Source organism: Pangasianodon hypophthalmus, chromosome 29 (genome assembly GCF_027358585.1).
Source record: "Pangasianodon hypophthalmus isolate fPanHyp1 chromosome 29, fPanHyp1.pri, whole genome shotgun sequence".
Taxonomy (NCBI): domain Eukaryota; kingdom Metazoa; phylum Chordata; class Actinopteri; order Siluriformes; family Pangasiidae; genus Pangasianodon; species Pangasianodon hypophthalmus.
The window spans coordinates 15,092,950-15,163,680 of record NC_069738.1 but is presented as its reverse complement, the minus strand read 5'-3'; the positions used below and the strand labels follow the sequence as shown (position 1 = coordinate 15,163,680).

At 40.3% G+C, this 70,731-nt stretch overlaps 6 protein-coding genes and 1 long non-coding RNA gene across 11 annotated transcripts in view; 5 read left to right on the top strand and 2 right to left on the bottom strand.

The window, feature by feature from the left end:
- tmem222b (transmembrane protein 222b) overlaps positions 1-7,795 on the top strand; it is a 10,080-nt gene extending 2,285 nt beyond the window's left edge. Inside the window, exons 3-6 of the mRNA XM_026927893.3 lie at positions 503-534; positions 676-772; positions 917-1,047; positions 5,936-7,795. Of these exons, the coding sequence (XP_026783694.1) occupies positions 503-534; positions 676-772; positions 917-1,047; positions 5,936-6,023 (348 nt within the window). The 3' untranslated portion in view covers positions 6,024-7,795. The remainder of the gene's footprint in view (positions 1-502; positions 535-675; positions 773-916; positions 1,048-5,935) is intronic.
- Positions 7,796-9,807: 2,012 nt separating this feature from the next.
- Positions 9,808-13,424, top strand: tpbga (trophoblast glycoprotein a). The gene is made up of 2 exons (XM_026927974.3): positions 9,808-10,892; positions 11,094-13,424. Exons 1-2 carry the CDS (start codon positions 10,633-10,635, stop codon positions 11,941-11,943), a joined length of 1,110 nt encoding a protein of 369 aa, XP_026783775.3. The 5' UTR covers positions 9,808-10,632; the 3' UTR covers positions 11,944-13,424.
- A 4,554-nt stretch (positions 13,425-17,978) lies between these two features.
- kdf1b (keratinocyte differentiation factor 1b) lies at positions 17,979-28,474 on the top strand. Of its 5 annotated transcripts, none has more exons than XM_026928455.3 (4): positions 17,979-18,088; positions 22,882-23,834; positions 24,275-24,343; positions 27,538-28,474. In XM_026928455.3, the coding sequence occupies exons 2-4, from the start codon at positions 22,901-22,903 to the stop codon at positions 27,639-27,641; spliced, it is 1,107 nt and encodes a 368-aa protein (XP_026784256.1). In that variant the 5' UTR covers positions 17,979-18,088; positions 22,882-22,900; the 3' UTR covers positions 27,642-28,474. The 5 variants fall into 5 exon arrangements, with proteins under 5 accessions (XP_026784256.1, XP_026784255.1, XP_026784257.1 ...); XM_026928454.3 differs by having other exon boundaries at positions 18,083-18,223; XM_026928456.3 differs by lacking the exon at positions 17,979-18,088 and adding an exon at positions 18,097-18,318 and having other exon boundaries at positions 24,275-24,334.
- A 4,194-nt stretch (positions 28,475-32,668) lies between these two features.
- nr0b2b (nuclear receptor subfamily 0, group B, member 2b) lies at positions 32,669-34,629 on the bottom strand. The gene is made up of 2 exons (XM_026928571.3): positions 33,836-34,629; positions 32,669-33,374 (listed from the first exon to the last, which is right to left on the bottom strand). The coding sequence occupies exons 1-2, from the start codon at positions 34,389-34,391 to the stop codon at positions 33,124-33,126; spliced, it is 807 nt and encodes a 268-aa protein (XP_026784372.2). The 5' UTR covers positions 34,392-34,629; the 3' UTR covers positions 32,669-33,123.
- Positions 34,630-36,258: 1,629 nt separating this feature from the next.
- On the top strand, positions 36,259-49,893 carry nudc (nudC nuclear distribution protein). The gene is made up of 9 exons (XM_026928374.3): positions 36,259-36,464; positions 39,907-39,984; positions 40,100-40,315; positions 41,760-41,834; positions 42,803-42,916; positions 45,258-45,452; positions 45,568-45,651; positions 45,747-45,865; positions 49,644-49,893. The coding sequence occupies exons 1-9, from the start codon at positions 36,390-36,392 to the stop codon at positions 49,693-49,695; spliced, it is 1,008 nt and encodes a 335-aa protein (XP_026784175.1). The 5' UTR covers positions 36,259-36,389; the 3' UTR covers positions 49,696-49,893.
- LOC128317721 (uncharacterized) lies at positions 45,872-48,738 on the top strand. The gene is made up of 2 exons (XR_008301273.1): positions 45,872-47,135; positions 47,219-48,738. It is a non-coding gene; the product is annotated as an uncharacterized LOC128317721 (long non-coding RNA).
- Positions 49,894-58,001: 8,108 nt separating the features above from the next.
- tbxta (T-box transcription factor Ta) lies at positions 58,002-61,260 on the bottom strand. Its single transcript, XM_026928307.3, has 8 exons — positions 60,964-61,260; positions 60,326-60,590; positions 60,034-60,168; positions 59,880-59,941; positions 59,667-59,728; positions 59,402-59,575; positions 59,072-59,195; positions 58,002-58,868 (listed from the first exon to the last, which is right to left on the bottom strand). Exons 1-8 carry the CDS (start codon positions 61,146-61,148, stop codon positions 58,604-58,606), a joined length of 1,272 nt encoding a protein of 423 aa, XP_026784108.1. The 5' UTR covers positions 61,149-61,260; the 3' UTR covers positions 58,002-58,603.
- Between the last annotated feature and the right edge of the window lie 9,471 nt (positions 61,261-70,731).

Here is a 70,731-nt window from a genome sequence, read left to right as displayed (position 1 = left end):
ATTATTTTCAACAGAAAAGCGTTCGACCTATTGTCCGGTGATCGCGAGTTTGAATCCCATCTGTGGCCAAGAGTCCAAGGGAGCAAAATTGGCCGTGCTCTCTGGGTGGGAGGGGCATACTCACTCTCTGTCTCCTGTCAATCACAGTGATACTAACCAATCATGGGTGTCTGTGAGCTCATGCATGCAGAAGAGGGTAAATAGCGCTTTCCTCCGAGTGTGTTACGCTGCCCCTGATGCAGCATGAGCAGCAGCTCGAAAAGATGCAGTCGGCTGGCTTCACGTGTCTCAGAGGAAGCACGTGTCAGCCTTCAGCCTTCCGGGCTGGTAGCTGTCGTGGGAGAGGAGAGAGCTGACTGGTGGCCAAGACAAAATTCAGAAGAAAATTGAGGAAAAATCCAAAAAGAGAAGCAATGAACTGATGAAGTAATGAAAAATATAAGCAATAACATAGAGCTGGCTGAATAATGATAATGCTACTGTACTAACTGTTGTGTTGCAGGAAGACAACATGGCGTTTGGAAGACCAACAAAGTGAGTTAATTAAATTTAAATAAACCTGAGGGCACCTTTTTAGTTTTCAGAGTAAATCCTTTAAGGACAGTCATCACTTAAATACATTCTGTAAAAAAGGATATTCAGTAGACTATTCAGTAATAGAGAGTTTCCATTCAGGTACTGGATGCTGGATGTCAGCAAAGTATACGCCAGTGGCTCTAATGCTTGGGACACAGCAGTTCATGATGCTTCAGAGGAGTACAAACACAGAATGGTAAAGTGCAGTTGTGTGTGTTTTACTGGGTGTCTAGCTACATTTTCTTCAGCTGTTTTGAAAACTGCTTTGACTGCACACACAAAAACTTCTCTTGGCAATAGTAAGTGACCTGAATGTACATTTTATTTCTTCTTTCTTCAGCACAACCTTTGCTGTGACAATTGTCACTCGCATGTTGCCATGGCATTGAACCTAATGCGCTATGACAATAGCACCTCGTGGAACATGGTGAACCTCTGCTTACTTGCCCTCATTAACGGCAAACATGTCAGGTGAGTGTTATTAAAATGTTGAAGGATTTAATATTTTAATGTTTCTTAAGGTAAATCCATATAATTCTGAAGTGGAGTCATGATTTTCTGTTAGTATCCTTTAAAGGAATTAAACCCAAGGTTTTTGCTGGTGGTCAACTCTTTATGCATATCACGGTTCTTATCTCTGTAGCCTATATTCTGAATTTATGGCCACTTGTATTTTATAGCCAGGTGTTATATTTACCTATTATAAAAAATTACTTCTATTAGGGCTCTTAGAAACAACAAAGGGTTAGGGAATTTAGTGCCTGCTTGCACAGGAAGCACCAGTGTTGAGCGGATGGTTAGTTTGTGAGAGAAGAACGAATCACATGCAAGACACTTATACAGACGAAAGAGCTAAATTAGCTGAATGACTTGCATGAAGACTACATTCCCTTTAGGTTAAAAAAAAAAAATTTATACATCACAAATGTTAAATTCATTATAAACACTGGGAAGGCTGTGGACCAAGCCTCAAAAACATTCATGTCTTCAACCCATGGCACAGAATAGCTACATTCTTTTTCTTATTGCATCAAAAATATTTCCATTAAAGGTGCATTAGTCTATTGTTTCTCAATATTAGCTCTCTAATCATTAAGTAGGTGAGTTAGAATTTTTTTATTTATTTTTTTTAACTTCTTGAGCCCTCCCCTTCTCCCGCTCATGTTCACAAAGCTCCAGGATCTACGCTGGTCTGTAGAGTAGAGTGTCTGTAGAGTAGAGTGTCTGTAGAGTAGAGTGTCTGTAGAGTAGAGTGTCTGTAGAGTAGAGTGTCTGTGGAGTAGAGTGTCTGTGGAGTGTCTGTGGAGTAGAGTGTCTGTGGAGTGTCTGTAGAGTAGAGTGTCTGTAGAGTGTCTGTAGAGTAGAGTGTCTGTAGAGTAGAGTGTCTGTAGAGTGTCTGTAGAGTAGAGTGTCTGTAGAGTGTCTGTAGAGTAGAGTGTCTGTAGAGTGTCTGTAGAGTGTCTGTAGAGTGTCTGTAGAGTAGAGTGTCTGTAGAGTAGAGTGTCTGTAGAGTGTCTGTAGAGTAGAGTGTCTGTAGAGTGTCTGTAGAGTAGAGTGTCTGTAGAGTAGAGTGTCTGTGGAGTGTCTGTAGAGTAGAGTGTCTGTAGAGTAGAGTGTCTGTGGAGTGTCTGTAGAGTAGAGTGTCTGTGGAGTGTCTGTAGAGTAGAGTGTCTGTAGAGTGTCTGTGGAGTAGAGTGTCTGTAGAGTAGAGTGTCTGTAGAGTAGAGTGTCTGTAGAGTAGAGTGTCTGTAGAGTAGAGTGTCTGTAGAGTAGAGTGTCTGTGGAGTGTCTGTAGAGTAGAGTGTCTGTAGAGTAGAGTGTCTGTAGAGTAGAGTGTCTGTAGAGTGTCTGTAGAGTGTCTGTAGAGTAGAGTGTCTGTAGAGTGTCTGTAGAGTGTCTGTAGAGTGTCTGTAGAGTGTCTGTAGAGTAGAGTGTCTGTAGAGTGTCTGTAGAGTGTCTGTAGAGTAGAGTGTCTGTAGAGTAGAGTGTCTGTAGAGTAGAGTGTCTGTAAAACGAACGGGAGGCCCATCCAAACACAAACAAGCATTCTCGGCCGGAAGTGAGTTTTTTTTCAAGTGGCTTTTCTCAACCACACGATGCGTTTGTCCTGAGGTCATGGCGTAAACCATTATTTTTTTTATCATGTGCTACATATATTGCAGGTTACTTAGGTTTACAAATAAACAAAATCAACTACTGCAGCTTTAATACTGCAGAAAATGTTGATTTGTGTGCTTTTTTCTAAAAACATCTGTACAGGGACAGCTATATAGAGAGGACCAGTCAGAGTGAACATCAGGTGAAATTAGACCAATCAGAAACCACAGCGTAAACATATGACATGTTTCCCCATTCTGATGTTGGATGTGAACTGAAGCTCTTGATTTTATGTATTGCGCTGCTGCCACATGACTGGCTGATTGAATTAATGCATGAATGAGTAGGGGTACAGTACAGGCGTTCCTATTAAAGTGGTCGGTGGGTGTATGTTTCTGTCTTTGTGTGTGTATTCATTTTTACTTGAAGCATATACTAATGAAATTGCATGCACACATTCATAAGAATTTTCAGTTGTTACTCCCACTAGGTGTCCAGCTGTACCCTTTTCCTCAGTTCCAGTGTTCGAGCTGGTTGATCACTAAGCTTTTCACTGCACAGATTCCGTCTCGTTCCGAGTTGCATGCACGTTAGCTGGTGTGTGGAAAAAGGGCTTGAACCATTCAAAAGTTTATGGTTTAATATTTGTTTCTGAGCCATTTGGAAATAGTGAAGTTAATTTCCCCAGACAGTTTAATTTGTAACTTGGCTTCTCTCACCATCCTGTTCACGATGCAGTGTGGATCCAGGTCCTGGGAAATGTTCAGCTGTTCAGTATACTTTTGGAACATTTTATGGTCTTTTCATTACCTGACAATTGCAAGTAAACAATCATCTGTTCAGGTTATGAATTATTGACGGAAGCCATATTCACACAACACCTTTAGTTCCTCAGAAGATTACGGAACGTTTGTGGAAACAAGTCTAATGACTGCAAATAGGAAAACATTCATGAAATAGCAAGACTAGCGTCATAAACAACAATGGGCTTGTACAAGGTATTCGGAAAATATTACGCTTGGTAATGCAACACATTTCAGTTTATTCCATGATGGTACAGTAGCTAAGTTGCACAGACTATGGACCTGGCCTTGTTAATTGTTAGCAGACATTAATATTTCTTTAGGATTTAGAGGATAGGACAATTGCAGTTCTGTAACTTGTAGTATTTTATTTCTAATTGGGTTTGTTTTGGCTTCCTTTTTAATCATTCATTTTATGATGTGTAGTAGGAAGATTTGGGTGTTTAATGGTGCTTGTATTTGCCGGATATGCTGACTGCCTTATGGTAAATGTGTTGTATGAGGTTGATGGACATTAAGGGGATTCTTGTGTCAACAGTATGCAGGCTTTAAATGCAATGTCAACAAGCTTACAGCAGGTGCATGAGCCAGCTGCTGGCTAAATGAACAAACTGGCATAATAGAAGGTGGAATTACCTTAATGGAAGAAAAGAAAAGAAAAGAAAATGTCAATTGTCCATTAAGCTGTTTTGATTCTTGCCAGAACCATTACTTTAGAGCAGTGTACAAATACTGTACCTTAGCTTGTTAACAGTACTCTACAGTGAAATGCATTGGTGCTCCTTGCAAAGGCCCAAAATATAATGAGATGCAAATTTAAGTAGTTTATTATATTATGGACAAGTGTTTACATAATGGGTTTAATGGAGAGCCACAGAAAGCACCATTATGGCAATTAATCTGATAAAACTATATTTAAAATGAATAATGCAAATACACACCACAGGCGTAAATAATCCTGTAAATAATCCTAATCGACACTTTGTTTTATACAACTTGTACAAGGCTGTTAATTTAATGATTTTCTTTCTTGGCATTTTCATTTTACTACAAAGTCACCGTGCTCTGTATTTGTTTCTAGTGTGGAGTTAAAGACAGATTCCCATGCTGTTAGTCTCTTTAATCTTTGCACATACAATATCAGGTGCTTGATGTTCTCCACATCAACTTAGACTGAGATAAAAAAAAAAAAAAAAAAAGAAAAGAAAAAGAGTTTGATAATTTCAGAAACTTCTGATCTCCTGGGATTTTCACACACAGTCTCTAGAGTTTATACAGAATGGTGTGAAAAACAAAAAACACACCCTGTGAGTGGAGAGTCTGCAGGCTGAAACACTTGCTGATGAGAGATCAGAGGAGAATGAGCAGACTGGTCTACAGCACCTCCAATAGGCTTGCAACCGTGGTGAGCAGAAAAGCATCTCAGCATGCACAACACGTCAGTCCGTGAGGTGGATGAGCTACAACAGCAGAAGATCACATCAGGTTCCACTCCGGTCAGCCAAGAACAAGAATCTGAGGCTATCATATATTTATATTCTTTTAGCTTGTATTGTAGCTATCAAGAGCTGGATGTCGGAAAATGTCTTGCAGCTGAGCTCAGATAAAACAGATATTGGACCAGATCATATCAGCTCATATTGCAGATATGTTAAAGCCACACGTTGGTTCACTGGAGGCTAATATGAGAACAGCACCCATGAATTTAGGTGTTGTTTTTTATTCAATATGTCCATAACGTAATAAATAAATAATAAAGTCCAAATGTTTTTATCAGTTAAGAAATATTTCAAAACTTAGATTGGTTGTGAACAATTGGGATCTGGAAAGGATTATACACGTTTTCCTCTGACTCTCTTATCAGCAAGGCGTTTCCACCCACAGAACTGTCGCTCACTCAGTGTTTTTGTTTTCTGCACCATTCTGTAAAACTCTAGAGACTGTTGTGTGTGAAAATCCCAGGAGATCAGCAGTTTCAGCCCATCTGACACCAACATCCATGCCACGGTTAAAGTCCCAGAGATCAGACTTTTTCTTCATTCTGATGTTTGATGTGAACATTAACTGAAGCTCTTGACCTGCATCTGCAGGATTTTATGAATCATGCTGCTGCCACGTGATTGGTTGATTAGAGAACTGCTAAATGAGCATGTGTACAGGTGTTCCTAATAAAGTGGATGGTGTGTGTATAGTGAATGTGTGAATGGCATCCCATCTGGAGTGGATTGTGCCGTGTCTAGTGTTCCCCGGGATAGGCTCAGACCAGGATAAGGTGGTTACTGAGGATGAATAAATGAATCAATCAATGAATATACATACAGAAATCTGAACAAATCATGACTTTTGTACTCTCACTGTCTTCTTTCTTTCCTTAATATATTTTCATTCCTTTTCCCTTGTTCACTATGTATAATTTATATAAATTGGCCTAAACTGTCTTCATCTCTCTCACCCTGCAGCTGTGTTGGCTTTCTGAAGACCTGGCTGCCGTTCCTTATATTATGCAGCATCATTGTGTCCCTGGCTCTGTACATGAACTTGCGGTGACCACACAGGGGTAGTAAGAGAAAGGAGGGCATTGAGACCTCTGCATCCTGATGGAGATCCTGGTCTGGACCATAAAGTGGGACTCCAATGAATGTCAGCCGGACTACAGGGGACAACAAACTCGTCCACGTGCAGATGAGGAGCTCCACATCTGAAACCTAAATCTAAGCTTGTTTTTCATAGGATGGAGAGAGAAAACCCATTCTGGGTCCCTCGTCTCATTGTAATGTTAGGAATTCTATACTCAAATGCTTGTTTCCGAGGTTTGAAATTAGTGGTGCTGATTTATAGTTTGGTTGCAAATTGGATTATTATTCTGTGCCACAATCATAACCTCAGTTTAGACAATTTAATGCAACTAATTTTATATCTGCACAGAAACACCATACCCTCTGAAGCTATATTTTGTTCTACCTACATTTCTTTTTCTTGATATCATTGTATCCTGTTTATGGAACTTATTGTCTGTGTGGTTTCTTTCTACCGATTCTCTTTATGTGCTGCAGAACAGCATGTTTTCAAGGGCATTAGCATTTAAGTCATTTTATATGCAGATTTACCCTTTGCACTCAACTATTGTACTGCCATGCAAACATGGGATTTATGAGAACATTAGATTCATGAGAACATGAGATTATGGATTGTTGAGGTACATGTAATGTTAAATATTGGACAGCGCACTGCTGTAGTGGGTAGAGTTGCTGCATCACAGCTCCATAGTGCCAGGATAGATCCTGGGCTTGAGTTACTCTCTGTACCTCTGTGCACATTCTCACCGTATCCATGTGGGTTTCCTCCGGCTTCTCCGGTTCCCCCACCTCCCAAACACATGCCAGTAGGTGGATTGGCTATGCTAAATTTACCCCTCAGTGTGAGTGTGTGTGTGTGTGTGTGTGTGTGTGTGTGTGTGTGTGTGTGTGTGTGTGTGTGTGTGTGTGGTGCTGTGCTATGGACTGGCATTCCAACCAGGGTGTAGTCCCACCTCATGCCCAAACCTAATCTATATCCGGATTTCTGTAAAGCTGCTTTGTGACAATGTTCATTGTTAAAAGTGCTATGTAAATAACATTGAATTTTGGATTTATACAACAGATACCATCATATTCACAGAACCTCACAATTCTATTTTAATAGTGGATAAGCATTACTGCTACTATGCCAACCTCCTATAATGACTTTCCTAACTGTGTGGCACAGGTGCAGGCGGTATGTATGTGGGATGCTGTTAGAGCATAGTTTATCTGATCTCTCTGCTACTGTCACTTTCATGGTCATTTTTCTGACCAATAAACAAATGATTGGATGATGAGGCAACAGAACTGAATTTACATGAATATACTTTAATACACACTAATGACTACATAACTGCAGTCTGTAGAATACATTATGAGGCTTGATTTGACTGCTGTAAGTTGTTGTGAGATCTTCAGCAGTGCTGATGGCTGTGTGTGTCAGGTAGGGCTTGAGCAATAGTAGCATATTCTACCTCATCACACCACAGATGAGCAAACTGAAATGGGCTGATGTGTTTTTAAAAACAGGTTTCCTTTCCCTTAAATGATGAGTCTGATTCTAGTTCAGTGGTTCTTCATGTCCAAGATCTATTTTTTTTTTTTTTTTCTTTTTTTTTTTTCAAGGTGGAACTGGAACCTGTCGGATTGCACGCCACTCAGTTGACAGCATTTATAGTAAAAGCACAACTCTGCTCTTCATGCAAAGGAGAAACAAAATGTTTTAATCATAAACTTGTTTTAATAAAAATGTGCACAATTGCTATTTGTAGTGCTTATTCCTAATGTTGCATGCGTTCCACTTTGCTGACATCCACCATGTCATCATGTAATGGATTAAATTTTTCAATTTTGTGTCTCACTGAAAACTTAACATCTGAATGAACCCACATGTTAAAAGTGTGCTTTGTATTACATAGAGTTTATTCTGACTCTTATGGCAAGCCTTGTTTGCTTTTCTCCATTGTAAATATTAACTTTGCATTTGGTTTCAAACACCAGACAAACCCTAATGTAATCCTAAACCATGATCAGGACAGCCGATCCATTACTATGGTTCCTGTGTCTGAATAAAATCCCGCCATTGTTTGGAATCAAACAGAAAATTCCACAGTCCCTTTCCTCCTCTCACCCCCTTTCCTTCACTGATTATCCTCTCTTTCACACTCACTTGTTCTTTGAAACAGCAGGTAGCCAGGGGTAGTCAGCTCCTCAGACATTCCTGCTGCAGATCTTGAATCTCCTGGAGTGTGTGAGGAGAGTGGCCCCTGCTGGTTCCAGCCAAAGCTGACAAGAGACACATTGTGTAATATCATATAAGCTCTGACGTCTTTTAAGGTAAAAGTAATGCCCTTTTTAACTGGGCTTTGGTTTAGATTAGACTGTATGTGGATTTATCAGTTACTCTGGACACAAAAGTCAATATCTTGTTATCAAGACCCATTAATCATGAGGTAAATCAAATTACCTTCACTCTGACACAAAGATGGTGAGAATTCATGATAAACATAGTCTGATCTTTCAAAAAACTCATAAATATACAATTAACAAATATTTACCTCCTACAGATCTTTTTCCAATTTTAAACTGTCCGGTTCGGGTGAGTCTGTGCCCATGGCATCCTCAGACTCCTGTCCTTGGCTGACAGGAGTGGAACCAGATGTGGTCTTCTGCTGTTGTAGCTCATTCACCTCAAGGTTCTTTCTGTTGTGTGTTCTGAGATGCATTTCTGCTCACCACACTTGTAAAGAGTAGTTATTTAAGTTACCATGGCCTTCCTGTCAGCTTGAACCAGTATGATCATTCTCCCCTGTCTCTCTCAACAATACAGCATTTTTCTGCCAACTGACTGGATAATTGCATATTTGCAGATGTTCCAATTAAAGTGACATGTGTGTGTGTGTGTGTGTGTGTACAGCCATAAATCTACACACAATCTATGAAAAAAGTTTTTCTTAATAATTTTTTGCAAGTTATTAAAAATCAAAAACTGAAATATGTCATTTAGTTCAGTATTCAGACCCTTGGCTGAGGCTCTCCAGACTGAGCTCAGGTTCTTTTTGCTTTTATTATCTCGAGATGTCCCTAGAATTTGCCGGGAGTCTGCCTGTAGCAAATTGAATTAATTGGACATGATTCAGAAAGGCACACACTGGTGTGTATGATGTCGCACAATTCACAGTGCATGCCAGACCAAAAACCAAGCCATGAAGTCTAAGGAACTCTCTGTAGACCTCCATGATCAAATTGTGTTGAGAGATGGATCTGGATGAGGAAATAAAACCATTTCTAAAGTTTTCAATGTTCCCAGGAGCACAGTGAGCATGCAGGAGCATCCATGCAAGCACCACCCATGCTGTGGGGACGGTTTTCATCTGCAGGCACTGGGAAACCGGTTAGGGTTGAAGGCAAGATGGATGGATCCAAATACAGGACAGTGGGAAGAAACCAAGGGAACCCGGAGGAAAGTCCACACAGACAGTAATCCAAGCTCAGGATTAAACCCAGGACTGTGGTGCTTCTGGCTGATATAAATACTATCATTTAAAATATATATATATATTTCAAATGAGAATAATTTTTGTAGCACAAAGATGAGTTAAAGTGGAAATTAAATTTGCTCATTTTTATGAAGGGTGCTGATGTCCCCTGAGGCATGCAGAGTCTTAAATAAAATAAATCACTAGTCAGAGCTTATTCCAAGACAAAAGAGAGGCTCAGCAAACATTATGCAGAGAATTTGTTCTGAGAAGAAGCTCTAGAGAAGAGAGGAGAACGTGAGAGAAGGGAAGAGTAGAAGAGAGTAGTTCTTTGTGATTACTTGTAGTTTATTAGGACTACAGAGCCATCAGGTGCCAATAATAATATTGTGCGAAATATTTGAATCCATTTGAATCATTGTACCCCAGAGATTTGCTTTTAAAATGTGTAGCTAGTCCAGTCCAGGCTTCAGCAACAGACTGAGGAGGAGGAAGAGCAGCTGTCTGCTGTGCTCAGAAATCATGGTACTGATCTGAGTCCTGAACAGCACGCGGATTAAAGCCTGCACTTTGAGTTAACTTGCATTTAGTTGCTGTGATTTGTGGATTTTGGACTTGTGTTTCTCTCAGACATGAGTAGGTCCCCCTCCTCCTCCTCCTCCTCCTCTCCCCTCCTCCAAGCGTGGGTCCAGCGCTGCTGCTTTCATTGCATTGTTCCAGAGGAGTTCAGATGGTTCTCTTTCTCATGTTAATCAGCTCCTGCCTCTCACTGCTCTACACGTGGCTTGTGTGAGATGCAGAGGGAGCTGAGCGCGCGGAGAGGTCATTCCTGAGTTCCCCGGTTCTCCCTGAGAGCAGCAGGGTGCTAGCTCCCAGCTCCAGCAGACCAGCTCCAGCAGACCCCCGCGTTTGGAGAGGCTGTGCGTGTTTGGAGGAACGCGTGCACTCCGGGACCCGCAACTTTTCCTGGATTTGTTTTACTTTTTAAAAGGAAGTCATAGGCAGCCGGTCCCGAGCGAGTTTTTTTAAACAAGCATGTTTGTTCATTCTGTTTAAGCCACTCGATCGAGGTGAACTGAGAGAAGGGCATTTACCTGCTTAATTTTCAGACTTTCCGACATGTTGGTCTTCGTGCTGCGCGTCGCGTTCGCGCTGCTGTGCGTCCACGCTACGCGCTCTGCGTTGTGTCCCGCTGGCTGCGAATGTTCCGAAGCTGCACACACTGTGAAATGTGTTTCTAAAGACCTTCAGGACATACCGACCGGCATTCCTGCTTACACGAGGAATCTGTTCATCACGGGCAACCACATTAGACGAATTGGTCCAGAGTGTTTCAAGGGGCTGGACAATGTGACCACCTTATCACTCAGCAACAACAGGTAAAAAAAAAAAAAAAAAAAAAAAAAGCCTACTGCAGCATGTGTTTAGGAGCACAATACCTAACTGATCAAGTCTGTAAAGTCTGGTACTGTAGTGTGTCTTAAAACAGCTTAATGTTTTCCCTCCGGTTATTTCCATTCGTTGAATTTAAAAAGACTGAGTTGCGAAGTGAGTGATTGTGATCCTCTTTTTCTGTGTAGAATATCTGAGGTGGAGTCTCACACCTTCTCCAGCCTGCGTAACCTCAGATCACTGGACCTGAGCAGCAACCAGCTGGTGCTGATTCACCCAGAGGCCTTCACAATGCACAACCACACGCTGAGAGAGCTGAATTTCAGCCGAGCGCTCTATAACCACTCCTCAATCACTAACCTGGCCACAGCTCTGCGCTGGAGCAGCCTGGACACGCTGCTTGGGCTGGACCTGTCCAGCAATGGCCTGATCTTCCTACCCCCTCACATGTTCTTTCACATGAGCAGTCTGCGCCGACTTCATCTGGCCAACAACTCCATAGTAGCTATTACCAATGAGACGTTGCTGGGTTTGGAGCACTTAGAAGAGCTAGATCTCAGCCATAACGCCCTTAAAACCTTCAACAAGGAAGGCTTGATGGAGTTGGAGCGCATTCCAAAAGCAAAGTTACACCTTGGGCAGAACCCATACACGTGTACCTGTGGAATTGAGTCGTTCATCACCTTGCTAAACACCTCGTGGGACCGTGTCGTAGATGTGGAGCATCTGGTCTGTGTGTTCCCTGTTGAACTGCGCAACATTTCTTTACTGCTTGTAAGGAAGATGGTGCTGGGATGCCATCACGTAGAGGAGAGCAACAACCTGGCTCTCCAAACATCCTATGTCTTCCTAGGCATAGTGCTGGGTTTTGTGGGCCTAATGTTCCTCTTTGTGCTGTATCTGAATCGGAAGGGTATCAAGAAGCGCATCTATGAAATGCGTGACACCTGCAGAGAGATGTGGGAGGGGTATCATTACCGATATGAGATTGACTCTGATCCCAGGTTGTCACAATTGTCCACCAGTGCAGATGTGTAATTTGGACTACTGGTAGTTTGACCCAAGTTCTTCCAACCCAGTGTCTTTATCTGAAATTGATTTCTAGCAAATTTATACATAAAGGAATTTATGACAAACTCTACATGTGTTTTGTAAATCTATTGTTTTATGTTTTCAGGCACCATTAATACTAGCAACCTGCACACCCATTCTTTTTCATACATCCACCATCTGCTCCAGCTCCATCCCACCACATTTTCCCAATTATACCCTGTATCCCCGGAGTACAGGGTCAAAGTAACTTGGTTTAGGATGGGTCTAAGACCATTCTGCTGTTTCATTCAGACCTAGTAGGCATTTACTGCTTTGAGGGGAAGTAATTGTCATACTAAATCTGTTATATTGCATGCTGTGGCTGTATTTCTCCCTGAAGTTCATTGAATCAAAGAGCTGGGCCACAATCAGCAAGGATACGGAGCCCACTCTGCCTCTCTACCCACAGGGAGCTTGTGAAGAATGTGGTTGCCTTTCTCTACAAAGCATTCCAGTGCGAGGATAACCTCCTCTAAGCTTACCACGGAGCCACCGAGAAATGCACTTCCTTTGTGCCAGATAAACAGAATGAAAGAATGAAAAGGGGGATCTTTCGAGAAAGGAGACCAGCTGTGGAAATCTCTGGTCCTCTTCTCCTTCCTTTTTTCGGAAGAAACTTTACTGTGTTTTTATTCCTCTCATTTTTATTGTCAGAATGATGAAAACCAGCCCTGCGAGAGGGTTGCTGAAGACAGCAGTGCGCCTGTTGGCTGTGTGAAGGCACAGCCTGGCTCAGCTCCTAGTAACTTCAGCAGCTTTTTGTGTTTAGGAGATTTTTACAGTGATAAGATGCAGATGAACCTGGGATGGTTTTGGTTCAGATGTTTTATGTGTATGGGACAGAATTCGCCAAACGTTCTTTGTGTACTAGAACCCAAAGGCATGGGCTTGGATGTCATGGTTTTGTACTTATTTTATAAAAACAAATCCAGTGGATATGCATAGTCAAGACATTTTAAACCTGAAACTATTACTTGGTCTGCTCTAAACCACTTTGGTCATGTAACTTCATTTAAAAGTAGGATTAGGCTTAGTCTGTATCTCGGAAACTGACCTGGCTCCATAAACCATTACAGTACATTCACTAGTACAACATTTGCTGATTTTGACTTTAAATATTCATTTGTGCCTGAAGCTCCTCATTGTCATAAAAGCTTTTGTCATCCAAAGTGGTTTAACGTTTCTCTGTTCTTGACGACTTATTTAACAAGTACATGCCATGCTGTCAAACTGCAGTTCATTAACCAAATATGAAAGTCTCCAAAAGAGAAATTATGACTTGAAATATGGAAATATGGAAATTTTGAAATCCAAAATATTTTTGGAGTCTCTATGTATGTGATGCATTGAATGAACAAATTGGATGGCTTCCACAAAGGCAGTTTCATCTGCATTCTTAATAAAATGTTGTAATAAGTGTCCCTTTACTTGTTGGGAAAGTGTTTTTTGGTTATCTTTATTCCCTCTCTTTTTCTCCGTTTGCTCCAGGGTCACTGTATCATGGCAAACCCTGGGCTCTGACCCCAGCTTCCTAACATGCTAGGATATCTGGAGAAAATAGTTTCACTGTACCGTACTTGAATCTTGCTTGCTTTCCTTCATGACCCCTACTGTGAGAAAAGCCTTGCGTCTCAGTGGGCTAGAGTGTGTGTGCCCCTACCGCTGAGACAAGGCTGCATCTCTGTCTGTGGTATCTGGGTCTAGCCACAGGCTGATAAGCCACTGAAATTCTCTTCGTTTCAGAAGACCCAAGGGAGCGACCACTGCAGCTGCAGTCAGCAGTCCTAGCGTCCTGAGCAGGAGGCAGCACCGCAAATAGCAACCTGCCTGAATTCAGTGAGTGCACGCTCACTATTAAGAGAGAAAAACACAAACACCCCAGAAGGCTCTTTTATCTGAATAACATCCCTATACTGCAAAAAGAAACAAATTGACGCCAATAATTATTTAACTGCCTTTATAGACAATATGACAGTGAACAGTGAACTCCACAACTGCAAATGATTACATATGTTAAAGAACAGTCAGATGGGCAGACAGCTGGTAGCCGTCTCTCTCTCTCTTTCTCTCTCTCTTTCTCTCTCTCTCTCTCTCTGTCTCTCGCCATATGTAAATATTTCAAATTAAGTTATTAAATAATTTCCATATGCACATCATAAACATTTGTATGAATATCAAATAAAAGGATGAAAAGGATGTAAAAAAGATTCAAAATTCACGGGTTATGTTCAAAGTAATGTAATAATGTGTTCTTGGTTTTATGGTTTCAGTTACATATATGCTTTATATCATCACAGCTTGAAAATAATACAGTGTAATTAAATGCAGTTTGAGTAAAAATCCTAGTTCTACCAACTGACTAAAGCCAGGTGCCCTACTTCACACTGCTATTAATGATCGTGTTAGGCTAATGGAAATGTTCATTTGTTAAGAATATCTTAACTTGTTCAGTGATTCATCAGGTCAGTGTAAATTAATTCACACTTGAAACAATATAGCAGTATTATAATGCTACCACAAACACATTTATCAATTTCTTTTTCCTTCTCTAGCACAATAATAATAACTATTTTTGTGTATTGGTCAATCCAAATGTGTAGCCTGCTTGTTTTACATTTATTTAAATTTTGATATAAATTGCAATATATTTTATAACAAAGATAACCCTAGGTATAATGCAATTTTTTTCATTAAAGTTAGAATAAGAAATAGTTTGGAGGCAGGTGGCGGTGGTGTCTAACTTAATGACCCCAAAATGCTCCTATCTTCTGCAAATCTTCACAATCTTCAGTTCTGCTTGCTGTAAACTTGTTAGTTATAGCCCTACGAGTGAATCTGGGCATTTACAGGTGTGCGTTTTTTTTTGTTTTTTTTTTAGGTCAACACATTTTGTCTTATTTCATATAAATTATATCTGCAAAAAAGCAATCTTTTCCCTGTTGATTAAGAAACCTAGCACTGTCCCTTTACATCTCTTACTTTTAAGGTTACTCATGAATTTGTGTTCTTGGTCTTCAGTGAACTTCTCAAGTATTATGTTTCAGAGTACTCCAATATTTAATTCCTAATTCATTTTTTATATATATAAAAAGTAGTAGTTTTTCCTCTCTCAGCTGTAGTTTACTTGCCTCTTGCAAACATTAATTGCTTATATTAAAAATCAGATTGTAAAATCATCTCTTCAGATTTGAACACAGTTCAGAAGACACTGGCTCACTTTCCTTTTCCTTGAATTTTCCCAGTGTTGTGTCGGGGTTGTGCCGATGTGTCAGGGTTGTGTTGGGGTTGTGTCGGGGTTGTGCCGATGTGTCAGGGTTGTGTCGATGTGTCAGGGTTGTGTTGGGGTTGTGCCGATGTGTCAGGGTTGTGTCGATGTGTCAGGGTTGTGTCGATGTGTCGGGGTTGTGTCGGGGTTGTGTCGCGGTTGTGCCGATGTGTCAGGGTTGTGTCGGGGTTGTGTCGATGTGTCAGGGTTGTGTTGGGGTTGTGTCGGGGTTGTGCCGATGTGTCAGGGTTGTGTTGGGGTTGTGTCGGGGTTGTGCCGATGTGTCAGGGTTGTGTCGGGGTTGTGTTGGGGTTGTGCCGATGTGTCAGGGTTGTGTCGGGGTTGTGCCGAGGTTCTGTTGGGGTTGTGTCGGGGTTGTGTCGATGTGTCGGGGTTGTGCCGGGGTTGTGTTGGGGTTGTGTCGGGGTTGTGCCGATGTGTCGGGGTTGTGTTGGGGTTGTGTCGGGGTTGTGCCGATGTGTCAGGGTTGTGTCGGGGTTGTGTTGGGGTTGTGCCGATGTGTCAGGGTTGTGTCGGGGTTGTGCCGAGGTTGTGTTGGGGTTGTGTCGGGGTTGTGTCGATGTGTCGATGTGTCGGGGTTGTGCCGATGTGTCGGGGTTGTGCCGATGTGTCGGGGTTGTGTCGATGTGTCGGGGTTGTGCCGAATGTGCCGGGGTTGTGTGCGGGTTGTGCCCCAAAGCCTGCGGTGCCTTCTGCCGCTTCCCTTTTAGTTATGCTCTCATATCTAAACCTGGCAGTGGTTAATGCACATAGACTCCATCAATGCTTCATTTAACCAGAGCTGTGGAGTATTTCATGTGTCCAGTCACTTTATTTTTCTGATCTCCCCTTCTTGTATTTTAAGACTGTCCCAATGACCCTGAACCATAATGTTGGAAATTACTAAACCATGTTTGGTCATTTTGGATGTCTTAAATGATTATATAATAGATACTATATTATACCTTATAAAACTTTAAACACATGTACATAGTTTGAACCACCTTTATGCTTATTGTGTCATAGTGGTGCATCTTATGTGTATATGCATCATAAATATGTAGAATATATTAGTCACAATGATTTTATAAGCTTATTTAGAAAAAAGAAGACTAGCCAAAGCATATGTCATTTTTCCTGCATCAAGCTCTTTGGGGTCATTTTCCTGTTTGGTTCTGACCTGCTGATCCTTATATGATGTCAGTGCAGGGTCTGAAGTCTCCTGTCCTTCTTCTCCACAAAGAAGCCCACAATGCATGGACTTCCCCCAAAGCCAGTGACTCCTTTATATATCAGTGGCACAGTCCCACAGATGATGATGTGGGGACAGATTTTGCTTTGGTAAAGTCCTCAACGAGATAAAAATAAAATAAAAAGCAGGAATCGGAACATTCTTGTCAGAGTGTTTTAACACTTTGTCCGTTTCAGTGTTCCAAATGGTCTCAGATTAATGACTCAGATTTATGCATACATGAAGACAGCAGATGAACTCAGACTCCTCAGTCTCAGAGCTGTGTTTCGTTCTGAATCAGTCATGTTATGTCTGTCAAGCACTTCCCTTCCACTGCAAGGCCTCAGTAACATAAATTTTGACTTTTATTATCAAGCCATAAAATGAATGCTGCTAAGTTAAACTGCCCTGATCTCCCAATATAACTGAATTTAGCTTTAAATTAGACTATATGTAGTGTGTATGAGGTTTAATGTGGGATTTACACACATTACCCTCCTCTCTCTCTCTCTCTCTCTCTCTCTCTCTCTCTCTGACGATCTACATGCTACTCCTGAGATACCAGTGATCCTGACCCCTTCTGCTCTCTGGACCTGCCTGATCCATCCTGATGCCCTGCTTCTGCTTAGAGCTTTTGTCTCCTGAACATCACTGGCTGCTGAGGATGGCCTCTAACACAGACAGCCTGCAGATCAGTGAGATTACTGTGGATGGTACCACACAGAAACATAAAGATGGCTGTGGCTGTGGATGTTCTTTCTTGGATCTCCTAAAAACTGCAACTAATAAAAACAGTTTATACTCAAGCGTCCATCATTGAATAGTTCATAACTTCAGCTTGATACAAGAGACTTAAACTTAACACTCTAATGATGCTCATACTCAGGTTCCTTTTAACACAATTACACAATTACACAATAGTACACAGTTACAGAAGGGAATGATTTATAATGGCACTATCGGGTGTCACCCAGATGAGGATGGGTTCTTTCTGAGTCTGGTTCCTCTCAAGGTTTCTTCCTCATGTCGTCTCAGGGAGTTTTTCCTCACCACTGTCACCTCTGGCTCGCTCATTAGGGATAAATTTAAATTTAATGTTATATCTAGATTTCTCTCAAGCTGCTTTGTAATAAAGTCCATTGTTAAAAACGCCATATAAATAAAACTGAATTGATTATTGTAATGAATTATAGAGAAGAATTATGAAGATATTTTTAGTTGTGAAGTTTTAGGGTAGCTTTTAGGATGTTTTATGCATTTTAAATAGATATAAGTGATATGACGTTTCTTTTTTTTTTAATGTGTGTTACATAAGAAGAACATTTGTTTGAACAGGAGCAGCAACTGAGGCCCAGAACTGCCACCTACTGGGAAAAAAAAAACAAAAACAAATCATATGTTTTTTTGTTTGTTTTTTTTTGTTTTTTTTTTTTTTAGAATTTTGTATAAAATAGTCAAAAACCCATTTTCCACTGTCTAGGCTTGTTTTGTTGGTAATAATGAACAGATTTAGCCGAGGTGAACTACAGAGGAGTGTGTCGGAGTAGACTGGCGGTGTGACGTCAGCAGGAGTCGTGGACTACCTGTCGCCTCAGGTAACTGAAACAGCAGTGTGAGGGAAGACATGGAGCTTCAGGAGACGGCTGGAGTCTAGACTGGTGGTGTGTCTGTGCTCAGCTCCAACGTGTGGCTTTGTTCACTCAGGACATTTCTGGATTAAGCATTAAATTGTAGGTCAAACGTTTGACGGGTGGGAAAAGCACACTGCACTTCCGGTCTGCGCCAGCTCTCCCTCTCTCTCTCCCTCTCTCTCTCTCTCTCCGCCGTAAGTAAAGTGTGTTACTGTGTTTATTGCTCGGGTTTATTGTGTGCTGTGTGACGCAGTTAATGTCTGAAATACAACACGGGCTGTTTTCTGTAACAGAGACGTGAGGAAATGTTTTCCAGCGAGTACACAGCCATGTTCCCGGTTCCTCGCTGAAGGACAGTGTGTGTGTGTGTGTGTGTGTGTGTGTGTGTATCTCGCTGTCCTGCACTTCTCCCGTCACTTAACACCTTCTCACTTCTGAGCTGCTTACAGGCTCTCAGTCTTCAGCAGGTATCTGTGGATAGAGTTTTAGCGTGTGTGTGTGTGTGTGTGTGTGTGTGTGTACGTACACGTACTGCTCGACTAGGCCTAGTCTATCATAACACACCTGAAAACCCTGGCCTGGAGGTGAGTGGTGGACAGGCAGCAGGTCCAGGTGTGCGCTGCTGTGTCTCGGTGCTCTTCTGCAGGATGAAAGGAGATGAGTTCCAGCTCTCAGTCTGTTTTCACAGGAAGAGCTACAAGTGAAAGCGTGCCTTCATGTTCCCAGCTCTCTCTCATGCTCACAGCACCTTCATTCTCGTTGTTTATGTCTGGCTGTGTGTGTGTGTGTGTGTGTGTGTGTGTGTGTGTGTGTGTGCCACAGAACTGGTTGGATTAGATCGGTGTGTATCCTCAAAGTTCCAGTGCAGAGGGTTTTTTTAATCAAGCAGTACACTTCGGCTCTACTTTGATCAGGACGTTCTCAGGAATCGGTGTCCTTTGTGTTTAACCAGTGCAAGAAAAATACTCCACATAGCTGCGTTTAATATCATCAGCATTTGACTTTCAAAAAGATAGATTTCCCCAGCTCAAGTCCGATGACCTGATATTATTCTGCAGTAGTGTCTGAAAAAGCGTGACTTTTTTCAACCCCATCACAGTCAGTTCGAAACTCGTATAAGTATAACTGGAATAGATAACTGAGAAAGTGTTGGTAATATGACTCAACTTAAATGTCCCTTGTGATAAATCACTCAATCTAATTGGAAATCCTTTAACTTTACTCTTCTAAAGCACTTGTTGTGTACCATATGACCTCAGACTGCACATTTTCTGTAGAAATATTCAGGAATGTCATTTATTTATAATATTATTACATCCCTGTGATGAATCCAGATGTAATATACACAGCTACACAAATGGCAGTTAATGTGTAAATATTGCAGAAACTCTGTCTGGGTTGAATGCAGCTCAGCAGGGTTGAAGGGACACCGTGACAGAACCTTCTTTTTCTTGAAGTCTTTCATGATAGAGTGCTTTTTTTCAGTTTTGCCTTCCTCATGTTGTCTGACACCCCTGTTTTTTCCTGGGTTTGACAATCTCTCTCTCTCTCTCTCTCACACACACACACACACACACACACACACACACACACACACACACAAACATGTCCACCTTGCACTTCTTCATCTGTTCTGCAGTTTAACTCCTGTAATTTGTTATTCTATTCTGTCACACTTGGATCTTATTAACCCATTAGATCGACTCACTGGACTTTCTCGAGGGGTGACGATCCTCGAGGTCTCCTCCTTTTGTTTTTGTTTTTAAGTTTTTCTCTTCTCTCCACTTCTTATGCCTACTTACTTAATAATTACTATTTAAGTTTTATATGCAGCCTAAGGAGAAGAACAATTTCCAGTAGGAATGTAACTGAATATGAATACACCATTTGGATTGAACAGATAATGTGTTCTAAACAGACACAAATACTGATAAAAAAAATAGGAGCACTAGTCCTTTTTTGTGGATGTGTGTTTCAGACAAGCAGGAGGTTTTATCTTTCATGTGGGTGCCAGAAAGTAGGACAAACAAAGACAGACTCAGTGTTGTATGATGCATTTCCAGCATTCATACATTCATCCTTAGTAACGGCCTGGTCAGGGTCATGGTGGTTTAAATTAAGCTAATAGTATGTTTATATTTCGGGAAGTAGAAATAACTAAATCTGTTATAAAATATCACGGGCAGGTGCAAACAGAAGTACTAACTGTGTGAGCAGGATTTTAAAAAAACAGTCCAGCGTACCTCTCTAGATGAGACCGATTATGAACAGGAGTGATGTAGCTGAGGTTGAGGAAGCGTCAGAGCCAGAATTCACACACCGTGCTCACAGTGCTGATAATTCCACATCCGGGGTATTTATTCGTGTGTCTGGGGGCAGAGTGGCAGGGTTCATTTGGGGGAAAAAAAAGAAAAAAAAACAGTTCTGGTTTAGGCCCCATCTACTTTGGGTATAAATCCGGATACAGATACAGATATTTGGAGCACTAAACGTAGAGATAGTGACATTGCGTTACACCTCTGAATGACAGGCTATTAAACGGCAGCACCATATTTCTTCAGTTGACTCTTTCATCTCTGCTTGTATTGAGTCCACAGTTTTCTAGTAATATAAAATCCCATTTTACCTCCAAGTGTTTAAAGAAGTGACAATCATTCAACTATGTAACAGCCTGTCATGTTCAAAGTGTTTAAGGGTTGAATGTTATCGGCTTGAAGTTTTGTCCACAAAGCAATAATAACTTTCTAAGCTAGCAATCATGATTGTCCAGCGCTGTTTTAATCCCATCACATATTTGTGTACTTTGTGATTACTTTGTGATTTTTAGCAGTAGCAGAGTTGAAACTCTGAGCTCAACAAGCTAGATCTGAATGTAAAATAAGTCAATATTTAGAGAGGAGGGAAAAGAAGCCTTTCTCTGTTTGAGCCGTGCAGTCAAACAGACTTTGTCATTTCCTGGAAATGACGTTTAAAAAAAAAAAAAAAAAAAAAAAAAAAACGCCCAAATGTTACGGGGTCAGAGGCAACTGAGCTGTGACAGAGACTTTATTAGATAAAATAATTTATCCTGTAGAGAAAAACAACTACATATTGTAGGAAGTAGATTCAGTTTCATTTCTATGAAATAAGAAGTGTGATATTTTTGTACTATTTAAATAATCTGTGCAAATGTAACAGTAATCTGTTGCTGATATTTCTAGCTTTTATATTTTATTTTATAATTTTCTTTTGCATTACATAGTAAATATATGTAAATCTATTCATTAATTTGGGTCAGTTATATTATAGTGATTTTCCATGTTATTAATATTAACAGAGGTTTTGGAGAGCACTGAATCCTGAGAATGGCCCAGTCACTGTTTTCAGAATAGCTGATGATTTATTGTTGGTTAGGCTGCAAAAATCCTGGCCCTTTGCAGGTAAAATTGGACATCCCTGATTTAGATCTGTCCCCTGAGGTGACTGGGTTTCCACGGTGGTAGTCCAGCTCTCCACCTGAACCAGGTTCTTTGTGGCTGGGTTCAGGTGTGCTGGGAGCTGGGAAAGAGCAAACACTGGGAAACTGCAGAACGGTAGGGCTGAGACAGTCATGCATAGGTTTGAGTTTCATTTTAAGACATTCCTGTAAGACTGTTCACGCTAAACTGCACATGCAGTGTCACACACTTCTGATGATTCTCCAGTGCAGGAAAAAATTAAACCTGCACAGAATGCACACGCAAAACTGTGTGTAAAAAGTTACTCAGCTGGAGTAACAGCTGGAGTGCGTTGTGTTCTTGTTATTTTTTTTCAAACCCCAAACAGAAATGTGAGTCAAAACAGAGATAGTCCTGCCGCCAACCAAATTCTATCCCACCCACAAGTAACGCTACATTAGCAACATTAGCTGCGAGCTTAGCAAGCCATGTTAATTGTTCAACACCTCTGATATCACTGCGACCTCGCCATCAGACACGCAGAGTTTCTCGGTCTTGCTGGTTAGACGCTGAAGTGTACACGAGCTGCGACTGTAGAAATCCAAAAGGTCACATAGAAACAAAACACAGTTGTGTATGAAATTAAGAATTCTATGCATCCTAATTGATTAGTTTATTAATATAATTCAGTGCATTATTTATACACCACATAGCCAAAAGTATGTGGACATACTAATATGATTGAGTTCAGTTGCTAGCAGGTGAATAAAATCAAGCACACAGCCGTGCAGTCTCCACAGATAAGCACTGGCAGTGGAATGGCTCGTTCTGAAGAGCTCAGTGAACGTGGTACTGCCATAGGACGCCTCCTTTACCACAAGTCAGGTAGAGAAATTTCTGCCCTGCTACATTTCTGCCCCAGTCAACTGTAAGTGCTATTATTGTGAAATGGAAGCAGCTCAGCCACGAAGCAGTAGACCACACATGGTCAGGTGTCCACATACTTTTGGCCATATAGTGTTACAGGCTTTATTGTAGAGTCTTCTGCAGTTTATAGTTGTAATTTGCACAGTATAGTAGAGCAGATGTAGTCCTGTTCCTAAACTTAATTCAGTCCATTCTGTCATCAAGAGTTCATCGATTTTGGTTGGCTCTAGTTATGAAATATTCCATATTCCAGGTAGGGGCGGAGCAGTCACAACTCATGGTGTGGCTCATGGGATATTTCTGCTCAAATAGCTGTAAGGTCTGCCCATAGAAATAGGTTTTGTTCAGCAAGCAAAAAAATGAGAGGGAACATTTCCTGTGTGATATCCTACAGTGTGCTTCTCTCTTTAACAGACCCTGACGCTACAAAATCATGTCAGGCGATGGCAAAAGCTTCTCTCAGAGGTGGGAGAGGGCAGGAAGTCCTGAAGCATTGTCCATGCAGAGTAGTAGCACCAGGAGCCGGCCATATGAAGAGCGCTGTGTTGACCCAATCAGACCTGAGACCCAGTACCCTGGAGCGGTCCACAAAGTCCTTCAAAAAGATGCTAATGGCAATGCTACTGAGCCAGAGACCGTTAGCTTTCTGCCTGGCAAGACGGAGTCTCCATCTGCTTCCTGCTCGTGTGGTCCCTGTGTCTCAGTGAAAAGCTGTAGAACGTTTGCGTGTAGCGTGTTGACATGTGGACTGTATCGGGTGTGTAGGCGAATGCCATGTCTGCTGTCTGGGGAAACCCGAGGTGATGAGCCAGAAGTTCTAAAAGCTGTGACGTCAGTGCCAGATGAGAAGAATGATTTTTATCCCGATCTTTGTATTGGTGGTGTGAAAGTGGATCGATCAGCGCTAATGGAAGAGCACGAGCCAGTATCATTTAGCCTTCCTAAAATGGAGCTGGACAGCCTGACATATGAGAGTGGCAGCAAGCATTTCAGTAATTTACAAGATGAGGACTTTATTTATGAAGGCATAGATGAGGATGTGGACTCGCTAATCACACGTAAGCTACTTGAGGTTTTCTCTGAGTTTGAGATCAATGAGCTAGCAAAATGCACGTCGGACTCCATGTTCCTAAAGCGCTCCCAGGAGATCAGTCAGCTCATCTCGGATATTGTTCACGAGCATAACATTAAGGAGCAGGAAGCAGAATGCCGGCTAGTACGCGAGATCATCCGCATCAGCACACGAAAGAGCAAGAAGAAAGTGCCAGCGAGACAGCAGGAGCTGCAGAGAGACAGCGGCAATGACACCTGGAGGAGCAGTAAGAGGAGCAGCAAGAAGAACAGCTTCAATTCCATGAGTGATGGCAGTAAGTGACCTGCTTTATTACTTTCTGCTGATTTACAGAAATGAAGCATACTACATTTAAACATGAACACCTGTCTTGTTTTTCTCATGGGCATTTTCCAGCATCGTTGAGAACTATAGTGAGAACTTTATGCTTTTTGGTACATAGCTAGACGAATACTCTGAATAAATGAATAAATAGGTTGTGAAGGAGCAGGACCGTAACCATCTGTAGGAGTCGGGTTTCCAGATGGTCACAACTCGTAAATTTGTAGCTGCTAATGCATGCTTCTACTAGTTCAGCTATTTGTGCCCTTAAAGATTAGCAGTCTTCTGTTAGTTTCTGAGACCAGGACTGCAGTTTGTGTAGGCAGGTTAACGTAGACACTGTCCCATGTAATTTGATGTGTTGTCACTGCGAGCATGGGAAAAAGGTTTGATTTGTTTTATTTGGTTTTTCAGGTCTAAAGATTTCAGAGGAGAGATCTGATGACATAGAAGCGCGAAATCTGCGGAACAACAGTAAGCAGTGTAAGTTATTTTAAGCTGCTCACCCAGAGCTGCTGTTCCTGTGAATCAGCCAAATCAAACAGAAGCTGGATTCTGCAATATTACTGATTAATAACAACATATTGCGAGAACTGGGCCTATTCCTTTCTACTATTTCCTTTCCTTTTTCTCACTGCATTCTGAATAAAATGTCACAGAATAAGCTGAACACTGACAGCTTCACACCATAGTTTTATGATATGTAGATCTAAAGCTTGGTCTCACCTTTATAGTCATATTTATCAGAAAACATTGTCTCGTGATACTTTGGCCGAAATGCTGATAGTTTGTATGACACCTTAATGGATTGAAAAAGACTGAACATGCTCTCGAATGAATGATTAGTCTAAAAGACAAATGTTTTCTCACTTAAAGGCGCTGTGAACTCGTGCTGTGAAGCGTGTGCGTTATGCAGTGAGGACTGAAGCTCTTTGAATCAGTTAGCTTGTAGACAGTTACTTTATGATAAATACTACAAGCTAACTGATTCAAATAGTTAGCTTGTAGACAGTTACTTTTTTATGATAAACACTACAACATTTAATTTGATTAGCATACAAAATATATATTTTGTGTGTCAAGTCATCAAGTCTCCATCCTGCTTTCAGTTCATATCAAAGTCGATCCCAAAAAGACTCGATTAACCGATTCCAGGCATTGAAATCAAAGAGTTAACTCCAAAGCTTGCTAAAATGTCTAATAAACGTAACTACCAGACTCATGATGATGTGGTAATTTACACAGTTACTTGCGCACCTTCTGTGCATCCTGCTTCCCATAGCGGCACTGCCGTTTGTGTCGGGTTGCTTTAGGGTCAATTCACACTTGCATTCATTTCTAAAGCATCACATGGAACATGCACTCTTCCTTTTAAACAGCACGTAGATCAACTGCAACGCACATGAAAAGGACAGCTAATTTATTCTGCTGTTTTTATGTGTCTTGTGTTTGTACAGTAATGACACTCAAGTCTGCCGTTCTGTCTGTACTCATCACACTGCACATTTTCTCACTTGTACCTTTGATCTCTTTAGTAGCCAGTATCTTTGACCCCTTCCCTGTTTTTTTTTTTTTTTTTTTTTAATACGATTGTGGATTTTGGACTGTTGGCTTCCAAAATAAAACCCCACGCATCCAAGCCAGTGTGTTAGTGAGATGGGTATGTTTAGATATTACTGAGATTCTTTATCTGTTTATGTGGAACATAAGCGTGCACCTACGCTAGCACTTTCTAGGTTCTAGCTCATGGTTCTACGGCACAGTGCCAATGCACAGTGACTTTTCAGTCTGCATGTGTTTGCTTTAATTCTTTTTGCAGTGAATGTTTTTTGGATGCAGTGTAAGCCACCGTAGACGGTGCCACCCGGGACCCTGTAGACAAGGACTGAGCCAAACCTCTTTAATGAACAGGTGTTAATGCTAACGATTCTCTCCAGGTTCCTGCATGTGTTTTCTCCATCAGAGGAACTGAAGGGAGGTGTGGACTCCTCCTCTGGCTTCTCTGACAGATTACCCATGCACTCGTGTTAGTACAATGACTTCACACACAGTTAAATTATTACTTTTGGAATATACCTTAAATACGTTACTGCGTGTACTTTTACAGTTTTTGCCCGCTGTGTAATGTTGCCCTGTAATTGTATTTGAGCACATTTAACATTGGTATAGATGGCCCTGTTTACACTTGGCGTTAACATGTGTCTCAGGTAATCAGATCACAACTGGACAGATGAGACAGATAGCCCTTCACACCTGGATCTTTCATGTGTCTCTGATGTGTCTTCACTGACCATTTGATCGCGTTTCATCAATAGCATCAGCTGCCACATCTGACAAAAGCAACCCCATGTCACTGTAAATCCAAACCCAAAAATTCCAATACCAAAAAACCCAAAGTCAAATGAAAACGCACACGAATTGTTTATATTAATCTGTCAGATGGCATTTCCTAAATAAACCATCAGGTGCTCAGATGGTGTGCTGAAAGTTTTTCTGTCATCTTACATTTTGTGTAGTATTTTGCCCATCTTATCATGATTCATGTGCTTTCAACAATCACACAAACGAAAAGAATTTTATGTGCATGCTTTCTGAATATTTGTGCCCAGAACGGCTTTAATATAGCAATTCTGTCCGGCAATATGACGTTTCCTTTTACAGTGATGTACATCAAACTCAGAATCCTCCCCTTCCCCTCTTCACTTTCTTAATGAAACACTATTAATACGCCATTTCATTAAAGAGTTTTTCCCCAAAGTGATAAACTTGTCCTGTATCATTACATATAATGTTATAAATGAAGAATAGTTGAGTAAAATTCACTGAATTCATGTTGTAGTGATCAAGCATTGTTGAGAATGATAAGAGTGTGCATCTGAAAGGAGACTGCACATGGGAATATAGATTAATGAATGTAATGTGACTTATTCAAAATGCTCGAGCTACAGAAGTAAAAAATATTTCTGTGGGAAATCTATGCAACCTGGCAGCGCTGGTGACTCGGCCGTGGTCAGACCTGGTATTAACATCCGTCTCAAGTCTGTGCTGTTCACAGACTTCAGTTCAGCATTCAGCACAATCACCTCACAGAAACTGGTAACAAAGCTGAGCCTGCTGGGCTTGACCACAGATCCCAGTCTGTCAGGATCGGCACCTCCACCTCCAGCACCACCACACTGAACACCAGCGCTCCCCAAGGCTGTGTGCTCGGTCCACTGCTGTTCACACTGAAACAACATTTCATTCCAATGTATACAAACTATATAGAGGAATGACAATAAAAACCCACTTAACTTGACATGAAGTGATCTGATCACAAGTGGACAGCCAAAACGCACAGCTGTTGACACCTCAGTCTTCCACTGCATTTGTTTTCAGGCAGAAAGGTTTACACCTGTAAAGGCTGTTTCACACATTTTGTATGCTCTGCTAAAAGAGATGAAATGTGTAGTCAGGGACGCTTCAGGATACATTGCTGCTCACGCTACAGGTGTAATGTGGCCACATGCGTCCCGCGCCACACCTGAATGCCATCTGAGTGATTGGATCTCGAGGCACATTTAACCTTGACCACTTGTGATGTTAAAACTACCATGCTCATGCTTTTTCCCCATTCTCTCTCTCTCTCTCTCTCTCTCTCTCTCTCTCTCTCTCTCTCTCTCTCTCTCTCTCTGCAGCGTACTCGCCCAGCTTTCCTGCGTCTCAGTCACCGAGCTGCACAGACAATGTCACGCCCATCACATCAGACACTCCTTTGCTCTCTCATGGAATGAGAGCCTAAACCTGCATTTTTTTCCTAAAAGTGCTCTGTGTCGACCTCTGGGATTGTAATGAAGAACATGTGCTTACTCTCTTTATAGCCTAAAAGGTTTTGACTCATTTAACTGCCATCAGATTTGATGACATGACACAATTAACTTTTCTATTTATGATAAAAAAAAATTGCTTGAATTGTTGTCTAGGTATTGTTGACTTTGTTGTAGCCAGTAGATAGAAATGATGGTTAAACACTAGAGGATATGAAATAAAAAGAATAATCATTGTAAAATGAGGTAAAAATCAGCATTAGATTAGCATTTTGTTGTAATTTTATTCATCAGAAGAACCACTGTTGCACTTTCCTAAATAGTGACTGAAGGACAGCTATCTTCTTCTCTTTCTCTTAGTTCTCTGTCAGCTGTTGATGCACAGGTGAAGCCTAAATAATAGTTTAGGGCCTGTGTGTCGTGTCCTTGTAGGCGGAAGGTTTTGTGCCAGAGAGGGGTTTTAAAGGAAAATAACTGGGACATAAATATGTCGGTTTTGGAGTCTGGATGGTTTTGTGAACTTCCCTTGTGTACTCAAGAATAAAATGTATTTCCTCAAATGTACAATTTAGTCTTTAGTCCTTCACTTAGTGTAGTCTCAGAGAATTATTAGGGTTTTTTTTTTTTTTGAGTTTAATCAGTAACAGTTCAAGCTAAATGTGAGTAATATTGAAGAGATTCTGAGATTCTCATGCTACTTTCATTTTCTGTGTTGCATAGCTGTTTTGTAAATGAAATGTAAATTAAATTCAACAGGAAGACTAAGAGTAAAGCTGACCTTCAGATAAATTTGAGTGTTGTACATCAATTTGTGTGCTGATGGCTGGTCATTATTCTCTGCACAAACGTACTCTTACAGCTCTAATCACGAAGCCCCCAGGCCAAATATTACACAGTTTAACAGTGAAGGAATGCACGGACATTGTTGAGAAACAAAGCTTTGACCCTGTGAAAGGCACCAGCAGTAGGTGGAATAACAGTCAGTGTTCTGGTTTTGTTCTGGGAGATGATAGGAATTTTAACCTGCCATAATATTGTTATATCTCTACTGAATGTACTGAATTTTAGCTGGAAAGTGCTTGGAGTGCATATAAATGACATAAAACACATAAATTATGTCTATAAAAATTATATAAATACATTAGGGATGTAACTGAATATGTTATTTGAATTGAATAGATGTGTTCTAAACCAATACAAACACAGATGTGAAGAGGATATGCAATTTTTTTTTTTTTTTTTTAAGAAAACTTGCCAGAATGCTGCAGACTAGGCATGTGCGTTAGGACAAAAAAAGTCAAGCGACTGCAAGGTCTTATCATGTGGAGCTTTTCTGAAGTTTGGAAGTTCTGACTGGGAAACTTTTAATGGAGTGGAGGGTTTCCAGGATTCAGGAAAATTCCCCAACTACAACTCAAAAACCACACAAAAATAGACTTGAAACATGCCTCCAGTTAAAAGCACACAGGAAAATATAGACACAGTTTTCTTCTTTTTCTTCACATGGGAGTTAAGTGGTGCATTTCTTATTTGCAGTTTCTGCAATGTGCAGATATTATATACGGAACCTAGCAACACTGCTTGCAGGACCGAGACCCTAGGAGATGAACTGTTCGTTTTTTTTTTGGTTTTTTTTGGTCAGTGGTTTGCTTCAGTAGCCCGACCTAAACACTGCCTTACTGAGCTCCAAAATAAAACCTGATATTTATCGTATTTCTGCATATATCTGTTGCACTCTCCAAAAAAACTAACCATTTAAATAATTAAAAATATGTGTGTGTCAGTCAGTGTGTCATTCTTAAATGATTCGTCTCCATTTTTATTAAAAAGAAAATCATGCAGACATCACAGAAACTCCATTTCACAGAAACACAGCAAGTGTGTCCAGCTTTACAGTAGCTTCTGTAGGGTTTGATAGTGTGTACAGGTTTACAGTAGCTTCTGTAGGGTCTGATAGTGTGTACAGGTTTACAGTAGCTTCTGTAGGGTCTGATAGTGTGTACAGGTTTACAGTAAATGTGTAGGGTCTGATAGTGTGTACAGGTTTACAGTAAATGTGTAGGGTTTGATAGTGTGTACAGGTTTATAGTAAATGTGTAGAGTCTGATAGTGTGTACAGGTTTACAGTAAATGTGTAGAGTCTGATAGTGTGTACAGGTTTACAGTAAATGTGTAGAGTCTGATAGTGTGTACAGGTTTACAGTAAATGTGTAGAGTCTGATAGTGTGTACAGGTTTACAGTAGCTTCTGTAGGGTTTGACAGTGTGTACAGGTTTACAGTAAATGTGTAGAGTCTGATAGTGTGTACAGGTTTACAGTAAATGTGTAGAGTCTGATAGTGTGTACAGGTTTACAGTAAATGTGTAGAGTCTGATAGTGTGTACAGGTTTACAGTAAATGTGTAGAGTCTGTGTGGGGTCCGATAGTGTGTACATAGATAGTGTGGGGTCTGTAAATGTGTAGCGTCTGATAGTGTGTCCAGGTTTACAGTAAATGTGTAGAGTCTGATAGTGTGTACAGGTTTACAGTAAATGTGTAGAGTCTGATAATGTGTACAGGTTTATAGTAAATGTGTAGAGTCTGATAGTGTGTACAGGTTTACAGTAAATGTGTAGAGTCTGATAGTGTGTACAGGTTTATAGTAAATGTGTAGCGTCTGATAGTGTGTACAGGTTTATAGTAAATGTGTAGAGTCTGATAGTGTGTACAGGTTTACAGTAAATGTGTAGAGTCTGATAATGTGTACAGGTTTATAGTAAATGTGTAGAGTCTGATAGTGTGTACAGGTTTACAGTAAATGTGTAGAGTCTGATAGTGTGTACAGGTTTATAGTAAATGTGTAGAGTCTGATAATGTGTACAGGTTTATAGTAAATGTGTAGAGTCTGATAGTGTGTACAGGTTTACAGTAAATGTGTAGAGTCTGATAGTGTGTACAGGTTTATAGTAAATGTGTAGCGTCTGATAGTGTGTACAGGTTTACAGTAAATGTGTAGAGTCTGATAGTGTGTACAGGTTTACAGTAAATGTGTAGAGTCTGATAGTGTGTACAGGTTTATAGTAAATGTGTAGAGTCTGATAGTGTGTACAGGTTTATAGTAAATGTGTAGAGTCTGATAGTGTGTCCAGTGAACTTTTCTGATCTTTCTAAAATGTAACAAACCCAAAAACTGAAGTAAATCTGATCAAATTTTATTAGATGGCTGCTGTTGTCAACTGTAGCACTAATAAGAGTTTGTTGATTTGGGAAAGACATTGGTGTTTTTGAAACATAGTTAAGCTTCCTTTCTTAGTCACATTAGATAGAAGATACGAATCTTTCCAGGGCGCCTGGTTCAGGAGATTGCTGTTGACTTACTATTGACAGTGACTTCCAACAACCCTGTTTTTGTTTTTTTTTTCCAGTGCTTCCAAAAAAAAAAAAAAAAAAAAATCCAGTCTAGATTACACCTACTTCTGGTTTAAGTCCAAATATGAAAATACATGCAGATATTTTGAGCATTATACAGATACAGACACAGATACAGATAGTGGCATTGTGATAATGAAACCTGCGCCTGTGAATGAATCACAAAGTCAAACCAGTTAAATGAGTTTGGTCTTATCTCCAGCTGTTTAAGTGCATTGGCTGTTCAGAGAAAGGTTGATAGAAGAATGTGTGTGTGTGTGTGTGTGTGTGTTTCCATTTTTAGTGGTTTTGGTTTTGACGTCAAGTGATGAAAATGTTTATCCAAAAGCACAGCTTCCTGCTGTAAATTTAAGAGGCATTTCCCATAACCCCACCCCCTTAATCTTATGTAAACCTTAATCTTAATCACTGAAATGGGTAGACTCTTCTGGTACTGAAAAGTCAGGAACTAATGAGAGTTAAACTACATATACTTAATTTTGTATTTATTATTTACAACACACGCTCTACATGTTCACCCTTACGCTCTACACATTTTCTCAGCCGCTGTATCATGTTTCTGTGGATTTTGCTCAACATATTCGATTAATAATGTTATATTATGTAATATTATTTGCTCAACATATTCCCATTGGATCCTGACATTTCGGACGCACTGTATAATCAACCCAGAAGTCACTAGAATAGTCATTGTTGTCAGGATATCTGTGATGAGTTCTTTAAAAAAAAAAAAAAGTTTGAGTTTGATCCAAGAGTGAATATCAGAAAGCTAAGTTTGTGCTCTCTAACATATTTGGCTGATTACAATACACTTAACATAGTGTCCATGTAAGACTCTATTACTCCAAAATAGCAGTTGACCTGCCTTGAACTCAGCCTTCCTTTCATCCACCCGTGTTTATACAGCGTGTTTGATGTTTTCAGGCAGGCAGGAGGTAATTTCAGTTTGGGCATCCGGGATGTTCCTAGAGGGATATGTGAATAATCTTCTTATTTTCTGTTGAAACTACTGCTCCTTGTCATAGCTGCTTGTGAGGAGGTGATACAGAATCAGAAGGTATCTCACTTCCAGTGTTGGAAGGCAATAAACGAAAGCCATTGGATAAACTAAATCTCAGATCATCGGAAAGATAAATAACATGGCTGACTGCAGAATGTCTAACAGTGGCACATATATACAAACTCAACTGGTCTGACAAGCTAGAGTGATGGGGAAATAAAGGCATTTAACAGCTAATACTTGCAAGTGCTTGGAGTCATTCATTATTCAGTCACTATGTAAGCATCAAAAGAATTTCCACTTCACTTTAAAGCCTTTCCGCCCAAATAATGCTGCATGGCAAGAAACACTCATACCTGATAGCAGTGTATATATATACGATATAGAAGACTATAGCTATACTGTATCTAGACATTTCTACACAGAATACCTGGTCGGTTTCTGGAAGTCTTTTCTGAACCTCCATTTCAAGACCTGAATGTTGTTCTATAGTTACAATGTCATAATGGTGGCTTGAAGTGGAATCAGATAGTAACCACAAGGTGGAGATTAAACAAAGACAAAGGCAATACACGATTACCAACATCATGAAAAAACTTCTATTTATTCAAAGATTTGTAGAAAACAGAATGGAAAAATAAGGTGTCATTTTAATATAGTAAAAGATTATACAAGCCTGTACTCCTGTCTAAATAAAGCACCTCATTATATCTACATGTAAGATGACATGGCTGAGAGAAGCTGAAATCTGGCTACTCCTCATGGCGATGTGTACTGAATGCTTTACGCAGAAGTAGTCTAGGGTAAAGTACAAAATGTAGAAATATTACCATATATTCAATATTTCTACCAACTTCAGTCTGACATCATAAAGAAAGAAAGCTAGAGCTGATGGTGAATATTACATTCTGATATAATGAAAGCAAAGGAAATGTAACTCTGCTCACTTTGAATTAAACTAGTGAAGGAGGAAGTGGACACCACTCAAACTGCATTCAAGTCCAAGTCCAAAGCCGAAATATAGTAACATGGAATGGACTCCTTCCTGGTCAAAAAAGTCCTGTAGTGAAAAGCATCTCAGTCAGCAGTTCTAGGAGGTCTGTCTGACCAATCACACGTCTGAAAAACAGTTTTGTCACAAGGTTTTGGGCTACTGAGTGCAGCGAGGAGGCTGCTAGCAGGACACTTGTCAATCGACTGTGGTCATTTGGGTGAAGTTTATGAATGACTTGATGCAGAAGTCGCTGAGCCTCCCTCTGAAGCCCCTCAATGAGCCTGCAGTTTATCAGCCCAGGGACGTCTGCAAAAGATGAAAAGGTAGAAACATAGCATATTTACGATTCTGCTGTACTGTTAAATCTGTGATTGATCCACTGTTTGGGTCCGGATTACCCTTTTTATTTGAAAATGATTCAAAAACGTCAATGATGAAAAACATCTAAATGTTCTTCACTGAATATGAGCATTTGTTTAAAAATATTATTAAATGTGTAAATATTTAAAACATACTTAATACATATTTCTACTGAAGAAATTATGACCAGGTCATAACAATGAGAGTAACATAAAAATAAAATGGTCGTTTTAGTCCCATTACCTCTATATGCATTAACTGTCTATAATTTGGTGCAAACACACGCGCCATCAACTGACTATATAAATATTCAATTTCTGTTGCTAATATTTGCTAATCCTGAGCTAAGCAATATTTGGAAATATACTATGCAATTAGCTTTAGAATATTATTGTTTAGAGTTTCACCTGGATTGAATAATATTGTACCCTTGAGATAGGCGTACTCTTTAGGAGTGAGGTCAAGCCTCCAGAGTTTGTACAAGCATGATTTGAGATTATGCACAGCTGCCAAGTTCGGTGGGAAATCGTCCATTTCCTGCTCACTGTCAAAATTTTGGTCATGCAACAAGATCTTGTGAAGGAAGCTCGTCATGGGAAAGTCTGCCACCTCGAAAGTGATACGCTCTTGTGCAAGACCCAGTACGAAGAGCGGGACCCAGTGGCTCCTAAGAAGTAAAAATTGATCCAATCCTGGTAGGTGGTGGAAGGAAGGAAGGCTTTTCATGAAACACATGGTTTTTAGCAAGACTTCAGTGGCTGCCTGGCAGGTACTCTCTGGGTTCCTCAAACAAACTAATCTTTGCTGCTCACAGTGGCAGCTGTGCATCACAGAACTCCAGTCATCTGCCTCCAGAGCACAGCTGTCTTTACGGTTGAGGATGTTAAATAGGATGGTGTGGGAACGCTCCTCCTTGAGTTTCCTAGAGTAACAACCTTTTTTAGGCTCCTCAGACGAATACATGCTTGAGGAACAGAGTGCTTTAACAGACAGAAGTGGATGTCTTCTCAGATATATCCTAGCCCAAAAGACTATGCAGAGGCTTATTTATAGTGACAGACTTTGACTACTAAGAGGTGGTGACTTGTAAGCAAAACACAGTGACCCTGGACCGCACACATCGGGTTACCCCTCTGCCACGTGGAGGCTGTTAGTCTTATCCACTTCAGCAGTGGCTAGACCATGGAAAGCGGGGTAAATGACATTTATCATGTTTACCATTCATTAACTCTGCTTGTACAAGGACACCAAGGTCTGAGAGAATTATTACATAGGTTACATGCTTGGGCGTCACACCAACATTTTCTGCGCTACTGATTAAGGCAGTCTGTGATCTAATCATTACAGCTATTAATGGTGAGAGCTTCTGAAAGCTCGTGTCCCATTGGCCACTGTGTATAGATTATACCGTGCATTGAGTTGTATTCATGTATTTATGAATGTATGTCATTAATGCACACTTTGTTCAAGTAAAAATAGTGTATGTAAATATACCTAATATAAAAATAGTGTTACTCTACAGGTGATAAGACTTACTGAGCAAGACTGATCTGATAAACGCTTATAATAACATTGCATGACACTGATAAGCCATTTATATAGGCTATGTAGGCTAGGTTATTTATATAACACACACACTGTCATGCAGTGGAATTAAACAGGTTTTTATCACAGTGCTGTTGAAGTCTCCATTCAGACTGGTCAGGAGGGGCACGGTGTAGGGAGTAAAGCACTGAAACCAAAAGGAATTGGACATTTGGCTGCTCAGCTGTTCCATGGCCAGGTGTGTGTTATTCCCTCTTTACTTCACTCATTATTTCATAGATTAAACGTCTAGAGTTGATTTCAAATGTGGCATTCGCATCTGTTGCTGTTAATATATGATTTTCAAAGTGCAGTGACTGCAAGTGAAGCAAGAGAAAAGCAGTATTCAGACACTATATATATATTACACACACTCACTCACACACACTCACACACACACACACACACACACAGAGTCCTGCTAGAATGTTTGTGAACCTTTTACAGTTTTCTGTAGTTCTGCATAAATTTGGCCTTAAATGTGATCAGATCTTCATCTCAGTCCTAACACTACACTTAGATGAAACTAAAAGTCAAACTTTCCTCCATTTGCGTATCACCTGCCTCACAGTGGATTGGTGGAGGCCGAACTCTTACGAAATGGTTTTGTAGCCTTTTCCAGCCTGGTGGAAAATAATCGACTTTTTCTGAGTTCCTCAGGAACGATGGAGGAATAGCTCACCTCCATAAACCTGTGTGCTGAAGACCAGACTTCGACAGTGAAGTTTCAGGTTTATGTTCCTGAAACATGGGAGTTCTGCTAAACCCACGCCTGATTAACATCTGCTCGACTGAAACACATCATTTCAATTACACCTTGAAATGAACTCATTCTCCTGAAGGTTCACATGCTTTTTTCCAACGAAGATATTTAATGTTGGATAATTTTGCTCAATAAACATATGTAAAAACTTTAATGTATTTGTGTCATTTGTTTAACTGGGTTCTGTTTATCTAGTTTTAGGACTTAGATGAACATTTGAGGTCAGATTTATGCCGAAATCCAGAAATTTGTAGCATTTGTTGATATCTGGAGTGTAATTCTGCCCCAGTCCCTCACACACTCCGCTCATTTCTAGAGAGTTCTGACCCTCCATCTCCCCCCTTCCCCCTCCCCTCTCTCTCTCTCTCTCTCTCTCTCTCCCCTGCAAAGTGAGTGCTTCATTAAAATGCGCTGTCGCAGTGACGTTTGAAAAACTGATTGGCCGTGTGTCCTGTCATTCAGCTCTGGGTCAATGTTATTGGTTTTCGTGTTTCCGGGGGGCGGTCCTGTCTTGTAGCTAGGAAGTGAATACAGCTAAATCCACAGCGAGAACATTTTCATACACGTGTTTATTCATTACTGTAGATTTGAGTGTAAATCCTGGTGTGTAAAACATGGGTAGTGATGAAGAAAAGTATGACGGGATGCTGCTTGTTATGGCACAACAGCATGAAGGCGGGGTACAAGAGGTAAAATATTTACTTATCTGGATGACCATGCTAGCTCGCTAATAGCAAACAGCTTAACATGGAGCAGTGTTTAGTTACGTTTAGTTATGATGATAATTATGTGCATTTATGTGTATTTAGATTAGCTAATCCTCCCATCGTCCATTAGCTAACCTTCCTAGCTAGTTTACTGATCACTACTCATCATTACTCTTCATTACTGATCACTACTCATCATTACTGATCACTACTCATCATTACTCTTCATTACTGATCACTACTCTTCATTACTGATCACTACTCTTCATTACTGATCACTACTCATCACTACTGATCACTACTCATCATTACTCATCACTACTGATCACTACTCATCATTACTCTTCATTACTGATCACTACTCATCATTACTCATCACTACTGATCACTACTCATCATTACTCTTCATTACTGATCACTACTCTTCATTACTGATCACTACTCATCACTACTGATCACTACTCATCATTACTGATCACTACTCATCATTACTCATCACTACTCATCATTACTCATCACTACTGATCACTACTCATCACTACTCATCATTACTGATCACTACTCATCATTACTCATCACTACTGATCACTACTCATCATTACTGATCACTACTCATCACTACTGATCACTACTCATCATTACTGATCACTACTCATCACTACTCATCACTACTGATCACTACTCATCATTACTCTTCATTACTGATCACTACTCATCATTACTCATCACTACTGATCACTACTCATCATTACTCATCACTACTCATCATTACTCATCATTACTGATCACTACTCATCATTACTCATCACTACTGATCACTACTCATCATTACTGATCACTACTCATCATTACTGATCACTACTCATCACTACTGATCACTACTCATCATTACTGATCACTACTCATCATTACTCATCACTACTGATCACTACTCATCATTACTCTTCATTACTGATCACTACTCATCATTACTCATCATTACTGATCACTACTCATCATTACTGATCACTACTCATCATTACTGATCACTACTCATCATTACTCATCATTACTGATCACTACTCATCATTACTCGTCACTACTGATCACTACTCTTCATTACTGATCACTACTCTTCATTACTGATCTCTACTCTTCATTACTGATCTCTACTCATCACTACTCATCATTACTGATCACTACTCTTCATTACTGATCATTACTGATCACTACTCTTCATTACTGATCACTACTCATCATTACTGATCATTACTCATCATTACTGATCACTACTCTTCATTACTGATCACTACTCATCACTACTCATCATTACTGATCACTACTCATCACTACTGATCACTACTCATCATTACTGATCACTACTGATCACTACTCTTCATTACTGATCATTACTCTTCATTACTGATCACTACTCATCACTACTCATCATTACTGATCACTACTCTTCATTACTGATCACTACTCTTCATTACTGATCACTACTGATCACTACTCATCATTACTGATCATTACTGATCACTACTCTTCATTACTGATCACTACTCTTCATTTCTGATCACTACTCATCATTACTGATCACTACTCATCATTACTCTTCATTACTCATCACTACTCATCATTACTGATCACTACTCTTCATTACTCTTCATTACTGATCACTACTCATCATTACTGATCATTACTCCTCATTACTGATCACTACTCTTCAGTACTGATCATTACTGATCACTACTCATCATTACTCATCATTACTGATCACTACTCTTCATTACTGATCACTACTCATCATTACTCATCATTACTCATCACTACTCATCACTACTGATCACTACTCATCATTACTGATCACTACTCATCATTACTGATCACTACTCATCATTACTGATCACTACTCATCATTACTCATCATTACTGATCACTACTCATCACTACTGATCACTACTCATCATTACTCATCACTACTGATCACTACTCATCATTACTGATCACTACTCATCACTACTGATCACTACTCATCATTACTCATCACTACTGATCACTACTCATCATTACTGATCACTACTCATCATTACTCATCATTACTGATCACTACTCATCACTACTGATCACTACTCATCATTACTCATCATTACTGATCACTACTCATCATTACTGATCACTACTCATCATTACTGATCACTACTGATCACTACTCATCATTACTGATCACTACTGATCACTACTCATCATTACTGATCACTACTGATCACTACTCATCATTACTGATCACTACTCATCATTACTCATCATTACTGATCACTACTCATCACTACTGATCACTACTCATCACTACTGATCACTACTGATCACTACTCATCATTACTGATCACTACTCATCACTACTCTTCATTACTGATCACTACTCATCACTACTGATCACTACTCTTCATTACTGATCACTACTCTTCATTACTGATCACTACTCTTCATTACTGATCACTACTCATCATTACTCTTCATTACTGGTCACTACTCATCACTACTGATCACTACTCTTCATTACTGATCACTACTCATCATTACTGATCACTACTCATCATTACTGATCACTACTCATCATTACTCATCATTACTGATCACTACTCATCACTACTGATCACTACTCATCATTACTCATCACTACTGATCACTACTCATCATTACTGATCACTACTCATCACTACTGATCACTACTCATCATTACTCATCACTACTGATCACTACTCATCATTACTGATCACTACTCATCATTACTCATCATTACTGATCACTACTCATCACTACTGATCACTACTCATCACTACTGATCATTACTGATCACTACTCTTCATTACTGATCACTACTCATCACTACTGATCACTACTCTTCATTACTGATCACTACTCTTCATTACTGATCACTACTCTTCATTACTGATCACTACTCATCATTACTCTTCATTACTGGTCACTACTCATCATTACTGATCACTACTCTTCATTACTGATCACTACTCATCACTACTGATCACTACTCATCATTACTGATCACTACTCATCATTACTCATCACTACTGATCACTACTCATCATTACTCATCACTACTGATCACTACTCATCATTACTGATCACTACTCTTCATTACTGATGATTACTGATGATTACTGATCACTACTCTTCATTACTGATGATTACTGATGATTACTGATCATGCCCTGGTGCAGGTGAGGTCCTGATAGGCCACAGCTGTTATTTAGCTCTACAGAAACACAGAGATTATTTGACTCATGGCTGATCACTGTGAGTTTGTCATTACTCAGACTGCTTGAATGACATCCTGATGTCTGTGTGCACAGACAGTAGCTGGCTGTACAGTGTGGTGATTTTGCATGTCCTCAGGCATCACATTGTTGTTCACTCTTTCCAGTTGGTGAACACATTCTTTAGCTTTCTGCGACGAAAAACAGACTTTTTTACAGGAGGTGACCCTGGAGCTCCTGAAAAGGTGAGATGATGGCAGAAGCCTTACATATGCACCACAAAAGAAGGCTTTCACTTTCAAAAATGGCTTAGTGTTGTGTAGTTGTGACTGTATGTGTCCTTTAATTTCTCCCACCAAGCTGGTGAAAGAGGCATTTGCTCATCACAGCCAGCTGGCGCTCAAGACCCAGAGAGAGAAACAGTCCAGACAGGAGAAAGAGAAGAAGGAGAAAGCAGAAAGAGCCGCCAAGCTGAAGGCTGACGAGGAGAGAAAGAGGAAGGAGGCTGAGAACGAGCCCAGGATCAGAGAGCTCACAGACGAGGAGGCAGAGCATCTCCAGACAGAGTTAGACCAGGTAAACACACACACCTTTCCTGTTTCAGTCAACTTCTAAAGACCAGGATTATGGTAACTTTTGGTTGTGAAACTATAGGGGTGTTATGGTTTGAAATTTATCACTGTATGATAACCTAGTCAAAAAGTATGTAATACAGTTTTACAATCCCATTTAAACACTCAATCCTTGTGTACGTAACAAAAACAACAGGAAGCAAAAAGATGACAGATTTACAGATTTACAGATGTTAAGTAATGCAGCTGGAGGATGTCTGTGGTAAATATGATCGATTCTCCTGTATAATCACACAGATAAGCAGATCTTCACGGTGTACACATGCTTGTCACACTAAACATTTCATGCTTATTAAATACAACCTCATTTTAATACCAGCTGATTGATTTGACCTTTATTATAAATGCTGGTTTAAGGGCTTCAGTAGCACTTGATTATCGGTCACATGACTTTAACAAGTTTGTAGACTGTGCTATGAACTCAGTAAATGACATAAAAGCATTGTTCCTAAAATCCTTTTAGACGTTATTTATAAGCTGTAGGCGTTGCTGAGATATTGCCTCACTTCCTGTTTTCAGTAGCTCTCCCAGTCAGCAGATGAACTCAAAGCTTGTTTGTTAATATCAATATCATTTTACTAAACACGTGCCAAGTTTGGTGTCAGTACGTAAAAACATTGCTAAGAATGTTTGCCTTCACCGGCAAATTCGTTTGCACATTATGAATGAACCGTCAGGCATATCAAAAATCCGAGATACATATTGTTCATGTTGGTCTCACGATGCTGTGATCCAGCTTTTGTGACACAGTCTGTAGGTGAAGAAGCTGAAAAAACTCTAAATGGCCAACTTCTTGTATGGCAGATCGCAAGTTTGTTACATGAAGAATGATCACACACACTCGATTCAGTTTTATTTGTATAGCGCTTTTAATAACAGACATTGTCACAAAGCAGCTTTACAGAAATAAATACATTCAAATTAAATTAAATCAAATTAAATTGTAAATATGTGAATTTATCCCTAATGAGCGAACCAGAGGTGATGGTGGTGAGGAAGAACTCCCTGAGACGAGAGTGGAATTGTGTTTCTACAACGTGGTACTGAGGAGTTATTCTAAACATATGTCCACATTTGCCCTGTGAGGGATGTACACCCAAATCTATCACTATCGCAAACTTGGTAAATAGCAGCATAAGCCGTGTTCTCCAGCTGCGCAGACTCCCGTGTGGAAGTGGAACAGGAAGTGGAACAGGAAGTGGAACAGGAAGTGGAACAGGAAGTGGAACAGGAAGTGGAACAGTGCTTGGCCCCTAATTAACATGACACCAAGAAAGTAATCTAGACAAAACAACACAGTTTTTCACAGTTACTGGTGATTGTACTGATGAAATTTTGCCCCAGCGAACACCTTCAAGTGTTTTTGTGTTCTTCATTAATCTCTGCAGAAGAAAGACAAGGAGAAAAAAGAGAAAGTCTCTGAAAGCAGTACTGCAGATGCAGCAGATAAAGCAGACAAAGGGGTGAGTACGATGTGGAATGCATTAATATCAATCTGGTTTTAGTAAATATCCCATATAAACACAAATGTTTTAATTTTAAAGCATATTTTTGGACTTTGGACTGGTTCATATCAGGAGTATATGGTTTGTTTATGTACATAAATACACCAGGTTCATAAAAGGGGGAAATTAATGAATAGAAAACAAGACAAACTTGCGTTTTAAGTCAGTACAGTCATGGCTGATGAGACGCATCTCAGGTTTTAATTTGTAATAAAAACTTGTTTTGCTCTGTCATTGTGGAATGTTATGTGTATCTTTATGACCAAAAATGCAAATTCAATCCCTTTTAAATAAAATCTATAACTGTGTGCAGAAGGTGAAGAGGTCTGAATACTTTGTGAACCCACAGTATCTCCCCTCTTTTCTCTGCCTGTCTTCTCTTTATAAAAGGGCAGAAAGGTGCAGCACGTGGCGTCACTCAGCTCACTGAGCTCACTGTTAGAAAAGGTGTCACTTCAATTATAGGGTTGTTTCAAGTGAACATTTTTATTCGATTTATTCAGAATAACCTACAAAGGTGCATTTTATTGATTGATTTATCATCACTGCAAATGCGATCTTAAATCACATTTAAAGTGGCATGAAAACATCTTTTTAAAAATATTACATTTAACATACAGTCACCCTGATATTGAAGGAGCAGCAAGCAATCTGGGATTCAGTGTACTCTCTGGGATGATGGTCACCGTTACCATGGAAACAGTCATAAATAAGGTTGTTGTTGCAGATTTTAGATTTGAAAAGATTTTAACAGTGGTTTCAAATTGTGTTTGGAAGAAAAACAATGTTGTCAATTCATTGCGACTCTATGGGAGCGTAGCCATCATGTCTGCCGAGCGGACAGACTTTACCAGAAGGACTTTGGGATTGTAGTGATTAATAATAATAATAATAATAATAATAATGATAATAATTACTGCTTTCAGTCTGACTCGGAAGGAGAGGAGGATGAAAAGGATAAGGATAAGATGAAGCCTAATGCTGGAAATGGAGCAGATCTCCCCAACTACAGGTGGACACAGACCCTGTCTGAAGTGGATGTAAGTATTTTCTTAATCTGTTGAAAGACTGTAAGTGATGGTAAAAACTATACTAATTATTAATGACTTTGTTATTCATGTTTGATGTTGTACATTGTATTTTTACATGTTTTATTTGTAAGTAATTTTGCATACAATAACGCTGCAGTATTATGGGAGATTTTGTTTAGATCTCAGGTGAGTCCATCTCCGTTGCAGGTCACAACACTAAAAAAATGCGGAAAAGTTCAAGGGGTGTGAATACTTATGCAAAGTACTAAAGCAGGGGTGTCAGACTCATTTTAGGTAACCAGCCACATTACACTTTGGGCTGGAAGAATCATTTTACTAAACCAATAACACATCAGCAACTGCTCTTAAATGTGTTCCTATATCGCACTGATGTGAAAGGTACATTATAAATAGAGAGAGATATCACTGCCCACTTTATTAGGAACACCTGTACATTCATTCAGTTATCTAATCAGCCAATCACGTGACAGCAGCACAATGTATAAAATCCTGCAGATGCAGGTCAGGAGCTTCAGTTAATGTTCACATCAAACATCAGAATGAAGAAAAAGTCTGATCTCTGGGACTTTAATCGTGGCATGATTGTTGGTGTCAGATGAGCTGGTTTGAGGTTTTCAGAAACTGCTGATCTCCTGGGATTTTCACACACAACAGTCTCTAGAGTTTTACACAGAATGGAGTGAAAATCATGAAACATGAAAACTCCTGGTTGATAAGAGAGGTCAGTCACAGCGTCACAGTCAGAAAGTCAGAGAGATCAGACTTTTTCCCCATTCTGATGTTTGATGTGAACATTAACTGAAGCTCTTGACCTGCATCTGCAGGATTTTATACATTGTGCTGCTGCCACGTGATTGGCTGATTAGATAACGGCATGAATGCGCAGGTGTACAGGTGTTCCTAATAAAGTGTACAGTGTGTGTGTGTGAGAGATATATACACTCGCACACACACACTCACCAGCCACTTTATTAGGAACACCATAGTAATACTTGGTAGGACCCACCTCTCAGAGCAGCTTCAATTCTGTTCTAAATTTGTTTTATCTTTAGCTTCCTGACGATGAATTACATCATTAGCATGTTTTGTGAGTAGCTAAATTCATGCCCCTGAGATTATTGCTCTCTTTTGTCCCCTAGTGGCATAACAGAGACTCACTTTTTTGATTCCTCCGCACTAGGTGATGGTGGAGGCACAGTGTTTTCGGTTTGTCCATCCGAGATTCTCTTTAGTGCAGTATCTCATGAAAGATTGTTTCTTTTATGGAATTTATATGGAATTATGATTTTAACCAGCAGATGAACTGAATAGATTTTTTAACTGGTCCAAACAGGGTCAAGGTCACAACAAGGTCAAATGTATGCAATCATTTTTCTTCAGTAGCTCCTTCCTGTTTGAAGTGTATTTTAAGTTTATTTGAGGTATGCACGTTATCAGATGTGTTGGCGGCGGAGGCGTCCCTGTTGATCCCGTTGGCGGCGAGTTCTACTTGTTCCAATTTGATTACGTCCACAAGATGTTTTTGATTTAAAATGCAGATTGTACACACACGTCTTGGGCCGGATTATAAACTTTATTGGGCCAGCTGTCTGTTCTAAACGCCTGATCTAAGCACAACAGCTTCTTTAATTTAGGGAGTAGTCATATCTTTTAAACACGTGGCAAAATTGGCAACATTACTGTGAATAATTGGCAATATTTTCAAAAATAAAAAAAAAAACAAACAAGAACCTTTAGAATTGTTGGGTTTTTTTTTTTGTTTTGTTTTTAAATATCAAATATTAGATGCTGCTTCCATAATAACAAGCTGCTAGTCAGTGTTGCAAGGAAAAAAGCCCTTCTTGAAAGTGTAGCATAAATTATAGCATCCCTGGAACTGCGGTTTCATTCACAACACTCACAACCAAACCTGTTCTCGGCGATGACATAGCAGCAGGTACGTTAACAGTTCTCCTGAAGAGCTTTCTGACTTTTGCAAGAGAAAGTTATTGTTATGTTTGTCAGCGTGTGCGCGTGTTTTGGATTTAGCAGCTAGCATTTATTAGCTATGTAGTTGGCTAGCATCCAGCTGCCGTATCGAACATATTAACTACGATGCTGTGATTTCATGTTGTGAGTGGTTGTGATTTCATGTTCTCGGTTGTTCTCGAGTTAACGTAGTCGCCCACTGTGAAAACCACACCGCAAATTAATACCAGATTGCTAAATTAGACTAAAATATTCTTCATCAGCTCAGTCTTACCTCTCAGAAACTACACGAGTATATCATCGGTGCGTCTCTTTTGCGAGCGGAATGAGAGATGTCATCATTGTTTTAATCTTTCACCAGCTCGTGGTGCCTTTCGATGTGAAGTTCCGCCTGAAGGGGAAGGACATGGTGGTGGAAGTTCAAAGGCGTCATCTGAAGGTGGGCTTAAAGGGCCACCCACCTGTGATTGACACACCACTTTTTAATGAGGTGAAGGTAGAGGAGAGCTCCTGGCTCATTGATGACGGAAAAATTGTGACCGTCCACCTGGAGAAGGTACGAGGGGGTGTGTGAATGCAGTTTACGCCTTCTTATTGGTCACATCACAGTGATTATATGAATCCACTCTCTTAAAAAAACTTGGATTTAATCAATTTTATACCATTGGCAGATAAATAAAATGGAGTGGTGGAACAAGTTGGTGACCACAGACCCTGAAATCAACACCAAGAAAATCTGCCCAGAAAACTCAAAGGTAGGCAGCATGCTGTGCGCTCCGAGCGTTAATTTCCTGAAACGAGGATGACATTTGATACGATTCCTCCACACCTTCATCTCTTCTCTGTCTAGCTTTCTGATCTGGATGGTGAAACACGCAGCATGGTGGAAAAGATGATGTATGACCAGAGGCAGAAGTCCATGGGCCTGCCCACCTCTGAGGAGCAGAAGAAGCAGGACATCCTGAAGAAGTATGTGACATTCATTTCCAGCTAGAGCTTGGGCAATAACGTCCATAAATGTTACCATGATCAATTTCAATCTCAATATTTATCACAATCGACTACTTCACATCACTGTCACACTTTTTAAAGAATCTTTTTAAATAATGCAAGCTGAATAAACCAAAAGTTCCTTACAGCTTAGCAGAACATAATATACAGTACTGTGCAGAAGCCTTAGGCACCATATTTATTTGTAGAAATTGTGTTATATTTGATGTTTATTTTATGACTTCTGTATTATTGAGTCAGTACAAAATCATTTCAGATTTCCACACGTTTCTTTTCCAACAAAAAATGTTACAGAAAATCACCAAAAGAAGCAAGTGTGAGAGTCAGAGTCTCCAGAAGAGCTGTATCAGTACTGTATCAGAAGCTCAGTAAAACCTACCGGCTCATTTCCTTAAAACAGGTTCATGCAGAAGTGTTTAGTTGCATTATTTCTGAAGGCACGTTTGCTTTACGGCATTTCTTTGCATGTGCCTGAGACTTTTGCCCAGTACTGTATATGCAAACAGTATACAAAATGATACAAGAGAAAGCAGTGTTACACACGCTGCAGGGGCAGACAAATGATAAATTCATGAGCTCTCCCACCGAGTGAGTAAAACCTCCAGTGTTCAGCGCAGTCCCATGTTTTGGTTGCCTGGTACCCTAATTAACTCGGCTAATAAATATCAGCTAATTTCATGTGATAATGTATGGGAAGCTCGCTAAGTCCTTTAATACAGACTAAGGTAAATGAATTTCCATAGAGGAGACGATTTTACTTAGCCATAGTCTTTATCATCATCTAAACTGTTCCTAATTAATGTGCGTAGTAACATTACACACCATGAAGCACAATATATTTAAACATATCGAATTGAAACTTTTTTGTGAACGTCAATAAGAAGGAGAGTTTTTTCCTCTGGTTGCTGTTTATTATTACGTACCTGTGCATACACTGCAAAGCGCACATAAAATACATGCTGCGTTACAACTTACTCCTGGGACAGTGATGCCTTATTCCTCTGTACAACATATGGAAACAGCAATAATTACAATATACAATACAAGGTACACTGCAATATAAAATACCATTTAAAGTAGTATACAGCTTGTGTGCCTCTGCCAGAAGTGACCTCTGTTGTCTAGCTGTTCTGCTAGTAGCATTGTTCATGTCTCTTCTGTTACGGAGTCCATACCTAGACTGAGTGACAGACAGACGTTCATGCAGTGGACTAGGTGGATCTTGCAGGTGTGGTTTAAACTCTCTGCATGTTGCTTCATTTCTTCTGGAACTGGGACATCAACAGTGTTTTGATCCTAGTTGTCTTCCAGGCAGCTACAGTCCAAAGAACATCTGCTTATCCTGGGCTGGTGATTGGAAGTGAAAATGGAAGCGTTTATTGTTAAAAAGGAAAACTTTATCACAATACAAATCAAGATCGTGTTGTCACCCATCACTGACTCCTTCCTGTCAGAGAGGCTACAAACCAGCCACATCATCATGGATTCCAGGATCTGTGTGTGACCCAAGGGCAGAAAGGGAACGTTTCAGTACAAACTCTTAGTGCGTGAAGAACACTTGGGGGTTGCTGACAGGACGAACCTCGCAACCTGAACAGTTAGGAACCACATTCAGTCAGTGAGGGTGCTGGCTTGGCCGACTTAAGATCAGGCTACAATAACCTCATCTGTCTTCCCTGTGAGTGTGAACTCGACTCATACAGCACCTGCAGCTGCTCTGGGTTAGAGGAGAAAGCACGCTTCAGGAGTGTTTCTTGTACATATCTGTATGTATACTCCAGCAATCTCTGTGATTTGCTTGTTCTGCTGTATTTGACTCCTTATTAAATTGAGACAAGCTTGGGAGGTGTCTCTTTAACCCTTACTCTTACTAGTCACTGTTACGGGTCATTCTTTTATAATAACAGCTATAAACTGACTGTGTGGTGTGTCTGCCCCAGTTAATTGGGCTGTGTGTAATAAATCACAGACAAACACCAGCACACAAGTTATCACTTCGTTTGTCAGCCCTGCTGTGTGTTTTATGACTTGCAGGGTTAACCTTGTTCACTTCAGCCTTATAATGTCATAATCAATAAACTGTCTCAAAAAAGTACACATTTAGGATCTGTGCAGTGCTGGAGGATAAGAATATAAACTGTTTTCTGAAACATGTTTATGTTTTTGTGATATGATCATTCACATGGTATTAGTCCGTGAGAGGATCTCTGCAGATAAAAACTGCAGACTTGACCTTGTGCATGATTTTAACACCATGAGTTATCACACAACAATACACCAAAGGAACACACTCCTGTTTTTCCCCCTAATAAAAAAGGCTGATGAACCAAATGACACATGAATTTGGAATGATTAACAAGCTGACAAGCTAGGGAAGCCCCGCCCCCTCCCCCCTCCGGCGCTCTCGCCTCGACTCGATTTCCTGCTTGAAAGATGTCAGTGTCTTAGCTAACATTAGACACGCATAAAGTTAACATCGGTTAGCTATATTTATTAGTGATGACTGAAAATAGCCCAACACTGCACTGAAAATTTTGACAGAATATAAGATTAATTAAGCCTAAAAGGAAGCCTCAAATATAAAAAATTACAAATAAATTTCATGGTAGCGTTTGATAGAAGGAGGTTTTTTTGCTTTCCTGCGCTGGTCAGCACAGCGGGTAGCGTTGCCACCTCACAGCTCCAGGCTCTTCAGCTTGATCCTGAGCTCAGGTTTCACATGTTCTCTTTGTGTCCCTGTGTGTTTATTCTCAGGCCATGTTCACACCTGGCATTAACACGTGTCCTGGGTGATCAGATTGTAAGTGGTCAGCACTAAGTTCAGGTGTGAACGCGGTCCAGCGTGTCTCGAAAACGATTGTGAGCCGATCACTCACACCACATTCAGAGGTCTGGGACGCATATGAGCACATCACGTCTGTAGTGTGAATGCAAATGCGTCTCAGTGCGTCCTGAAGAGCAGCGAAGGACCAACTGATGACTGCGTCATTGCCCTAGCCGGGAAATATGTAATCACTGTGAGACTGTGGAAATGCAGCTGAAGGGTAGAGCTCTCTGCCACTAGGCTAATGGATAAAGACGATGCTGTAACAGCAGAGATGAAAGCAGCTGCTTTTCATAGCTCCACTTGTCGTCTCCTCTCTTTCATTTCTAAGTTTTGTTAGCTGACCACATGATGAAACTTTTTGAAACAGTCTGAACAGGTACATGAGGCAGGATTTGCGGGACATTTCTGCCTGAAAAGAAATGCAGTGGAAGACTGTGAGCAGCTAGGTGTCTCAGCTCTCCGATCCGATCACCCAGGACGCATGTTAAATCCCATCCAGGGTGTATTCCCACCTCGTCCCTAGCGTTCCTGGGAAAGACTCTGGATCCCCAGGATAAAGCGGTTACTGAAGAGGAGTGAATATGTGAATAACAGAAGCATCTATGGCTAGTGTCCTTTCCATGTGCTTTCAGTAATGTGATATTGGGTGAAACTTAAATCTAAGCTGTTCCTTTGCTGGGGGTATGTTTACATGTTCTTACATAATATACATTACATTACTTAGACATTACACAGTACTAAAATCACACTTGAGTAAATCAAGCACATTAACATTTTATGTAAAATTGAAATGTACGAAGGACAACCAAGACTAGTTCCAGACTCCTTTTGTTTAAAATTATGCTTTAAATCTCTCCAATTGTTTGTTATAATGGGTTAATTAATATGGGTGTGTTTGTCTGATGGTAGGTTCATGGAGCAGCATCCTGAAATGGATTTCTCCAAAGCCAAGTTCAGCTGAGAACCCCTGCATTCTGCATTTACAAGCTTCTTATCCAGAGCGTTCAACATTTCTGTCCACTGATCCATGTGTTGCTCCTTTACTGCACAGTGAAAAAGGTCCTCTTCACAGTCATGTCGCATATTTCACTGTGTTCTGCATATTTAATTCATGTTTACACTTTTTTAAATAAATAAATTTAAACTTCATGACTTGAAAGCTGACTGGTGTTTCATTTCGGAAGGTCATACCACATCAGTGTATTATTTATTAGATTTTGAACCTGAGAGGTGACCGTTTCAGAGCCTCAGCAGTGTTGAAGGCTGGAGAAGGTCTTACTTCTATAAATCTTTGAGTCATTTCTTTTTTGTGTTGTTTTTGGATGAAAAGCTACTAACCTCTTATGTACTAACCTTTTTAATGATCTTAAATTGCTACTATGCACTTTCAGAATATTATCCTCTAAAGCTATTTTTCTCCATGTCATAACAAATTGACTAGCAGCTGACAGGTTTATCGTAGGTTTTCTTACAGCTTTAGCCTCAAGCCTGCTGTTAGTGGCATGCATTCATCTTCGTTCTGAATATAAAAGTTATCTTTTGTCCTTGATTACGAGGAGACAGTCATTTTCAGCATGTGTATGACTAAGCATGTCAGATCCTTGGAAATAATAAGATTCTTTTTGGTTTAAATGAGTTATATGCTTTTCTGATGCCACATTATACACAAGAGACTCAAACCTGTTCCAGCATGACAATGCCCCTGTGCACAAAGCGAGCTCCATGAAGACATGGTGTGTGAAGGTTGGAGTGGAAGAACTCGAGTGTCCTGCACAGAGCCCTGACCTCAACCCCACTGAACACCTTTGTGATGAACTGGAACACCGACTGCACCCCAGACCTCCTCGACATCCCAACATCAGCGCCTGACCTCACTAATGCTCTTGTAGCTGAATGAACACAAATCCCCACAGCCACGCTCCAACATCTAGTGGAAAGCTTCCCAGAAGAGTGGAGCTCGTTATAACAGGAATGGGATGTTCAACACGCACATATGGGTGTGATGGTCAGGGGTGCACAAACTTTTGGCCATATAGTGTATATGTGATATTTTACACCAAAATATATCTTTAAAGTGTTTAAAAAGTAATTTATTAATTGAGATGAAAAGTCGCATACACTTTGCCCTTATTGATGGTCAAAAATTTATGGCTCAAAATTTTAAAAATCACTGAATTATCAGATAAAACCTTATAATCCCAAGGAAGGAAAAAACACAACCAGTCCTGACACTGAGCATGACAACACCAGCTTTATTAACCTGTTCACTCTGAGCTCACAAGAGGGAGCTGTTGGATTGAGGTGTGTTGGTGTAATCTGACCACATAGGTAGGGGATCCTGTCGAAATAGCGAGAGTGTCACTTACAGACTTACTAGTGACAGTCACTGACATTAGCGTCTGCTAACTAACTGTTACCCTGCTATTAACCCTTACCATTATTGGGCTCAAAATTTCCTACTTTTTTGCCCGTTTTTCAATTTCCACATAGTTCGGAGTCACAGAGTGGTTGGCACAGATTGGCTTTTGAGAGTTATGTTAGCTCCACGCCTCAAACCCCTGGGACCTTACCAAACAGCAATTGTATTGCTAGCATGTTGGGAGTTCTCCTACTGCTAGAGCGAATATTGTTCTATATTTATTGAAGCATATTTCATTCTGGGAGGAAAAAAACATCATTTTGTTGCTAATAGTACTTTCAGTTGGAATTCGTTATTCCAGTTTCAGCCTGTTGTATCTGCCTGGCCCAGAGTGAACACAAGGCATGGTTTCCTCAGCTGAGAGCAATGTCTCACCCAGGTATGAGAATTTCTTCATTAACGAAAGCACACAGACATCAGAGGGCAAGGTGGGTTTGTGTGTGCGGACATGGGAGGAGCGCGAATGATCGGCAAACAAAGTGCTCTTCAGTGATGGGCCGAACCAGACTTGACGACTTGTTTTTGGCAACGGGGTTCAATAAATCAACCGGGGCATATGAGTGGAGCTAAAATGGTGCAGATCATCAAATGATCAAACAGTCGTCACTGTCTAGCTGGAATCGCTTCTCTACCACCACAAAAATCTTTATTAGTAGGCTTGTGTACTGTCTACCAAATATCGTTTCTACACAGAACAGCATGATTCATCAGACAAATGTGAACTCAGGACTATCCTTATCCTGACTGAGTAGCTTTCCCATCATATATCTCTACCCATCATAGGCAGTTTATACAAGATGCAGTTGCTGAATTTGCACCACCTGATGTTGGGAATAGACCTACTACTGGGATTTGCTCAAATAAATGTTTCCCATTGGATCTCCATCTTTGGATTTAGCATTTTACACCATAATTAAACATAGCCAATTCAACAGAATACATGAATAAAATCATACAAACACAGGTCAAGAGTTATCGAAGACTATCTCAGAGTTGGGATCCAAGATGGCGCCGGTGAGGTCGGCTGCTGTCACGACTGCTACGACCAAACTTTTTGTTGTCTATCTTTTATATATATTATATTCATATTTTTTGATATTTTTCTTTTTTGTGCTTCTATGTAAGTAAATTCTGTTTTTATGTAAATTCTGTTTTATGTCACCAGACTCTCGTAAAAAGCATTTCACTGCATGTCGTACTAGGTATGGTTATGTGTGTGTTAGATTTTAGTGTTTTAATTAATGTTCACTTCAAACATCAGAATGGGGCTGACCGAGGCATGGTAGACCACGTCGGGTTCCACGCCTGGGACTCTGGGGCTGCAGTGGTCACAGACTCGCTCAAACTGGAGAGCTGAAGCAGGAAAAGCATTACCTTATCCAGAGTGAGTATGGTGAGGGAGTGGTGTGCCTTCAGAGCCAGCTAGCTAGGTTAGCTGTGCTAGAGAAAGTAATCTTTGAGGTGAGATAGGATTGCATATGAATTTTTTTTGTTAATTAGTCCATGTTGTAAAATTTTTCCATTCCTTGTGTAACAGAGTACTTTTTTTATTACAGTTAGTTGTATAATTACACAAAATGTTACATCAGTGTGAGCCTGAGTTGTTTCATATGCTTATTGTGAAACCCGTTTCTCTCGTTTCCCCCATAAACTTCCTGTGAACCCCCGCCTCTTCCCTTTTGTCAATCATAATTAACTAACTGTTACGGGTACTTTGCCTTTTTTCTGTAGCCTGCAAGTATTTCTCTTATTAATTTCCATTTTTTTGTTTTTATAATGTTTAATTTAAAGTTGTAGTGAAATGGTTAATCATTATTCACAGCAATGCCTATCATGATGCTAACAGTTAGTCATAGCTACTAACAGTGTGTTCAGCTAGCATGTAGCGATCTGAGTCCTTTTGGTAATGTAATATTGGAAGGGGTGTAAGATAAATAGGGTTTTGCAGTGTCATTAGCTATTGTTTTTATTCACTGTTCATCAGTAAAACACCATTTGAATGTGCCATACATCATCGTGGTGTTTTTTTTGTGTGTGTGTAATTTGAGCCAAAGACCACACCATTTCAAATCCATATTTGCAGAATTAACTTATCAGTCGATTTCTGGTACATGGGTCTCTTCCCATGCAAGTAGATACAACTTTCAGCTTCAGGAGGGAATATTCAGACTATGGTTTGTGGGGATGCATCAAATACCAGCTGGGAGTATTCAGATAGCCGTCTTGCAGGACGTAGAGAAGGTGCTTGACAGGGTGCTTCCTACTGACTCCATAGTGCTACAGGGGAACTTGTATATCCATGCTGAGAATGATGGAGACACTCTGAGGTGTGTGATTGGGAATAACGGCCTCCCAGGTCTGAACCTTAGCTGTGAAATGTAATTAAACTTTTGTGCAAGCCATGGATTGTCAATAACACACTTTGTTGAAACACAGTTTTGCCCATAATTATACTTGTTACTAGAACACCAGGAACTCCCACCTCTGAAGGGTGATGTGAGGTCAGGGACATTGACTCTGAATGTGCAGGTCCTCAACCATAGAGGCAGCTGCAAAAGCTGTGGCCAGAAAGAAGGCTGTTGGTGCCTGTCATGGCGGTTACCCTAGGATGTGCTGGTGGAAACCAGTGGTGTGAGAAGCTGAAGATGGAGGTCTTCGATGTAATGCTGATGGAGGGCTCACCTGATCTGGTCTCTGGATGAATGCAGTGAGAGTTGTCTCCACGTTATTAGCATTAAAGTAGGTTTCAGAATCTGTCAAAGGTGTGTCTTGTCTCCGCTTCTGTTTGTGGATTTCATGAAATGAATATCAATACTAGGCAATGTTGCAGAAGTGTCCAGCATAGGGGCTATTATTTATAGATGATGTCTAGGCACCATCCGTGGACCTTCTACATGCACTTGAGTGTTTCACTGCTGAAGATGAAGTAGCTGAGATGAAAATCATCACCTCCAAGTCCAGGTAGAGTTGGATGCTCTCTTCAGGTTAGGGCAGAGACCTTGACCCTGGTGGCAGTGGAGAAGTACCTTGGGATCTTATTCTTGAGTGATGGAAAAAGAGAGCATGAGATTAACGAATGGATCGGGTGAGCGGCGGCAGTGTTACAGTCCTCTACGGGGTTGCAGGGCTTACTCTCCACGATGGGGAGAAGAGCTCAACAATCTAGTAGAGTGTCAGATATAGTGCTCCTCCAAATTGAGAGGAGCCAGTTGCGGTGGTTTGGGCACCTTACATGGATGCCCCCTGGTTGGTTCTCGCTAGAGCTGTATCAGGTACTTTCCACTGGGCGGAGACCCTGGAGCAGGCCCAGGACCCACTGGACAGATTGTATCTAACAGCTGGCTTGGCAAAATATGGAGATCCCTCAGGAACTGTTGGAGGATAGAGAAGTCTGGACTGACCTCCTCCAAAGGTTGTTGCTACAACCCCCCCCAGGAAAAGTGGAAGGAAAATAAATTAATGAATTTTACTACTACAAATTTTGTGTGGAGGGAAAAGCGATGCATGTACCCCATGGGGCAGATAGTCATGGGTTCACATTTGTTAACAAGCTGAACCGTTTGGTAAGTCAGGCTCAGGGTTTTTTTTTATTCAAACACCAACTGTAATAGGAAAATCAGTTAGTGTTACTACACTAAAATTGTATATAAGTACATAATTTGAGGCACAGTGTCTGTTGCAGACACTGTACACACCGCACTATACTGGCGTTACTATTTAGGGTGGACGTGGACGTGGACGCATTGTGTTAGATCAGGTTTATACTTGTTCTTGCTATGAACGCAAGTTTGCTGCTGTGTGTATCCTGTATTTGCATGTTAATTGTGCATGTCTGAAAAAATCTGTAGCTGTACAAGCTAACACAGCTCTGTGTTTACTTCTGGGGTCTCCTATGCTGATGGAGATTTGCTGAATAAGAAATACAGATAATATGAAACTACTGATTGCTCATTGTGGGTAGCTGATTGTATTTGCCTGATTATCATAATGAATTTTTACAAACTTTATGAATGAGCAAAAATTCCGAATTTTACTCGATCCTATGTAAATGCGACTCGATAAATTCTTTAGGCTAGAGACTACAGAGATTTGTAATGCTTTGAAAATACACACGTTACTGTACTGCATTAACATGTGACTTGCAAGCCCAATTATGTTTGTGGTTACCCGATCCGCATCGAAGACCACCAGTGTTCAATACAAAATTAGAAGTAACATTCTATATTAAGTAGAGTATATTAAAAAATTTTCGTATTAGTTAATCTTAAATGTATTTTAAAGGAAGCAAAATGGAGGACGTTTAACCACCATACACCACACTATTGATAATAGCAGACTTTTTGTCATCATGCCTTTCATATTGCAGGGATGTTGCAGGGTTTGCGTTTGTACGTTATAACCGTGGACATGCAAGTTTCGAAACGTTACATTTTTCTTTTACAGATCATACAGCATCTTTGCTACCTGATCCACTTCCCCTCCCCAATTTGCACCCTGCACATGTGGCACAATTCAGGTAGGGATTGGATCGGGTAACCGTACCGTGTCACCAAGAACATTAGGAAATTTTCAAAAACTCTATTTGTGAATAGAGCCCTAATTGGTTTAACATGAAAAAGATCCCAATACGCCCACAACAACAGGATGTATAAATGAGAATTGAGTTAGAATTTTTTTACTCGTTTTCTCTGTGGACATATGAAGGTGAAAGGCCAGGCAAATGACAGGCTCGTTTATGAACATGTTATGACTTCAGTAAATGCAGAGATATTCAGAGAGAATAACTTTAATTTGCTTAAAGGCTCAGCACACACACACGCACACACACGTCCCAGATGTCTGTCATGTTGTTCCTTCAGGTCTGTTTGCCAGTGGCTCTTTAACCCTCTGGGCTTCATTTGCACCCTTGTGTGGACTCCTGAATCACAGACTCAGAGCTGTATCTGCTGAAGCACTGACAGCACCGTCCCTCACTCCCACTGCTACAAAACAGAAACTTCTATAATGCATTAAACTGATGGTCTACAAGATTTGTAGGCAGTATACAAGTAGACAGAAGCTGTCCCTCTACATTTCAGTACACACTTGAAGTAATGAAGAGGATCAGCAGTACGGCAGTTCTCTTTTAAATGCCTGTCTTACGTCTCAGATATTTTTTTAATATTACTTACATGCAAATTATGTGTAGAAGAGAAAAGGATCAGCAGCATTAGCAAATTAAAATTCTGAAGAGCTAGAAAATGAAACGACTGCCTACTTCTGCACATTTAGTTTTGAATCTTTGATGTTGTTTGGTCAAGAAAATTGGAAGATTAATATCTAATGTTTTTTTTTTCCAGAATGACACAGAGCTGTAAATTCTAACAACACTGTGTGATAGGTAGAAAAAACCTGTCATGTGTAAGGCTTGGAGCTGCAAGCCCAGGACTATGTCTGAACTACCTGCAATGCCACTTCGTCACAACTTCTTCAAAACCTAGATTTCACTTAGCACAGCTGTAATGTCTTAGTGTTAATATTGTGCACACAGAAAGCCATGGCCCTTGTCTGAATTTCTGAGTTTACAGAGACAGGCCATCACAATAATAAAATATAATTAAATAGATCAGCAAGCAAACAAACCTGGGTTTCCAGAAACATAGAAAATTACAGTTTAACAGTATGAATGACAAAAAGAAATATTGAAAATTCTGATGTATATGCTGACATAGTGTATGTCTATAGTTTAACAGATTATAAAAGAACAGCAGGAATATATTATAACATGAATTCAGGTAAAATGTGTTTTCATACCTGAGGGAATATTTCCAAGCGTATTTATAACTGCTTAATAATTGGAGGCAGTTATGATTAGAAAGTTACATCATAAATTATATAGCTTTAGAGGATCAAGACTTTTAGAAGAGAATAAATAAATTAAAATATTTAATTAAATAGTCATCTCCTATAACCTCAGAAGCACCTCGAATGCACAGTTAAAGAAGGACTTCTGACCGAAACATCCTGTTTCTCTAGAAATGGTGCATACTACATTTAAATACAGTATGCACTCACTGGCCACTTTAATAGGAACACCTCTGCAACCCTGTTCACTCATGTAACTGCTATGACATGGTTGTTGGTGCCAGATTAGTCTGTGCCCACTGAGATCAGAGGAGATCAGAGGAGAATGGCCAGACTGGTTAGAGCTGACTGGAAAGCTAAAGTAGCTCAATCACTCTTTACAACTGTGGTGAGCAGAAGAACATCTCAGAAAGGACAACACATCAAACCTTGAGGTGGATGAGCTACAACAGCAGAAGACCACATCAGGTTCCTCTCCTGTCAGCCAAATACAAGAGTCTGAGGATATCGTGGGCACAGACTCACTGAAACTGGACAGCTGAAGACTGGAAATGGAGCATGCAATGTCTTTCCAATCTTCAACTATCCAGTTCAACTATCTGTGCTATTAGGGTCTATTACAGGGTTTATTATTATTAACATATCTGTTTTTCAGGTTGAATTGTGTATAAAATCTGCATCTCCATATTTAAAGTAACTTTATTTATTCATATTTATTCTGTAAGACTAGAATCCATCTGAATAACTAGTTCTGCCATGTTTAGGAGCAACAGCTGCAACCAAATGTTTCAGATCAGTCTTTCGCTTTGGATAGGAGGAAAAAACTCTCCTGCAGAATTGCTTTCATTCAGATCTGCAACAACTAAGTGTGTGACAAATATGCAAAAATAGAAGAAATCTGGAAGGGTCAAATACTTTTTCACTGTACTTTAATGGCTTTTAATTGTACGTGTGTACGTTTTAAACAGAGTTGTGAGGGATATGGAAATAAGAACAGCCAGACATTTTGGAGAAAAAAAATTAATTTAATATTAAAAAGACATAAATAAAGCTTACAGCAAACAAGTACAAATAGATAGGTATGTACAAGGCACTTCTGTGTGCAAGTTACAGGACATCCCATTGCATATTACCAGAAAGGATACAAGACACATGTCCTTCTTTCTTTCAAGCACACATAGGTTTCTGAATATTTTAAATTTATATTCTATATGACCAACCACAAGAATGGACATTAACTTAAATTTATTTACAGACATTTACATTTATTCAGTCAACAATAACCTTTGGTCTTATTAATCTTGTAGTTCCAGGAGCTCCACTGTTGGTCCCAAAATGGCTGACAGTAAATTTTCTATACTTTCTATAAAATTATTACTATCATCAGTAGCAATGACTATGAGTCATGTATTTATTTCAGCATTCTAACATGATAAAGGAATTTCCTAAAACTGCTTGAAGGAATCTCTTCTGGATCTTCTCCTACTCACCTGCATTAGAGCTATCTATTTATTTTATCACCATCCAGGGATCTTAACCTCAGATCCAGGGTGCTTACGCTAGCTCTGTAACGGCAGCAGCAAGTCTCTTGGGCCCCAGTCAGTTCTCAGTAGCTCTGTGCTACAGGTGCCCAGGAAGCTGTAAGCCTAGCAATGGACGTCTCAAACTGGGCATCAGCCACTCCCGCTTCAGTCAGGCTGGGATCATACATGGTCGATGGAGAAGAGACGGGTAGAGAGGAGGTCAGACCTGAGTAAGACACGGAGGAGCCTCGCAGGAACTGAGAGGTTAGACCCCCAGCAATGGAGCCTGAAGCTGAGCCGGATGGGGTGAGGGCAGTCCCAGCCACAGACCATAGGCTGGGGTACTGGCTGTGAACACACAAGAGGTTAAAGGTCAAAAGAGCCGAGTAAACTGATTCATTAATCTAGAAAAATCTATATGAACAAATGACAATAAAAATAAACTGAAAAGTAGATAAGGTGTTTTTACTTTGTTTCAAAGTTAAGAGTTTAGTTTTAGGTGTAGCATATTGTGTGTGTGTGTGTGTGTGTGTGTGTGTGTGTGGACTCACCTAGTGTTGGAGGTGGAGTTAGTGGTATGAGCAAGGGTGCCCATTCCACTAGAATTAGGGATTTGCAAGGTTGACCAGTTGTCATGGGTTGGAATACTCCCTGATGAGCTGTCCATGTAATTGTCTAAAAATACCATAAAAGATAATCAGCATGTTATTCTAAGAAAGCATGATCACATCTAAACTTGGAGCCACTTACAACCTTCCCCTTTGGGAAAGCCTAACAATAATTGTCTTTGATATTTAGTACTGAAACTAATACATTTCACTTTACAGGGTCTGAATATATATAAGAACGAAATGAGAGCAACAGGTAGTGAAGTGTCTTACTGTTGTTAGTGCTGCGATGAGGGTAATGGCTGGGGTACGGAGATGCTCGGTGGCTCCGCAGGCTGGAGTAGCGCTCGCAGTAAGAGCTGGAGGAGTGACCCGGGGACCCACTGAACTGGGGCGGGCTATTGCTGGGGCAGATGGGGCCATTACTGGGCAAAAACCAGCCACCAACTGTAGGGGAAGAAGGTTACGTCATGAGGAATCCTTCTACTGAGCATTTTCGGGACACCTTTTTGGGTGTACTACTGATAAGAGTACTTACTCTGTGAGTAGCCAGACTGCTGATTGTCACTGCTTTGATCTTGGGCCTCCCGGTGGTCACTCCTGAGAACGTGAAGAAAAACACGAACTGTTCAGAGCTCATTCTATACCGTCCTCATATGACGTCACATTAGACTATACCTGCTGTTAGACTAAACTAGTGTTATGTTATCTAAACTATGAGTTATAGCCCATGTCTCTTTATTATACCCACCTCTCTTTAGCATCCAAGAAGGCCTTAGCAAAAGGGTTGTGTTTGATCTTCAGAGCTGTAATCTGAAGGAGGAAACAGTGACTCGTTTTAATCCGGTATGATGAAAGCATTATAGCATTTTCTCAGCTGAGAACACTAGGTTTGACCTCCATACCTCTTCATTTTGGTAAGCTGTAACTGCTATGAACTGAGTCTCTGGGAAAGATTGGCTGCTGATCATTTTCTGGATGCCTCCCACCTTCACAATGTGGATCCTCGGCTCATACTTGTGCAGGGAGTTCAACATAATCTACAGAAAGGAGAAAAAACGCAAATGTCAAAACTTCATGTATGAAAAAATATGAAAATATAACAGAGGACCTTCTAAGAAAGTTATGCTATACAAAGACATTTTTAGAGAGCTAATGAGAGTCAGGACAGGAGACAGAGCTGCTCCTGGACCTCACCTGTCCTCCTCCGTTGAGTTTGTTGGACAGTTTGACTTTGCTGAAGGACACAGGTGCTTTCATCCAGTGGGCTCCGAAGTTGGGGGAGTCGGGGTGGATGTACACGCAGCTGGGGCTCTGCGGCTCCGGCTTGCCGCCCGGAACCCACTCTCCGTTCACGTACTTCCAGCGGTTATTATCTGCAGCCACAAAGTCCAGCAGCACCGAGTACATGGCGTTGGGGTCCAGACCGCTAACACTCGCCCTCAGCACGGGGAACATCCGCCTGGAAACCAGACCAAATCCACACAAACACTGAACCCTGAACCCTGAACACTGAGTCTGCGTGAATTCACCGCATTCACGAGCCACCGCAAGCCCCGCACTGCCTCTGAGCACAGGCTAACTTTAGCATCAGTATGATTCTCCTTTACCCAGTCTTTACCCAGTCTTTACCCAGTCTTTACCCAGTCTTTAAACAGTCTTTAATCAGTCTTTAATCAGTCTTTACCCATGCAATATGGGAATGTTTTATTATTATTATTATTCTTTTAGAAATGCCATTCCCAGGCTAAGGCTACACACTTTAAACCTTCAGGACAGCTATTCTGTGCTCTGAATCAGAGGAGGAATGAAGCATTATGTGAGGTGATCTGTACCTGCCAGTCTTGGTCACAATCATTTCATTGGTGAGCTCTTTAAACTTGCTCCACAGCTCTGCGTCCTCCAGGCTCACTTTAATGTCCCGCTCCGACGCGTCTCCTTTCTCGCTCCCTTTCTGAAACTCGCTCTCCACCGCGCTCAGCAGATGCTCCAGCCTCGGATCGGGAGTGGAACAGCTCATACTTCCAGTCTTATTACAAAAAAACAAACAAAAAAAAAACCCCAACAAGCACACAGAGAAAAGGCCGGCTGTGATCTGCAGCACCACACTGAGCTCAGTCCCGGCGCTTTGACAGCGAACTGCTTCTTCATTTACGCGGTGATGCGCCATTTAAAAGGCCACCGAAGACCCCATGCTGCTCTGGGGGCGGGACTCAAACACTGAAGCCACGCCCCCTACTCCCACACCCTCGACCCCGATCACATAGCAACGCACGAACAATGGTCTAAATGTCTGCGAGAGTTAGCCCTTAGTTACTACTGAACTACTGAATTTCACCTTTAAAACATAGAAAGTGAACAATAATAATAATAATAATAATAATAATAATAATAATAATAATAATAATAATAATAATAATAATGATAATAATAATAATTACACTACACTACACAACTCAGCATGTGGTTTGTTAAGGACTGCTGGTTTTACCTGCAGCCACTTTACCTGCACTTTGTGTACTATGCTTCATTTTTCCAATAACAGTCTATATGCAATAGGTGTGTATTTATTACTAACCAGGCCCAGAACTCCAGAGAGGTATAAAATCATAGAATTTTTCTTTATCAAAAATAAAAATTCAAAAGGTCTCCCTATAAAGATTTGTTTTCAATGCAATTCTGTTGTATTTGTGTAGCGATTTTAACAATGGACATTGTCACAAAGCAGCTTTACAGAGGCCACGGTGGTGAGGAAAAGCTCTCCGAGACCCTGAGATGAGACGAGACGAGCAAGAAACCGTGAGAGGAACCAGAATCCAGAGGGACCCCATCCTTATCAGGGATCCGACAGCGGATAGTGTACATATAAATAATATAAATAATATAAATCATTACTCTTCTATAACTGTGTAGTATAGAGTCCAGCAGGGCTACTTGTATTGAAAGGAACTTCAGTACCAGCTTCAGGGTCATTTCTTAATTTACTGGACTTTCATTTTTGAAAGGTTTTTCAGCTTTCATTTTGTATTTCAACAAACCATGTATAGGGTTAGGTATAATAATAAATCACCTTAAAGTTCACACTGCTGTAGTTTTCTTGATATTTGTAGGCCATCTCAAAGGCTTATCTTTCTTAAAAACAGAAAAAGGAAGAGGAACCATCTAAGCAGCCTTATCCGTCAGTTGTATATTTGCAAGTGATGTTAATCTTTTGTTGTTCCAAATACACATGTGTGAAATCCTTTGTGTTTGGCCCTGCGCTTCTGCACTAGGTGATGTGTGGATTGCTCTGGAGTGGAACTCCTCAACCAGCCCCCAGCTGCAGCACTTCCGCCGACAGGAGCGCTGCTCTACCCTTACAGAGCCATATTACACAGGACCAGTATGAGTTAGTGCTAGCCCTCACAGCCCTCATCCTCAGCAAATCACATGCTAAGCTGTATTATTCATTAACTCTATAATAGCTTTCAGTCATACAGATTTGATTTGTTTTGATTTTGCTTTGACTGTTTCAGCAGCTGTATTATTACTGCTATAACTCAACTCTTAATATAATGCACACAATAGTAAACACATTACTGTTTCTGTTATATGCCCTACTGTTATTGAGACACAACCCAGTTATAATCTACATAAACGTGTGTCCAGAAGCTGCTTTTCTCAGCATTAGCTGTTCCTATTCATTATTTCTATTTTTCATACTATTGGAGAAAGTAGTATAGATAACAGTATGAGGCATGCTACACTTATGTGATGTTAACAATAAATTACACTCTACAATGTGCAGAGCTAATTTCATATCTGTGCAAGAAGGTACATTACATCATTCTTCATTCATGTCTCTTTATCTCTTTATATTTCTTTATCTCAGCCTCTGTCTTGCCAGTCGACATGGCTTGAATGGAAAGGTCTCCGAGCAGCTTTGTGGAGTGTGACTTCTTTACTGCGTGACTTCCTACTGCACTTCTCAGAGGCCATAAACGCAGAGTTCCCTCGCACTTTTCCATGCTAAGGATTCAATTCAATCTTTTGTGTTTTGTGTTTAGAGAGCTCTTGTTTGTTTCAAACCTCCAGAGAAATAAACTGTGTTACTTCCTGAACTTTACCTGCTGTTAATACAAATGATTAAAAAGAACTAATAACAATAAAGTAATACAGAAGAGGCTGATAGCTGAGTGTATAGAGGCCTGAGAGTCTGGATATGGGATGGTTTATGGTGTTTTAGTCAACCTCTACTCACAGGTAATTCATTATTATCCAAAACAGCCTGATAATTCATTAATAATAATCAATGTTGTTAAATTTGCAACTTGTGATCATGTTAAGGTTTTGCTATAAACAAGAACAATAAATATTTAGCTCCATGGGTAGACTACTATGCACAATAGCCAGTAATACAATGTTAAGGATATAATAAACACATTGGTAAAATTTCACTTTCTCTTTTGTTAAAATCATGGTTGTGTGTCCCACATGTTGGCTGTATTGCTTATCCATGATGAGCTCTGCTTTGTGAGAAAGAGAGACTATGTACCCTTTCAGCGTCTATGGGGTTAAGAGATGCTGCTTCACCCTGGCACAAGCACTCTCTCACCAGAGTGAGAAATATTACAGAGGCCTGGTGCTCCACAAAGAAACGGTTATAAGGGAGGATGCATATTTTCCACCATCCTCTCCTCACCAGCCTAAATAAGTAAACAGTTGAAGATGACTCAGGCCTGGGAAGAGGACACATACACTAAGCGCAAGCATCTTTACCCGAAAGTTCAGAAAAAAAAGATGAACGTCAATATCCTGTACTCAGTTCACAATTGTAGGTATCCTGGGTTTCAGTTATGCTGTCCAAGACTTAGCATTCACTCTTTCAACAGGGAAAAAAACTACCTTTGTTTCCAAAGCCATTTTTAAACCAGCTGACTGGTTTTGTGTCTTTTTCTTTTCTTTAATATATTGTTTCCCTTTATTTGCCTGTTTACTGCAGTTTAGAACTGCAGTTTAGAACAGCTTAGCCTATTTGTGTTTTCCCAAAATTGAGTTTCTACTGCACTGGTATTATATTTTAACTTTCACAGAAAAGAAAGTTGCTGCTTCAGGGCAGGTAAAAGACCATGGTCATATCAGACCTAATGAATTTGCTTGTATATCAGTTCTTTACTTCCCCTACACACACACACACACACACACACACACACACACTGGCTCCCACTGCTCTTAACCAGATGTGGATTGAGCCCTGAGATGCGTCTGTCACTGCTGCATTTCCACTTCAAGTTCAGGAAATCTAAACTTTCCTCTCCTAATCACCCTGGCTTTGAAAAGGATAAAAAGAATTTGCAGGGTCAGTAATTGTTCCCTGCTCCCTCCCATCTCTGCTTCTGTCCTCAACAATAGTGCCTGGACCTTTGGGATGCTAATGAAATAGAACAGGACTCTATGATGTATGAACTTTATCCTGTAGAGTGAGAGGAATGCTAACAGAAGAGAGCCATGAGCTCTTGACTGCTCTAAAACAGGTGAAAGATTTAGTAAAATTTTTATGAAGCATATTTTAAAATATAAATATTATCATCTATTATATAATAAATGTAAATGTAAAGTGCTTGAAATAATACAAATAGTATTAGCTTTTCTGCCTCGTGTATATAGTCATATAGTAGAAATACAGAATTTTTTTTTTTAGATAGAAAACTTACTAGACTTATAATACATTCAGTTAAACACTGCATTAATTGCATGTGTCTGTGTAATGGCTGGATCACATTATTTGGTTTAATGAATCTATCCAAGCCTCTTACTATTAGCAGCAGAGCCTGAACTTTGTCTTAGTGAGCTGTTTGTGTGCCTATCTGTAGGCTTCATGTTTTGTGGTGCAAATATGTACAGCTGAGGTCAGCAGTCACCAGTGTGTGAGAAAACACAATTAAACACTGAGCTTGTAGTGACCAGCTGCACCATCAGTGCATGCATGCGTTCAGACTGTGGATTCAGAAATAGCAACTGATGTGAAATGTAGAATTTCAGATCAAATCAATTTGAAACAGTGGTGACTGAAAAAGTCGAAAATTTGCAGATGGTGTGTGTGTGTGTGTGTGAGTGTGTGTGAGACAGTGTAAAGGCGAGTTTCCCCCTGTGCCTCTGGGGACAGTATTGACGCAGAGGTATAGGAACTATGCCCATGTGTTACCCATAATGTTTCACCACTTCAAAATTAAATTCTTTTAAAATAAATTAAATATCTTCTTGCGGTCTTGTCAGAGGTTGGCTTGTGATACACACACATGTGATACAAAGATCAACATCAGTTGCTCCCATCAACTGCTCCCATTTTATTGTGGTCTCCAAATGTAAAATGACCTTGAGGTTGATCCTAGAACATTCCTCTCACTTTGAGATGTTTAACATAGGAGTCCAGATGTGATTCTCACCTGCCTTTAATTCATCAGGGGCATCACACTGAAGGTCTATTGGGTTATGATCCCAGTGAAGTTACATGACCATAAACACCATAGACCATAAAAACAGGACAAACAAAGGAGGTAGGGCCCTAACTAGGGCTTCCTTTACTGCATTCCCACGCCAGGAGCAGTGGCTCACTGGGGACTGTTACCTGCATGAAGCTGGATCTAACTCATAAGTCTTCATCTCCATCAATGACAGCCAACACCCCCCCACCCCACCCCCCCACCCCAATTACCCAGCAGCACCCTCTCTTTTTCCTGTCACCCAAAGCCAGGCTTCCACTAGCACTACTGTGGTCCAGGTGTACAAACACTAAACGCTGAGCGCAGATCAAAGCCACTCATTAAAGGACAATAGATACAGCCCACTCCTGGATCTTTTACCACAGCCGTAGGTCCATCCACCCCACCTCCACCCCCTGTCTGATTTAGTGCCATCTATAGGTTGGTTTAGTTATTACATCTGCTAAGGGTGGTCAGAGAACAGCACTGGAGCTCGACACTAGCTGAAATACCAAAAATACACCTGTATTGAAATAGTCTGAAAATCATTATGTTGTAATTTGACCTTGTTTGCTGAATTTGCTGTTGAAGTACCCTCCATCTGAGAACTTTATTAAATGCTCTGTTTCTAACCTACACTAGCAGATATGCAGGTACATGTTAATGCTGCGAGAAATTACACAAATTCGAACACATTACAATGATTACTGTATACTAAGTTCCCAAAAAACCCATGACCGGCATTTGTTGTGGTAACAAAATTCAGCTACAGTATACATTTCACACCGCAGTGTCTAATGAGAAAATATATTCAGGCCGATCAGCTGAAGGGAGCAGATGGAAATGATATACTCGATAATGAATGGAGTGTCTGCATGACTCAGACAGTCTGATTTATACAGGAGTTTTATCACATATAAGTGTGATTCTGAGTTCATCTCTCTCCCTCTCTCACTCTCTCTCTCTCTCTCTCTTTCTCTTTTTCTCTTTCAGTGTGTGTGGGTGTGTGTTGAAGAATTGCACATTGCACATTGACTTTTCCAGAATGTGAATTAAAGTAACTAAATGGTCAATTCCATCCAGGTACTTTAATTCACATTCTGGAAAAGTCAATGAAGCTTAGACCGAAAATTGGTTTCAAGGTAAAACCAGAATAAAACAATTTTTCACGACTCATGAGAATATGTAGAATACCATGGTTTAACTCTTGCCAAGACTCACTCATTGTCTCTAAGTGGATGGTTTTGTTTCAATTTGGATCACTTATTGAGAATAAGCTCTACGATTTGCAGTTATTTGTAGTCCTGTAAGAACTGTAACTATGCTGGAGGAAAAAAAAAGCAGATAGATGAGAAATATGTGTCTCTGACTCTCTGGTACATCATTTTCTGGTAGTCCTGGGAAAGCTGTGTAGTGGTCAGGCCTGGCAGTTCCACTGGTGCTTGTGGCGGTCTTTGATGGAACCTAGCTCTTTGTAGTCATCGTGAAGATGGCTTGTTAGTCAGTAAAAGTGAGGGGTAAATGGCTCCTTGGCAGGAAGCTGTTTACATGGTGACGCTCAACCTGCCTGTAGCCCCCATTGTCTGCGGCCCTATCGCCTACTTCATTAGCATTTCCATAAGAAAGGAGAAGTAATTGCACCTTTTCTTCTGATGTTCCTTCATCTTCAGACCCCTTACATGTTCCTCTGAACTCTTTCCATTCTCGACTGATAGCAGAATCCCAAAATGTAACTTTATAGGTGTTGATGCATTGCCAAATTTAAACGTGTATAGGTTGACATGTATAACTTGGATAAATAATTTTAATAATTTAAACATGGATAGTTTATCTAATATTTCTCATCATGAGATTATTAAGCCTATTTCTAGACATTTTTATTTCAAGCTTGTCTTGCACTATTGCCAGAATATCTTGCTTCTTTCTACAAATAAATACTTGAAATAAATGAAATTATCTCCCAATAGAACATGATAATTTAAAATTTGAAAATAGTTAAAATATCTAAACTATATCTGGCTATATTCAATATATTTTCACTTATTAAGATAAAGTAGATGTTCGCCAGTGCAATTTTGAGCTTATTGAGTTATTGGGATAAGACTTTTAATCTATAAATCCTACAGTGTGTTTATGTACTTTTAACAGCCTTCTAATGATTTAATAGTCTTCCTAACTACTTAATGTCCACAACTAGTTCTACAGCATTCACAGATAAGCTGTTTCTTGATGACAGTTCAGAGAATGTAATTGGCATTTTTATTATCCACAAACTTTTGCATACACTTACATATGGAATTATAAGTGTATATGCAATTTATCTGTCATTTCTAGTAACTCCCCATAGAATAACGTTCCCAAGCAGCAGAAGCAGTCCACAAAAGTTTACCATTGCCTGGTGGTGACTGAGAGTCAGATGACTAGAAGCATTTTCAGAAGACCAGTGTACATGAATGTGAAATGACATATGACAAACATGACATATTATTCACAACATATATTGCATGTACTTCTAAAACTTTTCAGTGAAATACATTTCAGTAAAATACAATCTAGTTAATATGTTACTGCTATGCTTTAACATTTAATGCTAAGTTTTTGACCTTTATTTATCATCGAGGAATGTGTGACACAGACCAAGCTTTCCAGACTAATCCTTTAACTCTTGTATTTGTGTACATGAGGGTAGCTGTGAGTAAGTAGAACTTGCCACTTGTGGCCAGTCATTAGGAAATTAGGCATAGAAGGATGAGCAGTCTAACACCGTGTGGAGGAGAGCAGGAAGAGAGGGATCCCTCCCCACCCCACTCTTAAATGTCTGCCTCTCTTTGAACTGAAAGCGTGAGAAGGGCTGAGTGGAAGGGTCAGGAGGCTGTGGGCCTATGCGGAGAAAACAATTGACAGCCTCCTAATTCCATCAAGCTCACAGCATGCATGCATGCAAACACACCACAGCGAGTGTGTTTCCTCACCCTCACACTAGGATACCTGCCACCCAACCAGGTGGGCAAACACACCCTGAGTCCACCTAACCCTTTTCCTGTCAGGATGTGCAAGGTGTTGCTGAATACTGATCTCTGTTTGTCTATCAGTGTGTTAGTGGCAGAAATTGTAGCTGGGACACAGAATGCAAAGGGCTGTAGTGTACAGCTTATCATGAGTAAAAATAAAATTGTTCTGGTTACAGCTGAATCCTTTCATTCCACCAACACCCATGACATTAACTCATTCTAATTTCAACCGTGAAGTTTTACAGGCTGTCATAAAAAATGCTGAAGTGTTAAATTTTTCAGACCACCATGTTAACTATAGCCAGTTCACTATTAGGTAGGAATATAGTGGATCCTGAAGTGCAGTTAAACTGTTAGATCTGCGTAAACTGTGAAGGCAGCTCATCTTTCCTAACTTCCTGTTTGTTTATATTGCGGTCCTACCTTCCAAACTATCATCATGTGTGTGTGTGTGTGTGTGTGTGTGTATGTGTGTGTGTGTGTGTGTGTGTGTGTGTGCGTACCCCCCAGAGTGAGTTTAGCTGCCTTACCTATTACCCCTGGCCCCATGTGGATGAGTACAAAAGCAGTAGGATGTATCTTGCGTCTGGTCCATTGTTAAAGGGAGAGCCAGCGAGGCTAGGTCTGTGCACGACTTGTGTGAGCTAACTCCTGTGAGCTAAGTTCAACACCTCCCATCATACTGATCTGTTTGCTTTTCCTAATGGTGCTAAGTGTACACTTGACAAAGTGAAGAAATATGTCATAATTTAAAATCCATATATCATACAGAATTATAACCACTGTACAGTTCTGGTTTCCCTTTTGATTTGCACTTGCAAATGTGTCAGTCTCTCCTGTGCCAATATTAACTCCATTTCCCTGTAAAACACAGATTGAAGGCACTTTTCACACCTTAGCATCTAATATTCAGAATTATTTCTGCATGAACCTCATCATAATGCATAATATTAATAGCATAATATATTTCCGGTGGCTGCTAATGAAATCTCAATTCAATTCAATTCAATTTTATTTGTAAAGCACTTTTAACAATAGACATTGTCACAAAGCAGATTTACAGAAATATATAAATTCAGGATATAAATTTTAACTTTATGAATTTATCTCTAATGAGCGTGCCAGAGGTGACAGTGGTGAGGAAAAACTCCCTGAGATGATATGAGGAAGAAACCTGAAGCAAAAGAGAACTCATCCTCATCTGGGTGACACCGGATAGTGCGATTATAAATAATTCCCTTCTATAACTGTGTACTACATGGACAAATAGTGCAATTCACTGGCATCTCAGGAGTAGCATGTGTAGCTCGATAGAGAGAGAAAGAGAGAGAGAGAGAAAAAGAGAAAGGGCTGCACTGTTTTATGAATTTTCGATCCGAAATCAGACAGCAGCACTGTTCCCTCTGTTTTATTTCTTACTAAGCAAAACCTATTTCTATTGGGCAGACCTTTCTGCCATTTGAGCAGAAATACCTCGTGAGCTGCACAGATTGCCTGGTTAGCATTAGCTGGCTAGCCTGGTTAGCATTAGCTGGCTAACTCTAGGCAGCACTGCTATGCTAACAAGATTTAACGGGTGATTGTCAGAGGTGTTCAAAAATTAAAGATGGCTTCCTAAGTTCACAGCTAACATAGCTAGTTACAGCCAGTGGTTTTCACATTCTTTCAAATGCCGGGTACAGACGTATGTGCTGCCTCTTAAAATCTTAAAATGCTCACCCTTATCCCTGCAAATAGCACAAGGCCATTTCTTTCTCACAAGTGCTTTGGAGCAAATGAATGAAAGCTCATGCATGTTTGTTTGAATTATTTGTGCATCTGGAGACGCTGCAGCAATTGCGAGCTGTATTTACTGCCATTGTTCACGATCTCACTGGAAGCTTTGAAATGTTACTACTTATATTTCCACATTTGTAACACAGAAGTGTGAAAAGGTCCATCTACTAACTTTTCTCATGGGCATTTTTAATGTCAGCATTCTGTGCTGATTTCTTTTCTGCACGGGAGCATCATCAGAAGTGAGCGACTGTGATCAGCACCCTATTTAACTAGGGTGTGTGAGTAAATGATGGCATGAGGTGCATTCAAGCCTGTATCTCAGATGCAGCACTTCCAAGTCCTTTTCAGTGTT

What these genes read in the sequence shown, in the direction of transcription:
- tpbga (XM_026927974.3), top strand. Translation starts at nt 10,633, where the DNA reads ATGTTGGTCTTCGTGCTGCGCGTCGCGTTCGCGCTGCTGTGCGTCCAC. An exon ending in TTATCACTCAGCAACAACAG is followed by an intron (nt 10,893 to 11,093) that starts GTAAAAAAAAAA and finishes TTTTCTGTGTAG; the next exon opens with AATATCTGAGGTGGAGTCTC.
- kdf1b (XM_026928455.3), top strand. Translation starts at nt 22,901, where the DNA reads ATGTCAGGCGATGGCAAAAGCTTCTCTCAGAGGTGGGAGAGGGCAGGA. An exon ending in CAATTCCATGAGTGATGGCA is followed by an intron (nt 23,835 to 24,274) that starts GTAAGTGACCTG and finishes TTGGTTTTTCAG; the next exon opens with GTCTAAAGATTTCAGAGGAG. An exon ending in GCGGAACAACAGTAAGCAGT is followed by an intron (nt 24,344 to 27,537) that starts GTAAGTTATTTT and finishes CTCTCTCTGCAG; the next exon opens with CGTACTCGCCCAGCTTTCCT.
- nr0b2b (XM_026928571.3), bottom strand. Translation starts at nt 34,391, where the DNA reads ATGTATTCGTCTGAGGAGCCTAAAAAAGGTTGTTACTCTAGGAAACTC. An exon ending in TACAATATTATTCAATCCAG is followed by an intron (nt 33,375 to 33,835) that starts GTGAAACTCTAA and finishes CATCTTTTGCAG; the next exon opens with ACGTCCCTGGGCTGATAAAC.
- nudc (XM_026928374.3), top strand. Translation starts at nt 36,390, where the DNA reads ATGGGTAGTGATGAAGAAAAGTATGACGGGATGCTGCTTGTTATGGCA. An exon ending in AGACCCTGTCTGAAGTGGAT is followed by an intron (nt 42,917 to 45,257) that starts GTAAGTATTTTC and finishes ATCTTTCACCAG; the next exon opens with CTCGTGGTGCCTTTCGATGT. An exon ending in TCTGCCCAGAAAACTCAAAG is followed by an intron (nt 45,652 to 45,746) that starts GTAGGCAGCATG and finishes TTCTCTGTCTAG; the next exon opens with CTTTCTGATCTGGATGGTGA.
- tbxta (XM_026928307.3), bottom strand. Translation starts at nt 61,148, where the DNA reads ATGAGCTGTTCCACTCCCGATCCGAGGCTGGAGCATCTGCTGAGCGCG. An exon ending in ATTGTGACCAAGACTGGCAG is followed by an intron (nt 60,591 to 60,963) that starts GTACAGATCACC and finishes TCTGGTTTCCAG; the next exon opens with GCGGATGTTCCCCGTGCTGA. An exon ending in CAGCTTACCAAAATGAAGAG is followed by an intron (nt 59,942 to 60,033) that starts GTATGGAGGTCA and finishes TTCCTCCTTCAG; the next exon opens with ATTACAGCTCTGAAGATCAA.